This window comes from Anomaloglossus baeobatrachus, chromosome 7 (genome assembly GCF_048569485.1).
Source record: "Anomaloglossus baeobatrachus isolate aAnoBae1 chromosome 7, aAnoBae1.hap1, whole genome shotgun sequence".
Lineage (NCBI taxonomy): Eukaryota > Metazoa > Chordata > Amphibia > Anura > Aromobatidae > Anomaloglossus > Anomaloglossus baeobatrachus.
The window spans coordinates 203,073,352-203,145,440 of record NC_134359.1 but is presented as its reverse complement, the minus strand read 5'-3'; the positions used below and the strand labels follow the sequence as shown (position 1 = coordinate 203,145,440).

The following is a 72,089-nucleotide window of genomic DNA, read 5'->3' as shown; positions in this document are numbered from 1 at the left end:
GAAGCTGAGACCCAGACTATATATGTATAATGTGGACTGGCAATAGGTGTGGGTGGGGCACAGTTCACAAACGAAAGACTACAAACCAATTAAGAAATAACGTCTGGAACACCATTCTAAGTCTGAACTGGGTGCAAAAACCCTGAAAAAACTTCACTATATAGAGAGAAAGGCTGCACACCAGTGACAGTGCAAGGGGAATAAATATAAAGCATAAACTACTGTATGAATACTGGCATGACATAATACCGTATTTTTCGGACTATAAGACGCACCGGACTATAAGACGCACCCTGGTTTTAGAGGAGGAAAATGGGAAAATAAAACTTTAAGCAAAAAATGTGGTCATGACACACTGTTATGGGGCGAGGATCTGCTGCTGACACTGTTATGGGGGTAATGTCCCCAAATTCTCTACTAAGGTACCCCATCCTGGTAATGATCCTCCTGCCTTGTATATGATCCTGCTATAAACCCCCATCCAGCCTGTTCACATACCCCCCCCATCCAGCCTGTTCACGTACCCCCCCCCATCCAGCCTGTTCACGTACCCCCCCATCCAGCCTGTTCACATACCCCCCCCCCATCCAGCCTGTTCACATACCCCCCCCCATCCAGCCTGTTCACATACCCCCCCCCATCCAGCCTGTTCACATACCCCCCCCATCCAGCCTGTTCACATACCCCCCCCATCCAGCCTGTTCACATACCCCCCCCATCCAGCCTGTTCACATACCCCCCCCATCCAGCCTGTTCACATACCCCCCCCATCCAGCCTGTTCACATACCCCCCCCATCCAGCCTGTTCACATACCCCCCCCATCCAGCCTGTTCACATACCCCCCCATCCAGCCTGTTCACATACCCCCCCCATCCAGCCTGTTCACATACCCCCCCCATCCAGCCTGTTCACATACCCCCCCCATCCAGCCTGTTCACATACCCCCCCCATCCAGCCTGTTCACATACCCCCCCCATCCAGCCTGTTCACATACCCCCCCCATCCAGCCTGTTCACATACCCCCCCCATCCAGCCTGTTCACATACCCCCCCCATCCAGCCTGTTCACATACCCCCCCCATCCAGCCTGTTCACATACCCCCCCCATCCAGCCTGTTCACATACCCCCCCCATCCAGCCTGTTCACATACCCCCCCCATCCAGCCTGTTCACATACCCCCCCCATCCAGCCTGTTCACATACCCCCCCCATCCAGCCTGTTCACATACCCCCCCCATCCAGCCTGTTCACATACCCCCCCCATCCAGCCTGTTCACATACCCCCCCCATCCAGCCTGTTCACATACCCCCCCCATCCAGCCTGTTCACATACCCCCCCCATCCAGCCTGTTCACATACCCCCCCCATCCAGCCTGTTCACATACCCCCCCCATCCAGCCTGTTCACATACCCCCCCCATCCAGCCTGTTCACATACCCCCCCCATCCAGCCTGTTCACATACCCCCCCCATCCAGCCTGTTCACATACCCCCCCCATCCAGCCTGTTCACATACCCCCCCCATCCAGCCTGTTCACATACCCCCCCCATCCAGCCTGTTCACATACCCCCCCCATCCAGCCTGTTCACATACCCCCCCCATCCAGCCTGTTCACATACCCCCCCCATCCAGCCTGTTCACATACCCCCCCATCCAGCCTGTTCACATACCCCCCCCATCCAGCCTGTTCACATACCCCCCCCATCCAGCCTGTTCACATACCCCCCCCATCCAGCCTGTTCACATACCCCCCCCATCCAGCCTGTTCACATACCCCCCCCATCCAGCCTGTTCACATACCCCCCCCATCCAGCCTGTTCACATACCCCCCCCATCCAGCCTGTTCACATACCCCCCCCATCCAGCCTGTTCACATACCCCCCCCATCCAGCCTGTTCACATACCCCCCCCATCCAGCCTGTTCACATACCCCCCCCATCCAGCCTGTTCACATACCCCCCCCATCCAGCCTGTTCACATACCCCCCCATCCAGCCTGTTCACATACCCCCCCATCCAGCCTGTTCACATACCCCCCCCATCCAGCCTGTTCACATACCCCCCCCATCCAGCCTGTTCACATACCCCCCCCATCCAGCCTGTTCACATACCCCCCCCATCCAGCCTGTTCACATACCCCCCCCATCCAGCCTGTTCACATACCCCCCCCCATCCAGCCTGTTCACATACCCCCCCCATCCAGCCTGTTCACATACCCCCCCCATCCAGCCTGTTCACATACCCCCCCCATCCAGCCTGTTCACATACCCCCCCATCCAGCCTGTTCACATACCCCCCCCATCCAGCCTGTTCACATACCCCCCCCATCCAGCCTGTTCACATACCCCCCCCATCCAGCCTGTTCACATACCCCCCCCATCCAGCCTGTTCACATACCCCCCCCATCCAGCCTGTTCACATACCCCCCCCATCCAGCCTGTTCACATACCCCCCCCATCCAGCCTGTTCACATACCCCCCCCATCCAGCCTGTTCACATACCCCCCCCATCCAGCCTGTTCACATACCCCCCCCATCCAGCCTGTTCACATACCCCCCCCATCCAGCCTGTTCACATACCCCCCCCATCCAGCCTGTTCACATACCCCCCCCATCCAGCCTGTTCACATACCCCCCCCATCCAGCCTGTTCACATACCCCCCCATCCAGCCTGTTCACATACCCCCCCCATCCAGCCTGTTCACATACCCCCCCATCCAGCCTGTTCACATACCCCCCCCATCCAGCCTGTTCACATACCCCCCCCATCCAGCCTGTTCACATACCCCCCCCATCCAGCCTGTTCACATACCCCCCCCATCCAGCCTGTTCACATACCCCCCCCCATCCAGCCTGTTCACATACCCCCCCCCATCCAGCCTGTTCACATACCCCCCCCCCATCCAGCCTGTTCACATACCCCCCCCATCCAGCCTGTTCACATACCCCCCCCCCATCCAGCCTGTTCACATACCCCCCCCCCATCCAGCCTGTTCACATACCCCCCCCCCCATCCAGCCTGTTCACATACCCCCCCCCCATCCAGCCTGTTCACATACCCCCCCCCCATCCAGCCTGTTCACATACCCCCCCCCATCCCTCCTGCTCATATACTACCATCCTGCTATATGCCCCCATCGTGCTCATATACCATCCTGGTATATGGCCTGTATCCTATAGCACAGAGAAAAAAATAAACGTTTATACTCACCTTTTCCTCACTCCCTGCAGCACCGATCATCTTCCTCTCAGCGGCACTGATCTGTGTGTGTGGAGCCGTTCCCCTGCTGCATCGCGATGTCTTCCTGTCTGTGCCGATCAGCTGACCAGCTCAGCACAGATCAGCTGACCGGCTCAGCACAGATCAGCTGACCGGCACAGACAGGAAGACATCGCGTGCAGCAGGAGGGCGGCTCCACACACGGGGACGGGTGAGTGTACTGATTCACTGCACCCCGCGCTGGTAATGACGCGCGGGGGGCAGTGAATACAGCCGCAAATGATCACTCCAGGCTGTAATTGCCAGGGGTGATCATGCGGCCGTCTCTTTGCTATGCGCGTGTCCCCGCTCGTCCTCCCGCCCACCTGTCAGTGCCGGCTTCAGCGCTGAGAGATGGGCGGGAGGATGGGCGTGCATATGTAATGAGCGGGCCCACGTGGTCACGGCAGGCGCTGCTACAGCCTGCTCGTGCCCCCGATGACCTGCAGCACCCTCATTCCCAGCCGCAGCCCTATTGTCAGACCATAAGACGCACCCCCAACTTTCCCCCAACATTTGGGGGGAAAAAAGTGCGTCTTATGGTCCGAAAAATACGGTAAGTAAGAGACTACCGTGACGAGGTGTTGGGGCTCTGTTCTATTGATCAATTCAATAGCTAATTTCTCTTTATGCTTTTATTCTTAAGTTCATGGCAGTAATGCAGATTCCATTGTCATATTTTCATTCTTACATATAGCTATTGTATTTTTCATGTCAGTATTCACACAGCAGTCTCTGCTTTACATTTATTCCCCTTGCACTGTCACTGGTGTGCAGCCCTTCTCTCTATATAGTGAAGTTTTTTTTAGGGTTTTTGCACCTAGTTCAGACTTAGAACGGTGTTCCAGACGTTATTTCTTAATTGGCTTATTTTTTTGCGTCTTGAGCTGACGTTTTTAATGGTACTATTTTTGCGCAGATACGTTTTTATTGCCTGTTATTGCATTTTGCGCAAAATTTGCAGCGACCAAAACACGTAATTTTTGCGGGTGTAATTTTTTTGTCTGCTACACCATTTAACGATCAGAATAATTGATTTTATATTTTGATAGATCAGGCATTTCTGAAAGCGGCGATACCAAATGTGTTTATTTTTATGTTTTTAACCTCTTTAATTTTCAATGGGGCGTGATTTGAACTTGTATTTTTTATTATTTATTTAATTTATTTTTTTTAAACTTTAACTTTTTTTTTATTTTACCAGTCCCCCTAGGGGGCTAGAAGAATCAGCAGTCTGATCGCCTGTTCATTTCTCCTGATCATAGCTGCCCAACTCAGACCAGTAGAAATGCTGCTCTTCTCTTACAGCCAGCGCTCTGCCAGCTGTAAGAAGAAGTGAGTCATGATAGTGACAGGATTTATCACACGACCCTGCATGGCAACCATCGGCTCCCTGTCATCACATCATGAGGCCTCCGGTGGCAGCAGGAAAGGCGATTTCCCAGTCACAGCCATTTACATCGTGCGGTCACATGTTGACAGCGCGATCTAACGGGTTGACTGGCGCGGCTGGATCGCGAATCCACCCGCACATAAAGATGCGCATGTCAGCTGTTAAATCAGCTGACATGTGCAGGAATCACCGCCAGCTCACCGCCGCAGCCGGCGGTCATTATAACGACATGAGCCATGACGTATCCAGTACGTCCAATGAATTAAAGAGGTTAAGGCTATGTGCGCACGTTGCATTCTAGTTTGACAACAAAAATGCTGCCTTTTGACAAATGTAAACACAGTGTTTGAAAAAAACAAAGAAATGCTGTCAAAACGCTTGCATTTTGAACGCGTTTTCACTGCGTTTTCATTGGGTTTTGGACATTGTGTTTAGAGATTGATAAGTCAATGGGTGGAAAATGCAAACAAAACGCAATGAATAAGTAACATGCTGCTTTTTTTTTTTTTTAGGCAGCGATTTTGACAAATATTTTTGAAACAAAATGCTGTCTAAAAAAGCAACGTGCGGATGGAAATTCTGACTTCTCATAGACTTTGCTGGGGAAGCAAAACATGCATTTTGTCATTGACACAGTGCAGTTTAAAACGCAACCATAACGCAAGGAAAAAAAAAGCACACGTACGCACAGACTATAAGACTGGTCCCAGCTCTCTTCAGGTCATTGACCGGGTCCTTCCGTGTAGTTCTGAGCGGATTCTTGCCCTTTCTCAGAATCACCCTTACCCACTAGGTAAGATCTTGCATGGAACCCCAGACCAAGGATGCTTATTGTCCTGTAGCCCATACCAGACTTGTGCAAGTCTACAATTTTGTCTTTGGTGTACTTTGGCTGCTTTCACACTTACGTTGTTTTGCATCAGTCATGCCTTTAGGAATTACGGTATCCTGCAAAATATTTTGCAGGAATCCGTTTTTTTCACCATAGACTTCTATTAGCGACGGATTGTGACTGATGGCCCTGCGATGCATCCGCCGCATGATGGGTCGTTTACTGACTGACCGTCAGGCAGTAGGAACGCAGAATGTAACGGTTTTTGTGTTCGACGGATCGGTTATTTACTGTGAGCATGCGCACAGTAAAAAAAAACAAAAAAACATGATGACTGTAAATTCAGTTCCAGCAGTCGGAAACGATCAGCAAATCGTCCGGCTTTTGTGAACGATCAGCTGATCACCCGGAGGCTGGCTTTTGTGACTGTTAAAAGCCAGCCAATCAGCGGATCATTCACAAAAGCCGGCCGCAGGTAAAACCGTAAAAAAAAAAAAAAAACACACGGATTGTTTTTTGTAGCATCAGTCACATCAGTTGTGACATTACTGCAACACATCCGTTGCATCAGTCACACAACTGATTTTGACGGATGCAAAACACCACAAGTGTGAAACCAGCCTTATGTGCGCACGTTGCTTTTTACCTGCTTTTTAGCTGCTTTTTCTTCTGCGCTGTTTAATGCCAAAATGGATGTGTTCTTCTATTCAAGCAAAGTCTATGGGAATTTGGGTTTCTTGTTCACACTATGTTGTTCAAAATGCTGCCTTTTTGTGGCAGAACTTTGGTCAAAAACTCAGCTTTGCAGTGCAAAACCCAAATGGCAAAAACAATTGACATGTTGCTTCTTTGAAAAGCTGAGTTTTTGACCAAAGTTCTGCCTCAAAAAGGCAGCATTTTGAACAACATAGTGTGAACAAGAAACCCAAATTCCCATAGACTTTGCTTGAATAGAAGAACACATCCATTTTGGCATTAAACAGCGCAGAAGAAAAAGCAGCAAAACAGCAGGTAAAAAGCAGGTAAAAAGCAACGTGCGCACATACCCTTAGAGAGCTCTTTGGTCTTGGCCATGGGGGAGAGGTGTCTTTTATACAGGTAACGGGATCAAACAGGAGCAATTAATAAGTAATGAGGGCAGAGTAGGAGCTTCTTAAAGAAAAAAATATTAGGTCTGTGAGAGACAGAATTCTTGCTGGTTGGTAGGTGATCAAATACTTGTTTCATGCAATAAAATGCAATTTTATTTATTTATGAATCATACAATGTGATTTTCTGGATTTCTCCATTCTTTAAAAATGAAAAAACTTGCAAAATTGGCCGTGTATGAAATACTTATTTTCCCAACTGTATGTGTTTTTAATAAGACTACTTTTAGCTCTGCTGTACTTGGTGAATTGTAATCATAGTTCTGTCTGCTCTACTCCAGGCCAGACTGTCAGTCACTACATGACTCACACTGGTAATGCCCCCATTCAATTAAAATAAGCTCTGGAGGCAAATTGACAGTGAGATCTATGGTCCATCTATCTAATTTTATTAATATCGCCAATTTTTGTTTTCAATCAGCCTTTAATAGTAAAGTACTGTTTTTTGGCTGGAGCTGGACCTAGTACTGATGCATTTAAAATGGTTTTGCAGCACCTCTTTAACCCCTTCAGCCCCCAGCCTGTTTTCACCTTAAAGACCCGGCCATTTTTTGCAATTTTGACCAGTGTCACTTTGACAGGTTATAACTCTGGAACACTTCAACGGATCCTGGCGATTCTGAGATTGTTTTTTCGTGACATATTGTGCTTCATGTCAGTAGTAAATTTAGGCCGATATGTTTTGCGTTAATTTGTGAAAATTTCGGAAATTTGGCGAAAATTTTGAAAATTTCGCAATTTTCAAAATTTGAAATTTTATGCCCATAAATCTGAGAGATAGGTCACACAAAATAGTTACTAAATAACATTTCCCACTTGTCTGCTTTACACCAGCGCAATTTTTGAAAGAAAAAAAAATTCCGTTAGGAAGTTAGAAGGGTTCAAAGTTCATCAGTAATTTCTCATTTTTCCAACAAAATTTACATAAAAAAAATTTTTAGGTACCACATCACATTTGGAGTGATTTGAGAAACCTAGGCGACAGAAAATACCCAAAAGTGACCCCATTCTAAAATCTGCACCCCTCACTCTGCTCAAAACCACATCCAAGAAGTTTATTAACCCTTTAGGAGCTTCACAGCAACCAAAGCAATGTAGACGAAAAAATGAAAATTTTACTTTAACACAAAAATGTTACTTTAGCCATAAAAATTAGTATTTTCACAAGGGTATCAGGAAAAATGCATCATAAAATGTATTGTGCATTTTCTCCTGAGTACGCAGCTACCCCATATGTGGTGGAAATCAAATGTTTGGGCACACGGCAGGACTCGGAAGGCAAGGAGCACCATTTGAATTTTTGAACGCAAAATTAGCTGCACTCATTAGCGGACGCCATGTCGGGTTTGAAGACTCCCTGAGGTGCCTAAACAATGTAGCTCCCCCACAAGTGACCCCATTTTGGAAACTAGACCCCTCAAATATTTTTTCTAGATGTTTGATGTGCACTTTGAACCCCTGGGGGCTTCACAGAAGTTTATAACGTTGAGCCGTGAAAAGAAAAAAAATTTTTTTTACCACAAAACTGTTGCTTCAACCAGGTAGCTTTTTTTATCACAACGGTATCAGGAAAAAATGCACCATAAAATGTATAGTGCATTTTCTCCTGAGTACGCAGATACGCCATATGTGGTGGAAATCAAATGTTTGGGCACACGGCAGGACTCGGAAGGCAAGGAGCGCCATTTGAATTTTTGAGTGCAAAATTAGCTGCACTCATTAGCGGACGCCATGTCGGGTTTGAAGACTCCTGAGGTGCCTAAACAATGGACCTCCCCCACAAGTGACCCCATTTTGGAAACTAGACCCCTCAAATATTTTTTCTAGATGTTTGATGTGCACTTTGATCCCCTGGGGGCTTCACAGAAGTTTATAACGTTGAGCCGTGAAAAGAAAAAAAATTTTTTTTACCACAAAACTGTTGCTTCAACCAGGTAGCTTTTTTTATCACAACGGTATCAGGAAAAAATGCACCATAAAATGTATTGTGCATTTTCTCCTGAGTACACAGGTACCTCATATGTGGTGGAAATCAATTGTTTGGGCATACGGCGGGGCTCAGAAGAGAAGGAGCGCCATTTCACAGTAAAATTGGTTGGAATTATTAGCAGACGCCATGTTGCATTTGGAGACCCCCTGAGGTGCCTAAACAATGGAGCTCCCCCACATGTGATCCCATTTTGGAAACTAGACCCCCCCCCCCCATACAAAAAAATTAGTTTGGCGAAATAAAAAATACAGACATCAGTAAAAAAAAAAAAAAAATGAATAAAAAAAAAAAAAATATGAGCGCCTGCCACTAAGACCAGTGCCAAACGTGAGAGCAATGCACGAGTCTCGCATCGCATCATCCACTCCAGTCTGGAAGCAAGCAACTGCGCTGGATAATGCGATGCGAGAGGGCGGGGCGGCAGATGAGAAAGGGCGCAGCGGATGGAAGATGGGAAAGTGCGCAGCGGATGGAGGAGCGGCAGAGGATGGGAAAGGGCGCAGCGGATGGAAGATGGAAAATGGCGCAGCGGATGGAGGAGCGGCAGAGGATGGGAAATGGCGCAACGGATGGATGATGGGAAATGGCGCAGCGGGTGGAGGAGCGGCAGAGGATGGGGGGGGGGGGGGAGGTGAGATGGGGATACCTACCTTACAGGATGGATCTAGGCAGCAGGATCACAGCAGACAGAAGAGGCAGCAGATGAAGGAGGCAACAGATTGAGGAGGGTGAGAGGGGGCAGTAGATGAAGAGGATGGGAGAGAGCAGGCAGCAGATCGGGGAGGGGGGCAGAGTCTGATGGGAGAGAGAGATGGCTCATGGAGGAGGGGGGGCCCCAGAACATGGAGGGGGGAGGGGGGAGGGTGGCTTGCAGCACATGTGGGGGGGGGAGGGTGGCTTGCAGCACATGTGGGGGGGGGAGGGTGGCTTGCAGCACATGTGGGGGGAGGGTGGCTTGCAGCACTGCAAGCCACCCTCCCCCCCCACATGTGCTGCAAGCCACCCTCCCCCCCCCACATGTGCTGCAAGCCACCCTCCCCCCCCCACATGTGCTGCAAGCCACCCTCCCCCCACATGTGGAGCACTGCAAGCCACCCTCCCCCCCACATGTGGAGCACTGCAAGCCACCCTCCCCCCACATGTGGAGCACTGCAAGCCACCCTCCCCCCACATGTGGAGCACTGCAAGCCACCCTCCCCCCACATGTGGAGCACTGCAAGCCACCCTCCCCCCACATGTGGAGCACTGCAAGCCACCCTCCCCCCACATGTGGAGCACTGCAAGCCACCCTCCCCCCACATGTGGATCGGAGCGGCGGCCGGGACAGCGGTGGATCGGAGCGGCGGCCGGGACAGCGGTGGATCGGAGCGGCGGCCGGGACAGCGGTGGATCGGAGCGGCGGCCGGGACAGCGGTGGATCGGAGCGGCGGCCGGGACAGCGGTGGATCGGAGCGGCGGCAGGGACAGCGGTGGATCGGAGCGGCGGCCGGGACAGCGGTGGATCGGAGCGGCGGCCGGGACAGCGGTGGATCGGAGCGGCGGCGGGGACAGCGGTGGATCGGAGCGGCGGCCGGGACAGCGGTGGATCGGAGCGGCGGCCGGGACAGCGGTGGATCGGAGCGGCGGCGGGGACAGCGGTGGATCGGAGCGGCGGCGGGGACAGCGGTGGATCGGAGCGGCGGCGGGGACAGCGGTGGATCGGAGCGGCGGCCGGGACAGCGGTGGATCGGAGCGGCGGCCGGGACAGCGGTGGATCGGAGCGGCGGCAGGGACAGCGGTGGATCGGAGCGGCGGCCGGGACAGCGGTGGATCGGAGCGGCGGCGGGGACAGCGGTGGATCGGAGCGGCGGCGGGGACAGCGGTGGATCGGAGCGGCGGCCGGGACAGCGGTGGATCGGAGCGGCGGCCGGGACAGCGGTGGATCGGAGCGGCGGCCGGGACAGCGGTGGATCGGAGCGGCGGCCGGGACAGCGGTGGATCGGAGCGGCGGCCGGGACAGCGGTGGATCGGAGCGGCGGCCGGGACAGCGGTGGATCGGAGCGGCGGCGGGGACAGCGGTAAATCGAGCGTGGCGGCGGGGCGATCGGAGACAGGGGCGAGCAGCTGGGACAGGGGCGGGCGAGCGGCTGGGACAGGGGCGGGCGAGCGGCTGGGACAGGGGCGGGCGGGCGAGCGGCTGGGACAGGGGCGGGCGGGCGAGCGGCTGGGACAGGGGCGGGCGAGCGGCTGGGACAGGGGCGGGCGGGCGGGCGAGCGGCTGGGACAGGGGCGGGCGGGCGGGGCGAGCGGGGGCAGCAACTTACCGATGGGCACCCGCAGAGCTTCGGCTTCCAGGGACGGTCACAGGCCGCAGATCCACATTGATTGGAGAGAGCGGTCACAAGACCGGTCTCTCCAATCAGAGCTGGGGGCGGGTGAAGCATCGATCACCCAGCTCCAGCCAATGGCCAGTGCTACAGCAGCACTGATCAGGGCTGGATTTCAATGTTCCAGCCATTTTCAATGGCTGGAACATTACAGTGGCTGTAATTGGCTGAGCGGCGTTCGTCAGCCAATCACAGCCTCTGTAGGTTCGGGGAGGAGGCACCACCCCTCCTGACGTCAGGCAGAGGTCCCCTCCTTCCCGAATCCACCGTTTAAGTAAATAAATTTCACTCCCCGGGGCTCCGGGACCGCGATTTCGCCAGGACGTACTGAGTACGTCATGGGTCCTTTAGCACCATGTCACCATGACGTACTCAGTACGTCCAAGGTCGTTAAGGGGTTAAGAGATAAACCCCCCTCCAATAAAAAAATAAAAAAAAAAATAACTGACGCAAAAAACACTCAAACAAAACACAATACAATAATAACAAGGAGGTAGGAGCAGAGTATGCGAAAAACCCTGGACAAAAACCACAAATTAGAACAGTAATACAAAGGAAGTCCACTAGATGGCAGCAGTGGAGCATAATTCTGGATTTATCAGGATTCCTGAAAAACTGTAATTTTAGATGGTAAAAAGGAAAATATTGAGTATATAATTACTATAGCACCATCTAAAGTAAAGTGACCATGTACAATATGAATAAGAGTGGTACAGTGCAGTCTAGACATCCAAACAGCGTAGATAACAGCAACATGTACAAATAAAGTGACAGTGCAATATACTGCTCTATGATAAAACAATCCTCTAAATAATGGAACAAATCCCAAGTATAAACTTTATCAAAAAACAATTGCAATTATGATCTATAGATAAATTGGAGCAGTGAAGTTAGGCAGGGGATATAGAAATATATTTACATTACAGCAGAAATTGAAATAAATCCTAATGGACGTCTCACATTAAACTCATACCACCCACAGTATCATTCACAGTCCAGGGCAGACAGGATGACCCCGACACGTGTTTCGTGACAGCTTCTTCCATGTTCGTGTAATGTGTGGACCCCTTTATAAATAGTGCGTCACATACTAAGTGCACCTGTAGGATTAATCACGGCAGGAGGCGGCGCTCACAGGGGCTGGATCACAGCCCAGACATCATATAGGTTTATGTACATTTGTAAATACATTTTATTCTTTCATAATTTTGCTGTTATCTACACTTATGCCTATGTAGACTGCACTGTTCCACTCTTATTTATATGGCACACTGTCACTTTATTTTAGATGGGGTCATTGTAATTATATACTAGATATTCTCCTTTTTGTCATCTAATCTGAGAGCAGCATAATGTAGGGACAGAGATCCTGTGATGTGGCACTTACTGGGCTTTGTGTAGTTTTGATAAAATCACAGTTTAATCAGCAGTACACTATCATTAGAGAACTACTTGATGAGCTGCCAGGTTGTCCAGCATATTCATGAGCTCTGTATAACTGCTAGATCTGTAGCAGAGAAAACATTGAAAATGACAGCAAACCGCTCAATAAGTGACACATCGCTGGAATCAGGGTCTCTGTCTCTGCATTATGCTGCTCTCAGATGAGGGAGAAAAAACCTGGTGACAGATTGTCTTTAAATCTCTCTAAATCCACAATTTTGATCCACCACTGCCACCTAGTGGACTTCCTTGGTATTTTTTGTATTGTTCTAACTGTGATATTTGTCCAGGGTTTTCAGTATATTCTGCTCCTACCTATAACTGAATAGGATAACTGAAGTGAGCACTAATATATATATCTGAGTGCAAGCCAAAAATACATACTATATATAAGAATAAGGCTGCACATCAAACTTAGATAATGGTATAATGCCTCAAGCATATGGAAAAATATTGGAATATACAATGAAAAATGCTACTTGCTAATTTGAACATGTGAATAATGAATTGCATACCTGCTATGAATATTAGGAAAAAGGAGATATTTAGCAATCGCATTGATCAATGTAACTGAGCCCCAAAACCTCGTCAAGGTATATCTCTATATTGGGGTCCCTAGCTCTGTGACCCTAACTGTGTGTCATCTCATTGCAATTAAAAACTGCTATGGGTGCAGAGGGGTAACTAAGGACTTTCTTATATAGGAGATGGAAAAAACATGGCCGAAAGGGGCGGAGCTGTGTTCACATTCAGAAAAAAATCTCCACCCATAGCAGTTTTTAATTGCAATGAGATGACACACAGTTAGGGTCACAGAGCTAAGGACCCCAATATAGAGATATACCTTGACGAGGTTTTGGGGCTCAGTTACATTGATCAATGCGATTGCTAAATATCTCCTTTTTCCTAATATTCATAGCAGGTATGCAATTCATTATTCACATGTTCAAATTAGCAAGTAACATTTTTCATTGTATATTCCAATATTTTTCCATATGCTTGAGGCATTATACCATTATCTAAGTTTGATGTGCAGCCTTATTCTTATATATAGTATGTATTTTTGGCTTGCACTCATATATATATATTAGTGCTCACTTCAGTTATCCTATTCAGTTATATGTAGTTTTTTTTCTGAATGTGAACACAGCTCCGCCCCTTTCGGCCATGTTTTTTCCATCTCCTATATAAGAAAGTCCTTAGTTACCCCTCTCCACCCATAGCAGTTTTTAATTGCAATGAGATGACACACAGTTAGGGTCACAGAGCTAGGGACCCCAATATAGAGATATACCTTGACGAGGTTTTGGGGCTCAGTTACATTGATCAATGCGATTGCTAAATATCTCCTTTTTCCTAATATTCATGGCAGGTATGCAATTCATTATTCACATGTTCAAATTAGCAAGTAGCATTTTTCATTGTATATTCCAATATTTTTCCATATGCTTGAGGCATTATACCATTATCTAAGTTTGATGTGCAGCCTTATTCTTATATATATTCTGCTCCTACCATCCTGATATTTTATTGTAGGTTTTAAACAATAAATGTCAGTTTTGTTTAGTGAGTGTTTTTACTTCTGTTTTTTTGGGGTTTATAGTTAATTCTGGAAATATTTAGTATTAGGTGGCCTATCAGTATTTACTGCTTTATGCTACTAAATGTAATAAATCGCAGCATATTCACACTCACTGTTCTCTCCGGCTGCAGATAAAGACCCTGCACAACCATTAAAGCTGCGGGACCTCCTCAGTACCCAACTCTTACTGGTCTTTTAATGAACAATTGTGATGATAAATTGGATTTTCCAAACAACTGGCTGTAATCAACCAACAAATGATAAAAATATTTCTGCATTTTTATTATATAACATTGTGAGGAGGACATCAGTTATTAATAAAAAATATATATCTATAATAAATAGAATGATCTTCGGACAGACATCAGCGAGGACCACGACTTGTCACCCATCACTCGGGGCTTCTACACATGACGGAGTCTCTAAAAGCAAATACAGAAGACGATCAGCCCCCGGTATAACACGAATACCACCACTAACAATGTGTAATAGTTTTCTACCCACAAAGACGGAATATTCACATGTAATACTAAATTTGGGTAAATGACACTTTTTATTAACATAGTAAACTTTATTTGTTCATTATTTTTTATTGTTAATGTATAAAAAGGACATGGTGGTAAAAAACTGATCAATTTATAAACACTCGTCTGACCCAGGCCTAGTACAGATTGAATAAATGTCTATTTAAGCACAAAGAGGATAATGGGAATCGGCATACCCGACCCATCATGGCTGCCTATCACAAGTGTGGAATATACGGAGACACATTCATGGCGTCAGCGATAGTCATTGTCCAGTGATAGGCGCCGTCCAGTTCATTATCCAGGTCTGCAGATGTCTGGCTTGCATTTGTCTGCAGTCAGTTTCTTAATGTTGCAGGTGAAATCAGCTGAATTATTATTACTATTGGACTTCTAACCATCCAGCCAGAGCTGCGCTCTATTGTGTGCTGCTGGAATCTGTTCCTCTTCTCCTGTGCATTATCTATAGAAAGAAAAATCTTACGTGCGTTTGTAAAGATCCGTTTATCTCAGAAAGATCCTGACTGATTGTCGTCAAATTTTGACACAATGTCCCCCAGAGCCCTGCAAGTGTTTCGGTCCACTCATCACGATCCACGCATGCGCGCAACCGCGGAAAATTTCAACTGTTTACAGTAGGCTAACAACTGCGCTATATGCAGGGTCATCACGATCCACGCATTCGCGCAACTGCGGAAAATTTCAACTGTTCACGGTAAACTAACAACCGCGCTATATGCTGGGTCATCGCGATCCGGGGTACCATCGCACATATTGACATTGAAAATCGGTGTGCCCATTATTATGATACGAATTATTAATCAGCCAAAAATCTGCAACGGCACACGACTTGCAGTCAAAAAATTGATGACCAACATAATAGAAGCAATGATTCTGACGGCACCTTACAAAGGTGAAGATGTTCATTCCTCGAATTCCCATTATTCCATTCGATATACCGTTTCAATGCAAGAGAGTGCAATTCCCTGTTCGATTGGCGTTTGCAAATGCTATCAACAAAGCTCAGGGTCAATCTTTAGACTTGTGTGGTCTATAATCACATACGGATTGCTTCAGCCATGGACAATTGTATGTTGCATGCTCTCGGGTTGGCAAACCAGACAATCTTTTTATCTGCGCAGCCGATGGTAAAACCAAAAATGTTGTATACCCACAAATGTTGACAAATTAAACTCTTGCTGGAAACGTATCTTTTGTTTCATTTCTTATCCGTTAAACGAGAATGTGCCACAGCGAAGCGTGACAGGGCACAGCTAGTTTTTAATACATTTTTCCTATATGTCCTGCTGCATTGGCAGGGAATACCACCAGGAAAATCCTACACAGATACACCTTTAGTGACAAAATAATTGAGAAGGAAACTAGATGTAATGTCACTTACCACATTAGTATTTCCTTTTCAGTTTCTTAACAAAGACCACTTCATCACGGTTTTTAATACCGTACCTAAAAGACATCAAATACTTCAGTTACTAGGTATGAGGAAGCCTTACTACAGTAAAGCCCCAGTCCAAACCGCAGGACCTGAACAGATGCACAGGAAAAGTCAGATGGAGGAAACTAATACATTTACAGAAAAAATGACCAACTTTTTAAAAATTGATAAAGATATCCAGAAACCCCAAACCCTGCCCACAATGATGACATAAAATAGCATGGGGTAGACATGACTTACACACAAAAAAGGGAAAACATATATATATATATATATATAAAAAATCAAAACGCCAAAAGCACGACAAAAAAATAAGTCACGAATGCAGATGTACTAATGAATAGGGTCCCTTGGTGTCGCCCACAGACAACACCTCATTGTCTCGCCCTCTCTGTGTCCCTCAAGACTCTGTCCTGGGGTCTTCATTATCTCCATCTTTGGCCGGAGTCAGCTCTCTGAATCACATGGCATTCATTGCCTTTTTTACTTCAAATTTACCTCTCTGGCCAAGATGTCCCCCCTCTGCTATAGCACCTTCTTCCGTAAACTACATTAACCCTAGAACGCATACCTGGGGCCTCGCAGGCCTGCTAGGTAATTTGTTTTCTAATGTAGATTGAATTGCTTGCGCATTCTAGGGTCAATTCCCCCCATCCACACCTATCATTCACAGCAATGGCTCCACACACACACCGCTCCCATCAAACTCAACCCTGGAGCTCGGGTCAGTCACCTCTCCCATGTTGCACCTCTGCCCCACGTCAATCCCTTCTCTCCCTTTTCCGGCCATCCATCGGCCAAAGTGCTGATAACTTACTGAGCAATGTCTGACCTCATCTCCCACTACCTCCCCAATCTCCTGTCATCACAAGATCTGTTTTTCTTCTCAAACCGTCTTCTTTTCACACAGCCCACCCTAAGATTTTCCCTGTGCCACTAGCCATAATCTGGGATCGCTACCCAAAGCGGGCAGATCCCATCTCTTCACAAAATATCCTAGAAGCTACAATAACCCTGCTGCCAGTGCACTGCCATAGGAGCGCCTCATACTGCCCACTTTCTCCTGCTCTTGTACACTGTACGCCCTCACAATGTCCTCGCTTATGTTATACTTATGTATTGTGCTATGTACTATAAACCCTATTTGTACAGGGCCCTGGACTTAACACAGATATATAATAAATCTCACAGCAGCCGACCTGCACCAATCCCACTATTATATTCATGTTGCTCTCCCAATAAGTTGTACCAATGTTGCATGTAACACTTTAGATAACATCAGGGTAACAGCTATCTCACCCGACTATCCCATACACAGGACACTCGCTCTGCAGAGCACTGCTGTACTCTCCATTAGTGAGCCGCTGTCAGATTAGATCTAGGCAGCCCAAAATCAGACAAAGTGGATCCTTGCCTTCCCTGACAGCATGAGTTGGGGGACCCATATGCATTAGGCCAACGTTAATCAAATATGTATGGCCTCATTCAGACGTCAGATTTTTTTCTATGTACAATAAAAACAGACGTTTTTTGGGATCAGACTTTGGTCAGAGTATAAAGCCTTATACCATTCTCTCTTTTCCATTCTACCAGTCCAATCAGACCGCACTCAAATATTCAAGTGCAGCCCGGTCCTTTAATGGACCCATAGACTTGCAGTGCCAACAAGTCTCTGCAATTTTCTGCGGACCTCATGTTCAGCGAAAAATGCTGTACATGTGAAGGGTCCCTTAGACTATCACAGGTATGAGGGCTATATGTGATAACCACAGACAGCACTTGTATGCAATAATTGGTCATCTAAATAAGGCCTTGGGGGTTTTCCTAGTGATATGGCTGAATAATTCAATGGTCTATTGTCCGTACAGTGAAGATGAAGTTACTGAAACCTAAAAAAAATGGCTGCCACAAACAGAAAGGGGCAGTGACTGACGCACAAAGACAGCAGAATACACAGGACTTACTCTCGGAGACTTTTCTCATCATTATCCAGCTTCTCTCCAGAAAAGGACAGCTGGTAGGTTTTCCAGACATATTTCCTAACAATCAGAAAATGTGCGTTAGTCTTCACCTCCCTGATCCTACTCCACAGAAAAGGCATAGATTTTAGAAGAGCCGCTCACCAGCTGATATGCTGTATCCCTCCCTCCCTCTGGTGCTTTAGCTGCACATATCTCTGGATGCCTCGCTTCAAATCAAGAACTGTGGCATTCTGGATAACAACAACAGCTACAAGGAGAAATACACAATATGTCACGTACATTTCCATCATCCTCTACATTCTGCATCACATTGCCAAACTGAAAACAATGATACACCATTAGCACTACACCGATTCACCAGCAGATGGCGATATAGTACATAAGAGAAAGCCACAGATGAGCTTCTGTGCAGTCACTCCCTTATACAGCACAGCATGGGGTCAATTACTGGCATACCCTGGACATCTAAAGTTATAGAAAAGTCACAATTCTCAAGGGTTACATCATGAAGCTATAATGTTTTACAAGCCTGTACTACAGATCTTATATAGTTACTATTTATTTAGCTGCCTTCAGCTCGATCTCGAGCCATGGCGTCTTGATGGATGAACGCTCTGTAGGAAGATCAATCTTGCTCAACCCTAGACAGGTTCACCAGGGTCTTCATTATTATCTTGACTGTATCAATTCCTTGGTTTGCTGGGTCTTCCTCTTTGCCTTAGGCCTAAGCCACACGGCATGAAATCGGACCGAGTGGAATGTGATAAAACATCGCATTCCACTCGGATTGTGTTATTTTTATCCTCATTACGACCCCTGTCATATGGTTTGCTTATAAAGCTATAAACATGTAATAGTAAAAAATAAAGAAGAACAATTGAAGTATCTGCATGGATCTAGTATGTTTGTGTGAGCTTGCTCCAGCAGTGGTCGGATATATGTGATGAGCCCTGTACATGGTGTAGTGTCATCTGCAGAGTACTGTGTAATCTCCATTCAGGTAAATAGAGGATAAGCTGCAGTACCCAGCAGTGGCCACTACACGGTACAGCGCTGCAGTGTTCTGCGTCTTACATTGCTCTTAGCCTTTATTGCCCTCTAGTGGTGAATCCCTATACTACAAAATATAAGGGTTTTATAACCCCTTCACCCCTGTGAAATTTTCAGTTTCTCATTTGTTGTTTTTTCCTCTCCTTCTTCCAAGAGCCATAACTTTTTATTTTTACATATAGGCATATGAATTCTTGTTTTTTGCGGGACGAGTTGTACTTTTGAATGACACCAGTCGGCCATATAATGTACTGGAAAATAGGGAAAAATTCCAAGTGCGGTGAAATTGAAAAAAAAAAAAAAAAAAGTGAAATTCCACAATGATTTTTTTTTTATTTACCAATGGTTCAATATATGATAAAACAGACCTGGCAGTGATTCCCCAGGGCAATAGGAGTATGCAGATACCAAACATGAATAGGTTGTTTTTTATTGTTTTTTTTTTTCTTTAAGTGGTGAAAATAAAATCCTTTTGTTGCCAAATTCTGAGACTTGTAACATTTCAGTTTTCAAGATCTGGGGCTGTGATGCATTATTATTTGCGCTTTTTTATTGATACCATTTTAAGGTAGATATGATGTTTTGATCCTAGCTAATTGCAATGTTGCAGCAACAAAAAAAAAAAAAAAAAAAACGTAATTGAGGCGTTTGATTTTTTTTTTTCCCTTTTTCCTTCTCTCAGTCCTTTACTGTAGTGCCATAAGGAGCAAAAACAAAACAATACCCAGGAAGTCCAATCCTAGGGACAGTTCATATTCTGAAGCAGAGGTATCAGTCCCTGAGGAATGGATAGCGTCAGAGCAGCTTTCCTGAAATCGCAGGTTAGATCAGGATGATAAACTTGTATTTTTCATCAGACGACAAGGAGGAGCGCTTAGCAGCAGTAAAGGATATAATGGGAGCTGAGCAGGACAAAAACGTGTACAATCCAAGAGGAAATGTTTGGAGGTTTATATCAAAGAAGGAAGATGGTGTTTCTAACTCACGGTAATGTACAAAGTTTAATTCTGGATGAGTGGGAATTCCCAGGGAAACGTCTAAACATTCCTGGAGAACTGAAGGATAGATTCCCATTCTTTAGCGTCGCTCTGATCAGCAGAAATGCTTATCTCCTGTGAATGCTGGCGCTCTGCCAGCAACAGGGGTCATTAGCATGTCATGTCAACTAATTAGTGCCCCGTGATCGCGTCACAGGGCTAATGATGATGGCAGGGAATGGCACGATCCCAGTCACAGCACGTTAGAACACACTGTCAGAGTTTGACACCACGATCTAAGGAGTTAACAGGCGCACGTCTACTGATCAGATCATCAGATGTGCTGGGATGAATGCCGACTCGCCGTGTGACCCCGCAGTAAGGGGAGGGAGGTGACCTAGGAAGTATATATATATATATACACATCCTAGGTTGTGAAAGGGTTATCTTTTGAGGGGGGGGGTGTTTTTTTAGTTTTACTGGATTTAATAGTCTCTTTAGGGGACTGAAAGCTATACTTAGATTAAATCTGCATCAAACACAGGGACACTGCCAATGACTAGAGATGAGTGAACCTTATGTGGCACCCCAGAGTTCAGTTGCCACAAATATACCTGTACCTGGGCAGGGAAGGATCTCCACATCAGGTAATCCCACATACAACATTTCCACTCCAAGCATGGAGGGGGAGCTCTACAAGTCGAGTTCAGGTGAGGTCCCCTTTAAATCCAGGTTTGGAGGCGGAGTCAGAGAGACAGTTGACAGTTGGAAAAAAGGAGATTGTGCGAGCAGAGAGTGAGGGAAGACATCAAAATGGAGAGGGCAGTGCTTAGCCCGCACAAGTAACTGTGTGACCGCCTGAGGGATCAAGAGTGAGGCAAAAGAGGAGTGACCGGGGAGGTGGAGCCAGACCGGTTCATCCCCAAGGAACAGCGCTGATTATCGGACATCGGCGTCCGAGATTGTGAGGGATCTAATCTGCCCAGCAATAAAGACCGGGGGCCAGGGAGACTGCAGATCTCCTGGCCGCAGCAGCACCTGAAGGAAAAGCCGCTACACAGAGCTTAGGGACCGCAGTGAGTACAGCAGTGCCCCTTAGAGAAGCTCCCGCCGCCTGCCATACAGGTGAAGACAGTGAGAGAGTGTCAAGGTATAGAGCTACAGGCAGCCTAGTGCCAAGGAGAAACATAGCGCAGCAGGGAGGCCACACAAGTGACCTGGTGCAGAAAACCTGAACTGTTCCCAGATTACCCAAAAACTGTAACATCAGAAACTGAACCCATTTTTAACACCTGCAAGTAAAACCTGGTCAGAGTTAATGAATTGGTGTAACGCACTTTATTTCTTCATCTGAGGAGCCATAGGCTGCTGCACTAAAGTGACAGTTGAAAAGGCTGTGAAGAAAAACGGCCGCCATATCTGTGTACTACAAAAACTGCCCTGGGGACCCCGCTTCACCTACGGGAAGCGTAAATAACTGGCTGCCTAACCATCACCCCAGAGGTCTGACCTGCAGCCCCAGTAACCATAGTGGAACCGTAGGTGGCGTCACAAAATACTTTTCTTTATTTTTTTTAATTTTTTTTTTTATTATTTATCGACTTTCAGCGACCACGGAACCGGGCACGGGCCCCCGTGACATAATCCCATTAACCAACACCCGGAACCGAGTACCCCACGGCCCTGGGGCGGGTCACTTAGGCTTGTGGTTTGGGCTCAGAAAATGACGTGAAAATCACCTAGATGAGTGTGTCGTGCTGTGCTCGTGTGTGAGTGATGCCCTGCATTGTGCATGCTGCGATTAGTGCTTGATTGGCTCAAATTTGGCTTACATTCAGCGTTCTCAGATGTTTTGTTCACGGAGAAAAAAAAAAAAAAAAAAGAGAAAAAAAAAAACACTACCCACCTCCGGAAATGTTTTGCTTTTGGCCCATAGCAAAACATTTCCGGATGTGGATGGGCGGTGGTTTTTTGTTTTTTTTTCTATTCTCCATAAACAAAACATCTGAGAACGCTGAATGTAAGCCAAACACTAATCACAGCGTGCAGGACATCACGCAGATACCAGTTGATTGCATCTATCACCCTTTCCAGTCTGGTTTCCAGAAAAACCAAACGCACCGAATCAGCACTAAATGATTTGCTCATGGCAAGAGATGGGTTGTGCACCAGCCGAATACTATGAGATTTTTTTTGCAGCATTTCATACAGGTGACCATGATATTTTAACAGACGTAAAAAGGATACTACCAAATTGATGGCCCAGTTCCCGAAGGGTTTAGCTGTTTTTGGGCCACAGAGAGTACCTATTATCTCCTAATCCTCCTTAACCAGGGACATTATTATAGGTGGGAAGAGGGCTATAGGGGTTATTATATTGTGGGGGCAAGCATCATACTATGTGTGTGGGGGGTGGGGGGGGTTACATGTTTGGGAGCATCACACTCTGTTGGAGGCAGGAAAGGGAGATCATAGTGGGTGAGAAAACAAAGGGGGCTTCAGTAGGGGTGCAATACTTGTGTTTGTGCTACAATGCATGCTCCTTTCCTGGTTTTCCATAAATTTATTTTCTTTAAGTGGGAGAATGCTATTGGACCCCATGATTTCAATGTACGCCCCTAGTCCAGCTTTAAACCTTTGAAGCCTGAGCCCTTTGTTATGCCCCCACCACTGTCTGGAAGTGATTACCTGGATAAGGCCGGGAGATATCCCTGGTCACATTTAAATGAAGACTCAAAATGCCCGTGTCCAGTTTGGCGTTTTATGACAAATTATGCCCTTGCGCTATACATTAGACATTATATTAAACTCATTCATTTACTGCCCAAATGAGTCCACGTCAGAAAATCACAATACAAATGTTTTTTCTAACACTTACGCATCACTTCTCCGTCAGCTTTACAAACTCGGACTGTCATTGCCTGACCAAACTCAAGTGCAATTTGGGAATTGATTTCTTCCAAGGTAACCTGCAATTATAAAGGAGGGAGAGGTCAATCATCAGTATATACTGTACAATGGAAAACAAAAAGGTATATTTAATCACATTTGTAGCAATTTTTTCTAATCATGGACAAAACATTAAAGGCAAGTAAGAAAAAAAAAACAAACAAACAAAACACAACAAAAGAGCATAGCTGTTCTCAGCTGGGATGAGCCCAATGGTGGCTCAATAATGGGCTATAGAATGCTCCTTGTAGTGTGCATGAATGGGAAGGCGTATAGTGTAAAAATAAATCACTAGGCCACTTTTTTGGTCTTTAAGTTATACAAAAGGTCAGCTCCAAAACCGCTGGCTACCTGCAGATAGAGTGGTAATATTCTGCATCGAAACAGATTGATTTACTGGAAGCAGCTACAGGGAGAACATGATGTTATTCTCCCTGCTCCTACTAGCATCCAGTCATTGGTTTGATGCACAGATCAGTTGCAGAGAGTGTGGCTATAATCCTTCTCAGGGACATTGATTGACAACCAGATCTGGAGCATGTGTGTGCAGCAAAAGCTGTAAATGTGCTGGGGAGAGATAACCGTGCTCTCACTGTACGGCGAGCGGTGACTAACGACTCCCTGGGCCTCCCCAATGATTACAAGTACCTACAGGGAGAATATGTCTACAGGGGATTAAATGCCATTTACTTGGAGATTTATCTGCTGATAAATAACTTTTTTTTGGAGGTGTCAGGTTCCCTTTAAGCTATGGGCACAGATAGCTGAGGATCAGCGCCTTCACAGACCCCTCTCTTCCCAAGGAGTAAGGCATGTTGGTAAGAAAAGGAAGGTCCTGCACCTATTGTGCTAACAGAATGCAGATGAAAAGGAACTGCAAATTTAAAAACAGTAGGCGTCAAAATAAAGAGGAGGCCAATGATGACATTTCCTGAGACTTTTCTGTGCATTAAATTTTTTTTTTTAACTTGTATGGCATTTAGGGCAGCAAGAGCATGCTTTCCTCCACGCATCGGGCAGCAAGAGCATGCTTTCCTCCACGCATCGGGCAGCAAGAGCATGCTTTCCTCCACGCATCGGGCAGCAAGGGCGTGCTTTCCTCCACGTATCGGGCAGCAAGGGCGTGCTTTCCTCCACGTATCGGGCAGCAAGGGCGTGCTTTCCTCCACGCATCAGGCAGCAAGAGCGTGCTTTCCTCCACGTATCGGGCAGCAAGAGCGTGCTTTCCTCCACGCATCAGGCAGCAAGAGCGTGCTTTCCTCCACGTATCGGGCAGCAAGGGCATGCTTTCCTCCACGTATCAGGCAGCAAGGGCGTGCTTTCCTCCACGTATCTTCAGCAAGGGCGTGCTTTCTTACATGTATTGGGTCATTTAATTGGTATGCTTTAACGCAAAAAGTGCACAACCTGAGGCCTGGGGGCCACATAAAGCTTGCAATGCCATTTTTTGTGGCCACCAACCATCTGGTCATACATGTGATTGCCTGTCTGTTGGCTTCTAACCAAATGTACATTTCCTACCAGAGAGAAGAGGTGTAGTGTAGAGGATAGATCAAGTATGTATAGTTCACTACGTGTCCCTCTCTGGAACACTCAAATACAGAATAGTTCTCCTGAACGCTGTGTGACACTCCAAAAAGGTAGATCGTGGACAGATACATGAAGGAGGCGCTCTTCAATGTCAGTTTTATAGGAGTAAAACATTTTAGGAACTCACAATAATGGAACCTGTCACCTGATTCCCCTGGGGGTGAGCTCCTCAGTAACAACTGCCATCTCCTACCTCAGTAATGGCTACTCAGTTATGTGCAGTATCCCAAACAATGGAAAAATCCATGTAACGGATGTAACAGTTAATGTAACTGTCATAACCACTGATTTATCTGTATAAGTGAAGACCATCAAATGGCTAGATGGGAATAATGAAAAATAATCACTCCTCTATTTTAGCAGGCACTGGTGGGTCCACCTTGTGGATGACATCCATTGCAGGGTACCCCATTTCATCCTTTGTGTGAGGCCAGAGCCATCCATTTCCTCTCTTCTGCACGGCACTGACCATTACTTCCCCATGATCAGAAATGCCAGTTACAATGCCATAGCTCTCCTGTGCATTGTAGCCAACAACCAAGTCCCCATCCTTCACAGAAGCAAGAAAACCTGATGTCTCTGTGGACCCTCCAGATATTTTTTAAGACATTTTGATAAAAAGCCGGTTAAATTCCAAAGCGACAATGTCACTCATCAAAACTATCTCCACTCATCCTAAGGTACTGCTGGTCATGCAGATGTGGTATGGCAGACACCTTTCTGCTTGTCCATGGGTCTTTCCTGCCTTTACTTTCTCCATCCTGATTTTTTTGGATACGGGACTGGAAACATTGTAAAACTCAGTTTGTGACTTTACTACTACTCTTCTTTGCAGAAGGGGCCTCCAAACGGCTCTCTTGATAATTCCACCTAAACCGTCAACTGGACCCTTGCCATGGGCAGAACCAAAAAGTGTCCACATGACAGTCTCAAATTGTGGATCTTGAACCATCAGCAGGGTGTAACTATTTGGCTTGGCCCCATCTGAGCACATGTTAAGATTATGTATTGGTGAATATGTATCTGCATAAAGAAAGCTTCGATTAAAACACAAGTACTGTAAACTTACCGTATTTTTCGGACTATAAGACGCATCCCCCCCCCCCCAAATGTTGGGGGAAAGTGGGGCGTGCGTCTTATAGTCCGAATGTAGGGCTGCGGGGAATGAGGGTGCTGCGGGTCATCAGTGGCATGAGCAGGCTGTAGCAGCACCTGCCGTGACCACGTGGACCTGCCCATTTAATATGCACGCCCATCATCCCGCCCATCATCTCTCAGCGCTGAAGCCAGCGCTGACAGGTGGGTGGTGTGATGGGCGGGGGGGGTTCACGCATATTAAACAGCCTGCCCGCATGATCACCCCTGGCAACTACAGTCTGGAGTGATCATGTGCGGCTGTATTCACTGCCCCCTGCACATCATCATCAGCGCGGGGTGCAGTGAATCAGTATACTCACCATCCTGCTCATATACCCCCATCCCGCTCATATACCCCGATCCTGCTCATATACCCCCATCCCGCTCATATACCCCCATCCCGCTCATATACCCCCATCCCGCTCATATACCCCCATCCCGCTCATATACCCCCATCCCGCTCATATACCCCCATCCCGTTCATATACCCCCATCCCGTTCATATACCCCCATCCCGTTCATATACCCCCATCCCGTTCATATACCCCCATCCCGTTCATATAGCCCCATCCCGCTCATATAGCCCCATCCCGCTCATATAGCCCCATCCCGCTCATATAGCCCCATCCCGCTCATAATATACCTCCATCCTGCTATATACCCCCATCCTGGTATACGGCTTGCATCCTGTGGCACATAAAAAAAAAAAAAAAAATAAACATTCATACTCACCTTACCTCACTCCCTGCAGCATTGTTCCTCCTCCCGTCTGTGTCAGCAGCAGCGCTGGAGTGTGGAGTCGGCCACAATTCCTGCAGCACCGCGATGTCCTCCTGTCTGTGCCGGCGGCGGGTGTGTGGAGACTAGCGGTGTGCACAGCGATGACGTCATCCCTGTGCTCACGTGTCCACACACAGCCGCAGCTGGCACAGACAGGAGGACATCGCGATGCTGCAGGGATCGTGGCCGACTCCACACTCCAGCGCTGCTGCTGACACAGACGGGAGGAGGAACAATGCTGCAGGGAGTGAGGTAAGGTGAGTATGAATGTTTATTTTTTTTTTTTTTTATGTGCCACAGGATGCAAGCCGTATACCAGGATGGGGGTATATAGCAGGATGGAGGTATATTATGAGCGGGATGGGGCTATATGAGCGGGATGGGGCTATATGAGCGGGATGGGGCTATATGAGCGGGATGGGGCTATATGAGCGGGATGGGGCTATATGAACGGGATGGGGGTATATGAACGGGATGGGGGTATATGAACGGGATGGGGGTATATGAACGGGATGGGGGTATATGAACGGGATGGGGGTATATGAGCGGGATGGGGGTATATGAACGGGATGGGGGTATATGAACGGGATGGGGGTATATGAACGGGATGGGGGTATATGAACGGGATGGGGGTATATGAACGGGATGGGGGTATATGAGCGGGATGGGGGTATATGAGCGGGATGGGGGTATATGAGCGGGATGGGGGTATATGAGCGGGATGGGGGTATATGAGCGGGATGGGGGTATATGAGCAGGATGGGGGTATATGAGCGGGATGGGGGTATATGAGCAGGATGGGGGTATATGAGCAGGATGCGTTATATAGCAGGATAGGGCCATATGCTAGGATGGGGTATATAGCAGGATGCGGCCATATGCCAGTATATAGCAAGATGGGGCTATACCAGGATGAGGGACATATATATATAAAGGCAGGAGGATCATTACCAGGATGGGGTACCTTAGTAGAGAATTTGGGGACAGTAACCCCATAACAGTGTCAGCAGCAGATCCTTGCCCCATAACAGTGTGGCATGACCACATTTTTTGCTTAAAATTTTATTTTCCACCTCTAAAACCAGGGTGCGTCTTATGGTCCGCTGCGTCTTATAGTCCGAAAAATACGGTATGCTGTAAATCATCACTAACAGAATTGCTCTTCATAGAGTTCAATAGTTGAACAGATGTATAGGTGACACCTTCTGATTATGATCAGGCACACGGGATTTCATTTTGCTGATGAATTTGAAAGTTCTCATCAAAATCAACTTGCATGATTCATCATCATCATCATTTCTAACTGCTCCACAAGTTTGTCCCTGGCTTCTGTAAAATGACACTGTGTCTATGTTTTATTGTTATTACCCCATTGATAGTATCCAGTTATACAATATGGATCAATGTCTTTCATATATTGACTCAGAAATAGCTGCACATCTTAAAGTTGGCACACACCAAAGCAACACAATGGCACCCATGGACAGAGTGATGCTAGGTCTGGGTGTGCTGGGAGACTAGCCATACATGACAATCCCATCACAAGTCATTGGGAAATTCTGTGATAGCGGCAGCAATAAAGATTTTGGTCCTCGTCAGAACTCGGGTCACAAATTTTCCCCATTGTCATGTCTGGACGCTGGTGCTTGAAGAGGCGTATGCTTCTAGTGCATTCATGTTCATGGCCTTCTTTTGGGCAAGTATGCCTTCTCCATAAATTCTGACATAGTCCCTCATCCCCGGTCACTGCCCTACTATCTAGGCCCCTTACTAGTAGGATGACACGCGTTACTGCACGTCTTCAGAGGGTGGCTTTGGTGTACGTTGTATGAGACTAAACTTCATGGCGAGTGTCTTCACTGCAGCAGGCTTCCTTGTAGGCGATTGTGGAAGAGCTTTTTCCTTCTTTATTGCTTTCCCAAATGACAGTGATGAACAAAATGTTTTTGATGGACTTGTATCAAGAGGACTTTCATTGAGCGGCGAGAACGTTTTATCTCATTCGCGCCTTGGACTTTTGCACCTCAGCTCTTTCCTCAGGTCTACACTTTGTTCATCTGCGTTTACGCTCCTCGGCATTTTTTTCTTTACTTGTGCTTGCTCAAAAAAAATCATCCAGCACTGCAAATAATGATACTATATTCCATGTCCATTAAACATTCCCACTCGGATGGTGTATGCAGGTAAGATCACATTCCGTATAATATACACGTTTCAGAGTCCACAACCCCTTAGCGGTAGAACGCAGTGACGCCTTATTATATGGGGGAGCCGGTAACTTGCCCGTATCTGACATAGTGACATTTAATTACAACGTTATGTAAAGGACTGAAAACATAATTCTGCTTTACTGAGGCCCTTAGAATCCACTCTGAGCATGTGGCCGGGGACCAGGACATATAGTGCCTCCATCTCGAAAGCATCTTTAATGAGAGGAGACCACAGGCCGCGCCTTACCTGTATAGGGAGGTCGCACAGCAGAGGGTCCTGGACCAGCATGGCCAGACCCTCCGAGAATATGTCTATGACTTCTGCATGTGGCAGCTCCTCCTCTTCTTCTTCTTCTTTCATTTCATCTCCTGAATGGTTCGGATCCGTCCCGTCCTCACATTTCACATTTACCTCCATTTCCTAAAAGGGACAAGATGTTTTTATTAATGAGGATCAGACACGGTCCTGCTGGCCCGGTCTAGGAGTTCATGGCCTGCAATAATGTGTCTGGCAGAGCCGTGACATCGATCAGGGCCATCACCAGTATGGCGGACAGGGAGAGGAAGAGCTGGTGATGCCGACCACCGCCAGCACAGCGACAACCTAAATACATGAACACAAGCTCCGAATCCTGCGGGGGCGGATCTGAAGCAGGACGGCGGGGGGGGGTCTGACGCAGGACGGCGGGGGGGGGGGGGGAATTGGGATTCTGACGCAGGACGGCGGGGGGGGGGGGGGGGAATTGGGATTCTGACGCAGGACGGCGGGGGGGGTGTCTGACGCAGGACAGCGGGGGGGGGGGTCTGACGCAGGACGGCGGGGGGGGTCTGACGCAGGACGGCGGGGGGGGGGTCTGACGCAGGACGGCGGGGGGGGGGGTCTGACGCAGGACGGCGGGGGGGGGGTCTGACGCAGGACGGCGGGGGGGGGTCTGACGCAGGACGGCGGGGGGGGGGGTCTGACGCAGGACGGCGGGGGGGGTCTGACGCAGGACGGCGGAGGGGGTCTGACGCAGGACGGCGGGGAGGGTCTGACGCAGGACGGCGGGGGGGGTCTGACGCAGGACGGCGGGGGGGGGTCTGACGCAGGACGGCGGGGGGGGTCTGACGCAGGACGGCGGGGGGGGGTCTGACGCAGGACGGCGGGGGGGGGGGTCTGACGCAGGACGGCGGGGGGGGGGGGTCTGACGCAGGACGGCGGGGGGGGGTCTGACGCAGGACGGCGGGGGGGGGTCTGACGCAGGACGGCGGGGGGGGGGGTCTGACGCAGGACGGCGGGGGGGGTCTGACGCAGGACGGCGGGGGGGGGGGTCTGACGCAGGACGGCGGGGGGGGGTCTGACGCAGGACGGGGGGGGGGTCTGACGCAGGACGACGGGGGGGGGGGGGGTCTGACGCAGGACGGCGGGGGGGGGTCTGACGCAGGACGGCGGGGGGGGGTCTGACGCAGGACGGCGGGGGGGGGGTCTGACGCAGGACGGCGGGGGGGGGGTCTGACGCAGGACGGCGGGGGGGGGGTCTGACGCAGGACGGCGGGGGGGGGTCTGACGCAGGACGGCGGGGGGGGTCTGACGCAGGACGGCGGGGGGGGGGGTCTGACGCAGGACGGCGGGGGGGGGGTCTGACGCAGGACGGCGGGGGGGGGGGGTCTGACGCAGGACGGCGGGGGGGGGGGGTCTGACGCAGGACGGCGGGGGGGGGGGTCTGACGCAGGACGGCGGGGGGGGGGGTCTGACGCAGGACGGCGGGGGGGGTCTGACGCAGGACGGCGGGGGGGGGGGTCTGACGCAGGACGGCGGGGGGGGTCTGACGCAGGACGGGGGGGGGGTCTGACGCAGGACGACGGGGGGGGGGGGGGTCTGACGCAGGACGGCGGGGGGGGGTCTGACGCAGGACGGCGGGGGGGGGGTCTGACGCAGGACGGCGGGGGGGGGTCTGACGCAGGACGGCGGGGGGGGGTCTGACGCAGGACGGCGGGGGGGGGGTCTGACGCAGGACGGCGGGGGGGGGGTCTGACGCAGGACGGCGGGGGGGGGGTCTGACGCAGGACGGCGGGGGGGGGTCTGACGCAGGACGGCGGGGGGGGGTCTGACGCAGGACGGCGGGGGGGGGTCTGACGCAGGACGGCGGGGGGGGGGTCTGACGCAGGACGGCGGGGGGGGGGTCTGACGCAGGACGGCGGGGGGGGGGGGGTCTGACGCAGGACGGCGGGGGGGGGGGGTCTGACGCAGGACGGCGGGGGGGGGGGTCTGACGCAGGACGGCGGGGGGGGGGGTCTGACGCAGGACGGCGGGGGGGGGGGTCTGACGCAGGACGGCGGGGGGGGGGGTCTGACGCAGGACGGCGGGGGGGGGGGTCTGACGCAGGACGGCGGGGGGGGGGGTCTGACGCAGGACGGCGGGGGGGGGGGTCTGACGCAGGACGGCGGGGGGGGGGGTCTGACGCAGGACGGCGGGGGGGGGGGGTCTGACGCAGGACGGCGGGGTGGGGGGGTGGGGGGGGGGGTTTACTGACGCACAGAGGCAATGGCACTGACAGTACAGCTTGTCCTCCCATCCTGCAATGGCTGATAACAGGGAACATTAGCTGACAGGCTTATCCGGCTGAGCTCCCTCTCCAGTACAAGCAGCAGTAATGTACCTGTATAACACGACAATGGCGCCCGGTCACTTACCCGCTACACAGCAAAGAAACCTAACTAAGTAGCATGCTTCAGAAAGACCATGATAGCGACCTGCAGAAGCACATCCTAACTGAACTGTGGGCGGAAATACGTCATCACTGCGGGCAAGCCAGTACCTGGACGGCGGGCGGAAATACGTCACCACGTCAGAAGTATTGGCGGAAGTACTGCAGTGTGGGCAGTGTGTGGTCCTGCCGTGCTGCGGGCGCAGTGGTTTCAGCATGCTGCTGTTCTGCCCAACTTGTGGGAATGTGCTGATAGTAGAAGAGGGGCAGAAGTGCTTAAGGTTCGCCTGCAACACGTGCCCCTATGTGCACAACATCAACCGCAAGGTATGGTGGGTTGCGTTCTGAGACCTAGCTGTAGTGTTGTGGGCTCGCACTCACTCCCCGAATTTCCTGATGTTCCCCAGTGAGTGTTTAGTGGCATATCTTCTGTATCTTGTCTAGCGGCAGTCAGTGAGGTGAGCGGTGACTCCCCGGGGCCCCAGTGCCAGCGTTGTCTTATTCTGATGGCAGGAGATGGCGCTGTCATTCTCTTGTGTTTGTCGCATCATCTGCGTTCCAGCCCACTCAAGTGTTGGTTTCTTGGCACCAAACCCTACACATTAGACCTACAATGGCCGCTCGCCATAGACGTGGTAGTAAAACAGGTCACATGACATCACAGGGCTGCATGGGACGAGGTCAGGAAATGTGACTACAGCACTATATAATACATCACAGCACTGACAATCTGCTGCAGTGCAGGAACCTCCAGCAGGTGGCGCTGTCCCTGTGGTGGTGATTCAGCGCTCAGCAGCTGCAGAACATAGCAGTGTGTATCATTTCCATCCAGAGGAGGATATGGATACACAGAATTAAAGGGAATTGGTCAGCAGTTTTTTCTACCCAAACTAATGGCATCTTTTGTAGAAAAACCATTTCACTTTCTGATTATTTTTCTTTTTTTTTTTAAAGTCCTTTACACATTTTTTCTGCTAATGAGCCACCAGTGCAGTGGGGCTATCTCTGCTCCCCTCCTCCAGCCTCTGGTCATGGGCTGACTGGTCACTTGTCTGAGTGCTGTGCTCCCCTCCTCCAGCCTCTGGTCATGGGCTGACTGGTCACTTGTCTGAGTGCTCTGCTCCCCTCCTCCAGCCTCTGGTCATGGGCTGACTGGTCACTTGTCTGAGTGCTCTGCTCCCCTCCTCCAGCCTCTGGTCATTGGCTGACTGGTCACTTGTCTGAGTGCTCTGCTCCCCTCCTCCAGCCTCTGGTCATGGGCTGACTGGTCACTTGTCTGAGTGCTCTGCTCCCCTCCTCCAGCCTCTGGTCATGGGCTGACTGGTCACTTGTCTGAGTGCTCTGCTCCCCTCCTCCAGCCTCTGGTCATGGGCTGACTGGTCACTTGTCTGAGTGCTCTGCTCCCCTCCTCCAGCCTCTGGTCATTGGCTGACTGGTCACTTGTCTGAGTGCTCTGCTCCCCTCCTCCAGCCTCTGGTCATGGGCTGACTGGTCACTTGTCTGAGTGCTGTGCTCCCCTCCTCCAGCCTCTGGTCATGGGCTGACTGGTCACTTGTCTGAGTGCTCTGCTCCCCTCCTCCAGCCTCTGGTCATGGGCTGACTGGTCACTTGTCTGAGTGCTGTGCTCCCCTCCTCCAGCCTCTGGTCATGGGCTGACTGGTCACTTGTCTGAGTGCTGTGCTCCCCTCCTCCAGCCTCTGGTCATGGCCTGACTGGTCACTTGTCTGAGTGCTGTGCTCCCCTCCTCCAGCCTCTGGTCATGGGCTGACTGGTCACTTGTCTGAGTGCTCTGCTCCCCTCCTCCAGCCTCTGGTCATGGGCTATATAGAGGTTAAAACCTGGCTCAACCTAAATTGTAGGTGCTCTGGAGAAAAACAGTCAATATAATACATATACTCCGGCACACTGTAGAGAAATGCGAAGAAGAATCCAATATGATGCTCAAAAAAATGTCTTTATTATAAACATAGGATTGTCCGACGTTTCAACCCAATTCGGGTTTTCTTCAGGGACTAATGTACAATAACAGAAAAGGAAAAAATACAAGGTCACAATAATACACAAATGTTACACAATCACAATATGTATTACATACGAGGGGGAAGAGGGGGGGGGGGGAAGGGGGTTCATCATGAAAACAGGATACAATTTATGAGCATTCCATAGAGAAGGTACATGAAAATCACCCATGAACTCAAAAAAATACATACAGCTGAAACAATCTTCCCAAACAGGGATCAATACAACATGTTTGTACCAATTCAGAGAACTGAAGGTTAAGACATACCTATGAAAGCTAGAACTAGATTTCTTAAACGAGCACCAAAACACGGTGGGTGAACCGACTAATGGTATCCGTAAAGGTACTAAAAGGTGAAACATGAAATGTTAGTGTTACAAATAATGATGAAAAAAAGAATACATAAGGTTATATCTAGGATATACCCAAATAGGACCAAATGGTAAGATCAAGACATCAGATCAAGTGGGTACTGTAATGAAGGAGAAACCTTCGCCGTTCTGGGGATTTAGATAAAGAAAACAACACATCCATTCACTATAGGTGTTTTTGGGTCGGGACCTGAAAGTCTATAAGTTCCAAGGGAGGGCGTACCTTACAGATGTGATAGGTGTATCAATCCCTCAGGGGTCATGAAGTAAAATAGTTCTAAAAAGTCATAAAGAGTATTGTGAAAAAAGTGTGGGAGAACGTATAAATCTTAATGATACAAAATACGTGAAAGCTTTCACATAATATATTTTCCATCAGAGAGAGCATACCTCATGGATGAAGTGAAAAAGGGGAGGGGGTCCAGGACCACATCAAGATCTGCCTGACTTATATGGGTGGATGGTTAGTACTGTGATCTACAAAATTTATAAAAACAGAACGTGTACCGAGATATCACAGAGATACAGGTAGATCAAAGATAAGATAAAGTTATATTACCTACAGACTAGGGAATGGGCTTCAAAATGGTTCTTCAGGAATTTGAAAAAACAGGGTGAAACACAACCAACCTCCTATAGCCAGTAGACCCGGACGGGTTATGCTGCATCCGTCCAAGATCCAAGGATCTATGTAAGCATGATAAACTGAAAAAAATATGTAGATATGTGGAACTGTGGTATAGATTATGGTATTTTTCCGACCAATATAGGAGACTCCATCCTACCTTGTATAGTAATGATATTTAGATGCAGGTGAGGCTGCCTTAGTGGTGTGGCAAGACTGTAGTATACATATGTGTCCGTTGTAGATGGGACGGAAGCTGTAGTGTATAGAGAAAGGGGTAAGACATGTGTAGTCATATATGTCAATGGACTAGGGGGCATAAAAGGTGGTAGACAATGACATACCTGACCTAATGTCGTCTGCGTATGAGGTGTAAATGGGAGCGGGCCAAAGGCTCTGTGGGGAGGAGAGGAAAGGGTTAAAAGCAAACGGAGGAAAGAAACAATTGTAAGAAAGAGGACCAAGTAATTAAGTAAATAAGTAAGTAAGTAAATAAGGGTGAAGTCCAGAGCTATACGTAACATACCTTAATGGAAGGTGCAGATCTATGTCAGCCACGTGTAAGGCGCCAGACGCCATGTGTGCTGAGTGCTGGGTATTTATGCATAACCAGGAAGTCGAAGCTTCCAATGGAGGGCGGGCCATATGCATCACATGACTAGCTGACGTGCGCCGACGTGTGGACGTCATGAGCCGCGCACGCGCGGTCCAATGCCGCAATTGCAGCGTCGGTCCCGCGCATGCGCGGGAGACAAAGCCCACACGCCGGCGTGTGAAGGAGGTGGGTGTTGATGTGTCGGATATCCCGCGCACGCGCGGAGACATACTATACAGCGGCATCTCCACGCGTGCGCGGAAGACAGACACATTTAGAAGTAACGTAATATCCACATTGAGACAGACCTCTTTGTAAAGGCCACTGACCGAAACAGTTTACTTCATTTCACCAGCTGTCATCCAGCCCATACCAAAAGGGCTCTTCCCATATCGCAACACAAGCGAGTGGAAAGAATCGTTTCAGATCCTGAAAAACGTGAATTGAGGTTACAGGAAATGGGTTCGAAATTCATATCTAGAGGTTATCCCGCTCACATAGCAAATAACCGCACATCGCAATTGGATACTACCCGGTCTAAACAGCCTCGAGTAGCGTGTGTAAATACATACCATCCATTTTCACCGTTAATCAAAGGTATTGTTGCGCATCACTGGCCATTACTTCAAACTGCCTATCCCTCTGTTTCCGAGTTCTCTCAACTCCCGTTGTTTTGCCACAAGCGTCCGAAGAATCTTAGAGACAATCTAGTACGGGCCGATATAGGGTCTACCACCAGCACGTCACGACAAACTTTTCTAGGGACTCCTAAAGTTGGCAACTTTCCCTGTCTGCATTGTTTGCAATGCAATAATTTAACCCGGGGAGACACATTTACTCATCCACACACCGGTAAGGTGTTTCACATTCGGGACTTTTTAACATGTGACTCTTCATTTGTAGTATATCTCATAAAGTGCCCATGCGGTCTCGGATATGTTGGAGAGACAACCCAACATGTCCGAGACCGCATTAATAAACATAAATCCACCATTCGTTGTCAACAAACCCTATTGCCTATTCCACATCATTTTGTTACATTCAAACACACAATAGCACAACTTAAATATCAGATCTTAGAACACATACCCCCTATAAGGAGGGGTGGCAACAGGATAAGGGTCCTGAAACAACGTGAGGCATACTGGATCCACACTTTAAGAACTCTGGAACTACATGGGCTGAATCGGGAATATGATGTGATCAGTTAGAAGTTGATGTGTCGGATATCCCGCGCACGCGCGGAGACATACTATACAGCGGCATCTCCACGCGTGCGCGGAAGACAGACACATTTAGAAGTAACGTAATATCCTACACGCATGCGCGTAGGATCCCGTGGCCGGAGCGCGCATATCGGGGCCAGGCGCCATAATTGACGCCGTGCACCGAGAGCGAGCAGGGGACAGGAGACCCCGCGCATGCGCAGTGAGAAAGGACCATACAAACCGAGTGCAAGTGCTGGACATATTTCACGAGTGGCGCATGTGAGGAAGGTGCATTCAGAGGTTTTGGGTGACCTAAAGAAAAAGAAAATAAGTGTTAGAATTGCAAGAAATTAACCCTAATCATACTCCTGTGAATAAAGATTAAGAGGAAATTGTCATCAATCAATTTATTATGTTATATGTTATCAGGAAATACTTCTAACTACTCGAGGCTGTTTAGACCGGGTAGTATCCAATTGCGATGTGCGGTTATTTGCTATGTGAGCGGGATAACCTCTAGATATGAATTTCGAACCCATTTCCTGTAACCTCAATTCACGTTTTTCAGGATCTGAAACGATTCTTTCCACTCGCTTGTGTTGCGATATGGGAAGAGCCCTTTTGGTATGGGCTGGATGACAGCTGGTGAAATGAAGTAAACTGTTTCGGTCAGTGGCCTTTACAAAGAGGTCTGTCTCAATGTGGATATTACGTTACTTCTAAATGTGTCTGTCTTCCGCGCACGCGTGGAGATGCCGCTGTATAGTATGTCTCCGCGCGTGCGCGGGATATCCGACACATCAACACCCACCTCCTTCACACGCCGGCGTGTGGGCTTTGTCTCCCGCGCATGCGCGGGACCGACGCTGCAATTGGTCACTTGTCTGAGTGCTCTGCTCCCCTCCTCCAGCCTCTGGTCATGGGCTGACTGGTCACTTTGTCTGAGTGCTCTGCTCCCCTCCTCCAGCCTCTGGTCATGGGCTGACTGGTCACTTGTCTGAGTGCTGTGCTCCCCTCCTCCAGCCTCTGGTCATGGGCTGACTGGTCACTTGTCTGAGTGCTCTGCTCCCCTCCTCCAGCCTCTGGTCATGGGCTGACTGGTCACTTGTCTGAGTGCTGTGCTCCCCTCCTCCAGCCTCTGGTCATGGACTGACTGGTCACTTGTCTGAGTGCTGTGCTCCCCTCCTCCAGCCTCTGGTCATGGGCTGACTGGTCACTTGTCTGAGTGCTGTGCTCCCCTCCTCCAGCCTCTGGTCATGGGCTGACTGGTCACTTGTCTGAGTGCTGTGCTCCCCTCCTCCAGCCTCTGGTCATGGGCTGACTGGTCACTTGTCTGAGTGCTGTGCTCCCCTCCTCCAGCCTCTGGTCATGGACTGACTGGTCACTTGTCTGAGTGCTGTGCTCCCTCCTCCAGCCTCTGGTCATGGACTGACTGGTCACTTGTCTGAGTGCTGTGCTCCCCTCCTCCAGCCTCTGGTCATGGGCTGACTGGTCACTTGTCTGAGTGCTGTGCTCCCCTCCTCCAGCCTCTGGTCATGGGCTGACTGGTCACTTGTCTGAGTGCTCTGCCCCCTCCCTGAGATCTCACACAGCGCTGTTCCCTGGGGCAGCACATGCACACATTGATGGTTTGTCTCTTACAGCATCATCAGGACCTTACTGCACATACGTCCACCCAGGGAATGAGTGGGCACAAGTGCTAAGGTGGGGGAGGCATGTCACTCAGATGTGAGCTGCCAGCCAATAACCAACAGGTGAGAAAGGGAGAGCCCAGAGTGCTGAAAGTGCAGAGCCAGCCCCGCTGCACGAGGCTCGATAGCATAACATTTCAGCAAGACATTTCTACAAATATATTAGTCCATTTCTGGCAGGGATTGAGTGTACCGCATACTCACAGCCACGTGACCACCATTCCTGGCTCTGACACCGGCAAATCCTGACTGTGTACAGTGCGTGCAATGTCAGGATTCCCAAGTCTACAGTCACATAAAGTGACACACAGAGTGACTGAAGACTTGTGAATTTAGACTGGACAATCCCTTTACAGGGAACCAGTCAGTCAATCGGTCAGTATTAGAATTGCACACGGATAAGGCTTGTATAGGGCGCTGGTCACACACGTGTAGGGCACAGTGTCTGGCTTACAGGCCTCACTCCCTCTTGCGTTTAATTTGAACAAGTCCAATCTAATAAAAAAGTACTAAGGAGTTTGGGTGCACAGCAATATATATAAACTTATAGTATTAATAGGGTGCTGCCACAAGCAGTATTAACAACATCTGAAGGGGAAGAGAAAAAGTACTGCATAACCAGGAAGCACACCCAACTATCATAAATAAATAGAATTTTATTGAATTGCATAAACAATTAAAACATACTTAAAAACATATACCCACACCAGGGTCTCTCCATAAATTACAGCAGTGTTATAAATGGAATGTTCGCTGTGGTCAATAAACATGCAAAATCACCATAATTTACAACATTCCATACAATCCACTATAAATAGAGTAAGAGCAATCAGCATATCTGTTGGAGCCAGCCACAACCCATAACCTCCTAAGGTAAAAGGATCTCAAGCATAGAAGGAGGCTGAAAATACAAAGTGGCCCCAACCAAACATACAGACCAGTAGTAACCTGTCTACATGTATCAGCTGCAAGCTGTAGAGACCCTGGGATACGCCCCACGCGTATCGCCAGTAGGCTTCATCAGGGACAAAAAGTGGCCTCCCGATCCGCCGCCGATGCCCTCCGCGATCTGCCATCTGTCTCCCCGATCTCCTGCCCGCACACCCACCCCTCGTATCTGCTGCCCGCACCCTCACCCCCACACCTCCCGATCCGCTGCCGCCCTCCATCTGCCACAGTGCCACCGCTCCCCCCGATCTGCTGCCCGGCCCCTCACCCCTCGTGATCGGTGCCCGCCCCCTCACCTCCGTGATGTGCTGCACGATCCCTGTCCTCCTCCATCTGTCATAGTGCCACCGCTCCCTCCGATCTGCTGCCCGGCCCCTCCCCCTCGTGATCGGTGCCCGCCCCCTCCCCTCCGTGATGTGCTGCTCGCCCCCCTCCCCTCCGTGATGTGCTGCTCGCCCCCTCCCCTACGTGATGTGCTGAACGCTCACCCCACCCTCCATTGTCACCCCCGTGATGTGTGCTCCCTCCCCTGTCAAAAACGCACTTGCGGCAAAAAACGCATGCGTTTGTACCGCGATTTGGTGCGTTTTTGGCTGCGTTTTGCTGCGTTTTTGATCTCTGCATTTTTTTGCGTTTTTCCAATGCATTGCATGGGGGGAAAACACAGAAAAACGCAGGAAAGAATTGACATGTCCATTTTTTTTTTTTAAGCTCAAAAACGCAGCTTAAAAAAAAGTTGTGTGCGGACAGCAAAAATGAACACTCATAGACTTTGCTGGGGAAGCAAAGTCATGCAGTTTTGAGGCCAAAAACGCACCCGAAAAAACACGCAAAAACGCCGCGAAAAATGCACTGTGACTTACCCTTAGGCTATGTGCGCACACTGCGTTTTTTTTGACGCTGCGTTTTTGGCCGCTAAAAACGCACAAAAACGCACCTGCGTTGAAAAAAACGCGGCAAAAAACGCACGCGTTTTGCCGCGATTTGGTGCGTTTTTTTGCTGCGTTTTGCTGCGTTTTTTGCTCACTGCGTCCTTATGCGTTTTTTATCAGTGAACAAAAAAAAAAGGTCTGATGTCATTTCCTTCTTCAATGTGTTCTTCATTCTCCACTAGTGTGTGCAGAAGAGCAGACAGCTGCAGAACTACAAGGCTCAGCATACTCCATCCAATAGTGTATGCAGGAGAGCAGACAGCAGCTGCAGAACTACAAGGCTCAGCATGCTCCATCCAGGACTGTATGCTTGAGGGAGAGTCAGGGGGAGCAGACCTACAAGGCTCAGCATCCTCCATCCAATAGTGTATGCAGGAGAGCAGACAGCAGCTGTCGAACTACAAGGCTCAGCATCCTCCTTCCAGGACTGTATGCAGGAGAGCAGACAGCAGCTGTCGAACTACAAGGCTCAGCATTCTCCTTCCAGGACTATATGCAGGATTTCTTTGCCCCCCCAAACAAAAAAAATGACGTGGGCTTCGCCATATTTTTGTATGCTAGCCGGGAACAGCAGGCAGGTACGGGCTGCCCCCAACCCCCAGCTGCCTATTTGTACCCGGCTGGGAACCAAAAATATAGGGAAGCCCTTTTTTTTTAAATTATTTCATGAATTTCATGAAATAATTTAAAAAAAAAAATGACGTGAGCTTCGCCCAGTTTTTGAGTCCAGCCGGGTACAACTAGGCAGCTGGGGATTGGAATCCACAGTACAGGGTGCCCATGCTTTCTGGGCACCCCCGCTGTGAATTGCAGTCCCGCAGCCACCCCAGAAAATGGCGCTTTCATAGAAGCGCCATCTTCTGCCGCTGTATCCAACTCTTCCAGCTGCCCTGATGCCGGGTGGCTCGCCGGGTAATAATGGGGTTAGGGCTAGCTGTATAGCTGGCCCTAAGCCCGAAATTCATGGTGTCACGCCAATATTAGACATGGCCACCATGAATTTCTAGTAAAGATAAAAAAAAAACACAACACACAGAAAAATATTTTTATTAGAAATAAAACACAACACAATTAGTGACTCCATCTTTATTGAAACAAAGAACCCCCCTCCGCAGTAATCCTGGGTCAGGGTCCCACGCCGTCCAATCCGGATCCAATATCAGCTGATCGGTTTGCTGGAAGGCAAAGCGATCAGATGATGTGTCAGGATCAAGTGCCTGAATCACATCACACAGCAGCTGATTGTATAAAAGCCGATTATACAATCAGCTGATGCATCGGTGCAAAAAAAAAAAATAATAATACTCACTTATGTGCTGATTACTGGCAGCTCCTGGAGCGATGGGGCGGGAGTCTGATCCCGTCCGATCGCTGCAGCAGCTGCCGGTAATCAGGGATGAAGTCTCCTGACGCATCCGCTGATACCGGCCGGGCGCCCGCGTCACCGCGATACTTACGATCACCTGATGCGTCAGGTGACTGCATCAGGTGATCCATCGCCAGGTCCTGCATCCATCGGAGGTTTCTCGGCTGTCTGCACACAGCCGCAGCGGCGATACCGTGAGAGGATCTGGGAGCGGGCATGGCACCGGGAGTCTGCAGACAGGTGAGTATAACTTTTTTTTTTTTTTTTTTTTTTTTTCTACTGTTAACTTTTGTTTTCGCAGCCGCTTCCACCTCCCGCCCAGACATGGTGCCGCACGGCAGCATACATGCACAGGACTGGAGGTGGAAGCATTGGTGACGGTACCGGGAGGATTCACGCTTCTGTCTTTACTGACAGAAGGAATCCTCTTCCTGTACATGTCACTTTACTACCCACCTCCTGCGTTTATAGCTGCGTTTTTGGTCTTAGAAACGCACCAAAACGCAGCTATTTGCGTTTCTCATTGCGTCTTTCATCATCCCATTGAACTCAATGGATGAAAAGCGCAGTGAAAAACGCGGGAATAATTGACATGCTGCGTTTTTGTGGCACCACAAAAACGCAGCTGAAAAAAAACAGATGTGTGCGGACAGCAAAAATGAAAACTCATAGACTTTGCTGGGGAAGCAAAGTCCTGCAGTCTTGAGGCCAAAAACGCACCCGAAAAACGCGCAAAAACGCCGCGAAAAACGCACTGTGCGCACATAGCCTTATAGTGACGCCCATACTATAGATTAGGCGGGCAGCCCAGGATTCTCTAAGTGCACCCCACTGGGACAGACAGACTAGTCTACAAGGCCAACATAGATGGCGTCAGTGATAGGCTGTAAGCCGGACACTGTGCCCTACATGTGTGTGACAAGTCCTCTATACAAGCCTTTATGTGTATGAAATTCTAAGGGTTCATGTCCACGATCAGTGTTTGCAGCGTTTTGGATGAAGCGTTGTACATTCTGTAGTGCATTAGTTTCTGTGACCTGGGCAGGTAAATACTGTTGCCCTTTTTAGCTGTGTGAATATCTAAATTTTGGGGGAAATTTCATTCCATGTGTTGTGACTTTCAATTCTGTAATTAGTGTTCACTTTGCTTGGGATGTCAGTTTAGGTGGACGGCCAAATCTTGGTAAGTTCGCAGTTGTCATACTCTATCTATTTTTGGATGATGGATTGATCAATGCTCCATGAGATGTTCAGAGCTTGACTTTTTTTTTTTATTTTTTTTTTGTAACCTAACCCTGCTTCACTTTTCTCCACAACTTTATCCCTGACCTGTCTGGTGTGTTGCTTGGTTTTCATGATACTGCTAGATCCCTAATATTCTCAAACAAACCTCTGAGACCTTCACAGGACAGCTGTCGTTATTCTGAGAATACATTACACATAGGTGGACTTAATTTACTAATTTTGTGACTTCTGGGGGTGACTGGTCACTCAGGATTTTATTTAGGGATATTCAAGGGCAGGGGGCTGAAACCAAATGCACGTCACAATTTTCAGATTTATATTTTCAAATAGGAAACCTTTCATTTGTTTTACTCTTCACAAATACTTGCTACTTAGTGGTGATGTATCACATAAATCCCAATGAAATCCATTTGTTTGTGGGTTTATCCCCTTCACGACCATGGACGGAAAGATCCGTCCTTGTGCCCTGGGCCTTAACGACCAAGGACGGATCTTTCCGTCATGGCGGAATCGCGGCACCGGAGCCTCCGGTGACTGCAATATGTTAACATAAACTGCAGATTCGGGGAGGAGGGGACCTGTTCCTGACCTCAGGAGGGGTGGTGCCTCCTCCCCGGCCCTACGGAGGCTGTGATTGGCTGATGAACGCCGCTCAACCAATCACAGCCACTGTCATGTTCCAGCCATTTAAAATGACTGAAACATTGAAATCCAGCCCTGGCCAGTGCAGCTGTAGCACTGGCCATTGGCTGGAGCTGGGTGACCTCACTGGATCACCCTCCCGCAGCTCCAGTAGCTCTGATTGGAGAGATCGGCCTTGTGACCGATTTCTCCAATCACAGTGGACCTGTTGCCAGTGACCGCCCCCATCAGCTTCACTTGTCGTCCCTGCAGCACGCCAGCACACTGAGCACAGTGAGTGTACACAGTGCAATGGCAGGGCGACAAGCTCCGGTCCCATGCTGTTATGAGACCGGAGCATGGGACCCGGAAGTTGCCGCGCTGCCATTGCACTGTATGAAACCGGCGAAAAGCCTCCCGATCCGCCGCCGCTGCCCTCCGCGATCTGCTACCTGTCTCCCCGATCTCCTGCCCGCACACCCACCCCTCGTATCTGCTGCCCGCACCCTCACCCCCACACCTCCCGATCCGCCGCCGCCCTCCATTTGCCACAGTGCCACCGCTCCCCCCGATCTGCTGCCCGGCCCCTCACCCCTCGTGATCGGTGCCCGCCCCCTCACCTCCGTGATGTGCTGCGCGATCCCTGTCCTCCGTGATGTGCTGCTCGCCCCCTCCCCTACGTGATGTGCTGCTCGCCCCTTCCCCTACGTGATGTGCTGCTCGCCCCCTCCCCTACGTGATGTGCTGCACGCTCCCCCCACCCTCCCCTGTCACCCCCGTGATGTGTGCTCCCTCCCCTGTCACCCCCGTGATGTGTGCTCCCTCCCCTGTCACCCCCGTGATGTGTGCTCCCTCCCCTGTCACCCCCGTGATGTGTGCTCCCTCCCTTGTCACCCCCGTGATGTGTGCTTTCTCCCCTGTCACCCCTGTGATGTGTGCTCCCTCCCCTGTCACCCCCGTGATGTGTGCTCCCTCCCCGTCACCCCCGTGATGTGTGCTCCCTCCCCTGTCACCCCCGTGATGTGTTCTCCCACACCTGTCACCGCCGTGATGTGTGCTCCCACACCTGTCACCCCCGTGATCTGTGCTTCCTCACCTGTCACCGCCGTGATGTGTGCTCCCTCACCTGTCCACCCCCGTGATCTGTGCTCCCTCACATGGCACCCCCGGGATCTGTGCTCCCTCACCTGTCACCCCCGTGATCTGTGCTCCCTCACCTGTCACCCCGTGATCTGTGCTCCCTCACCTGTCACCCCCGTGATCTGTGCTCCCTCACCTGTCACTTCCGTGATCTGTGCTCCCTCACCTGTCACCCCCGTGATCTGTGCTCCCTCACCTGTCACCCCCGTGATCTGTGCTCCCTCACCTGTCACCCCCGTGATCTGTGCTCCCTCACCTGTCACCCCCGTGATCTGTGCTCCCTCACCTGTCACCCCCGTGATCTGTGCTCCCTCACCTGTCACCCCCGTGATCTGTGCTCCCTCACCTGTCACCCCCGTGATCTGTGCTCCCTCACCTGTCACCCCCGTGATCTGTGCTCCCTCACCTGTCACCCCCGTGATCTGTGCTCCCTCACCTGTCACCCCCGTGATCTGTGCTCCCTCACCTGTCACCCCCGTGATCTGTGCTCCCTCACCTGTCACCCCCGTGATCTGTGCTCCCTCACCTGTCACCCCCGTGATCTGTGCTCCCTCACCTGTCACCCCCGTGATCTGTGCTCCCTCACCTGTCACCCCCGTGATCTGTGCTCCCCTCACCTGTCACCCCCGTGATCTGTGCTCCCTCACCTGTCACCCCCGTGATCTGTGCTCCCTCACCTGTCACCCCCGTGATCTGTGCTCCCTCACCTGTCACCCCCGTGATCTGTGCTCCCTCACCTGTCACCCCCGTGATCTGTGCTCCCTCACCTGTCACCCCCGTGATCTGTGCTCCCTCACCTGTCACCCCCGTGATCTGTGCTCCCTCACCTGTCACCCCCGTGATCTGTGCTCCCTCACCTGTCACCCCCGTGATCTGTGCTCCCTCACCTGTCACCCCCGTGATCTGTGCTCCCTCACCTGTCACCCCCGTGATCTGTGCTCCCTCACCTGTCACCCCCGTGATCTGTGCTCCCTCACCTGTCACCCCCGTGATCTGTGCTCCCTCACCTGTCACCCCCGTGATCTGTGCTCCCTCACCTGTCACCCCCGTGATCTGTGCTCCCTCACCTGTCACCCCCGTGATCTGTGCTCCCTCACCTGTCACCCCCCGTGATCTGTGCTCCCTCACCTGTCACCCCCGTGATCTGTGCTCCCTCACCTGTCACCCCCGTGATCTGTGCTCCCTCACCTGTCACCCCCGTGATCTGTGCTCCCTCACCTGTCACCCCCGTGATCTGTGCTCCCTCACCTGTCACCCCCGTGATCTGTGCTCCCTCACCTGTCACCCCCGTGATCTGTGCTCCCTCACCTGTCACCCCCGTGATCTGTGCTCCCTCACCTGTCACCCCCGTGATCTGTGCTCCCTCACCTGTCACCCCCGTGATCTGTGCTCCCTCACCTGTCACCCCCGTGATCTGTGCTCCCTCACCTGTCACCCCCGTGATCTGTGCTCCCTCACCTGTCACCCCCGTGATCTGTGCTCCCTCACCTGTCACCCCCGTGATCTGTGCTCCCTCACCTGTCACCCCCGTGATCTGTGCTCCCTCACCTGTCACCCCCGTGATCTGTGCTCCCTCACCTGTCACCCCCGTGATCTGTGCTCCCTCACCTGTCACCCCCGTGATCTGTGCTCCCTCACCTGTCACCCCCGTGATCTGTGCTCCCTCACCTGTCACCCCCGTGATCTGTGCTCCCTCACCTGTCACCCCCGTGATCTGTGCTCCCTCACCTGTCACCCCCGTGATCTGTGCTCCCTCACCTGTCACCCCCGTGATCTGTGCTCCCTCACCTGTCACCCCCGTGATCTGTGCTCCCTCACCTGTCACCCCCGTGATCTGTGCTCCCTCACCTGTCACCCCCGTGATCTGTGCTCCCTCACCTGTCACCCCCGTGATCTGTGCTCCCTCACCTGTCACCCCCGTGATCTGTGCTCCCTCACCTGTCACCCCCGTGATCTGTGCTCCCTCACCTGTCACCCCCGTGATCTGTGCTCCCTCACCTGTCACCCCCGTGATCTGTGCTCCCTCACCTGTCACCCCCGTGATCTGTGCTCCCTCACCTGTCACCCCCCGTGATCTGTGCTCCCTCACCTGTCACCCCCGTGATCTGTGCTCCCTCACCTGTCACCCCCCGTGATCTGTGCTCCCTCACCTGTCACCCCCGTGATCTGTGCTCCCTCACCTGTCACCCCCGTGATCTGTGCTCCCTCACCTGTCACCCCCGTGATCTGTGCTCCCTCACCTGTCACCCCCGTGATCTGTGCTCCCTCACCTGTCACCCCCGTGATCTGTGCTCCCTCACCTGTCACCCCCGTGATCTGTGCTCCCTCACCTGTCACCCCCGTGATCTGTGCTCCCTCACCTGTCACCCCCGTGATCTGTGCTCCCTCACCTGTCACCCCCGTGATCTGTGCTCCCTCACCTGTCACCCCCGTGATCTGTGCTCCCTCACCTGTCACCCCCGTGATCTGTGCTCCCTCACCTGTCACCCCCGTGATCTGTGCTCCCTCACCTGTCACCCCCGTGATCTGTGCTCCCTCACCTGTCACCCCCGTGATCTGTGCTCCCTCACCTGTCACCCCCGTGATCTGTGCTCCCTCACCTGTCACCCCCGTGATCTGTGCTCCCTCACCTGTCACCCCCGTGATCTGTGCTCCCTCACCTGTCACCCCCGTGATCTGTGCTCCCTCACCTGTCACCCCCGTGATCTGTGCTCCCTCACCTGTCACCCCCGTGATCTGTGCTCCCTCACCTGTCACCCCCGTGATCTGTGCTCCCTCACCTGTCACCCCCGTGATCTGTGCTCCCTCACCTGTCACCCCCGTGATCTGTGCTCCCTCACCTGTCACCCCCGTGATCTGTGCTCCCTCACCTGTCACCCCCGTGATCTGTGCTCCCTCACCTGTCACCCCCGTGATCTGTGCTCCCTCACCTGTCACCCCCGTGATCTGTGCTCCCTCACCTGTCACCCCCGTGATCTGTGCTCCCTCACCTGTCACCCCCGTGATCTGTGCTCCCTCACCTGTCACCCCCGTGATCTGTGCTCCCTCACCTGTCACCCCCGTGATCTGTGCTCCCTCACCTGTCACCCCCGTGATCTGTGCTCCCTCACCTGTCACCCCCCGTGATCTGTGCTCCCTCACCTGTCACCCCCGTGATCTGTGCTCCCTCACCTGTCACCCCCGTGATCTGTGCTCCCTCACCTGTCACCCCCGTGATCTGTGCTCCCTCACCTGTCACCCCCGTGATCTGTGCTCCCTCACCTGTCACCCCCGTGATCTGTGCTCCCTCACCTGTCACCCCCGTGATCTGTGCTCCCTCACCTGTCACCCCCGTGATCTGTGCTCCCTCACCTGTCACCCCCGTGATCTGTGCTCCCTCACCTGTCACCCCCGTGATCTGTGCTCCCTCACCTGTCACCCCCGTGATCTGTGCTCCCTCACCTGTCACCCCCGTGATCTGTGCTCCCTCACCTGTCACCCCCGTGATCTGTGCTCCCTCACCTGTCACCCCCGTGATCTGTGCTCCCTCACCTGTCACCCCCGTGATCTGTGCTCCCTCACCTGTCACCCCCGTGATCTGTGCTCCCTCACCTGTCACCCCCGTGATCTGTGCTCCCTCACCTGTCACCCCCGTGATCTGTGCTCCCTCACCTGTCACCCCCGTGATCTGTGCTCCCTCACCTGTCACCCCCGTGATCTGTGCTCCCTCACCTGTCACCCCCGTGATCTGTGCTCCCTCACCTGTCACCCCCGTGATCTGTGCTCCCTCACCTGTCACCCCCGTGATCTGTGCTCCCTCACCTGTCACCCCCGTGATCTGTGCTCCCTCACCTGTCACCCCCGTGATCTGTGCTCCCTCACCTGTCACCCCCGTGATCTGTGCTCCCTCACCTGTCACCCCCGTGATCTGTGCTCCCTCACCTGTCACCCCCGTGATCTGTGCTCCCTCACCTGTCACCCCCGTGATCTGTGCTCCCTCACCTGTCACCCCCGTGATCTGTGCTCCCTCACCTGTCACCCCCGTGATCTGTGCTCCCTCACCTGTCACCCCCGTGATCTGTGCTCCCTCACCTGTCCACCCCCGTGATCTGTGCTCCCTCACCTGTCACCCCCGTGATCTGTGCTCCCTCACCTGTCACCCCCGTGATCTGTGCTCCCTCACCTGTCACCCCCGTGATCTGTGCTCCCTCACCTGTCACCCCCGTGATCTGTGCTCCCTCACCTGTCACCCCCGTGATCTGTGCTCCCTCACCTGTCACCCCCGTGATCTGTGCTCCCTCACCTGTCACCCCCGTGATCTGTGCTCCCTCACCTGTCACCCCCGTGATCTGTGCTCCCTCACCTGTCACCCCCGTGATCTGTGCTCCCTCACCTGTCACCCCCGTGATCTGTGCTCCCTCACCTGTCACCCCCGTGATCTGTGCTCCCTCACCTGTCACCCCCGTGATCTGTGCTCCCTCACCTGTCACCCCCGTGATCTGTGCTCCCTCACCTGTCACCCCCGTGATCTGTGCTCCCTCACCTGTCACCCCCGTGATCTGTGCTCCCTCACCTGTCACCCCCGTGATCTGTGCTCCCTCACCTGTCACCCCCGTGATCTGTGCTCCCTCACCTGTCACCCCCGTGATCTGTGCTCCCTCACCTGTCACCCCCGTGATCTGTGCTCCCTCACCTGTCACCCCCGTGATCTGTGCTCCCTCACCTGTCACCCCCGTGATCTGTGCTCCCTCACCTGTCACCCCCGTGATCTGTGCTCCCTCACCTGTCACCCCCGTGATCTGTGCTCCCTCACCTGTCACCCCCGTGATCTGTGCTCCCTCACCTGTCACCCCCGTGATCTGTGCTCCCTCACCTGTCACCCCCGTGATCTGTGCTCCCTCACCTGTCACCCCCGTGATCTGTGCTCCCTCACCTGTCACCCCCGTGATCTGTGCTCCCTCACCTGTCACCCCCGTGATCTGTGCTCCCTCACCTGTCACCCCCGTGATCTGTGCTCCCTCACCTGTCACCCCGTGATCTGTGCTCCCTCACCTGTCACCCCCGTGATCTGTGCTCCCTCACCTGTCACCCCCGTGATCTGTGCTCCCTCACCTGTCACCCCCGTGATCTGTGCTCCCTCACCTGTCACCCCCGTGATCTGTGCTCCCTCACCTGTCACCCCCGTGATCTGTGCTCCCTCACCTGTCACCCCCGTGATCTGTGCTCCCTCACCCGTCACCCCCGTGATCTGTGCTCCCTCACCCGTCACCCCCGTGATCTGTGCTCCCTCACCCGTCACCCCCGTGATCTGTGCTCCCTCACCCGTCACCCCCGTGATCTGTGCTCCCTCACCCGTCACCCCCGTGATCTGTGCTCCCTCACCCGTCACCCCCGTGATCTGTGCTCCCTCACCCGTCACCCCCCGTGATCTGTGCTCCCTCACCCGTCACCCCCGTGATCTGTGCTCCCTCACCCGTCACCCCCGTGATCTGTGCTCCCTCACCTCTCACCCCCCGTGATCTGTGCTCTGCTCACCTGTCTCCCCCGTGATCTGCGCTGCGCTCCCTCTCCCACCTCTCACCCTCCCCGATCTGCTGCCTCCTTCATCTCCTGTGATCCTGCTGCCTAGATCCATCCTGTAGGGTAACTCTCCCCAATCTCACCTCCCACTCCCCTTCCCTGCCATCCTCCCTTCCCACTCATCCTCTGCCGCTCCTGCATCCACTGCGCCCTGTCCCATCCGCCCCCACCCTATCCCAGCCGCCGCCGTCTCACATTCACAGACGCTCCCTTTATATGCCGCTGCCCCCCCATCTGCCGCCGCCCAATCTGCCGCCCCCCAATCTGCCGCTGTTCTGATCCATCCTGTCAGTATTGTTCGTGGCTTTTTTCTAACTATCCCCAATCGCATCTCCCACTCCCTCTCCCACCCCACCTGCCTGCCGCCAAGTGCTGATCAGGTACGTAATTGTTGCTCTAGTTTTTGCTTTTTTTTGTGCACCCCAAATAAAAAAAACAAAACAAAACATGTACAATTAGGTACCTGATCAGCAATCGTCCTGCAGTCGTACTCGACTTTGGACAGGACTTCTTTTTTCCATCCCACCTAGTCCCTCCCCCCCTTTTTTGCAGAACATTTGTGCGTGCGCCCTATTTTTTTTTCTATGCCATGGGGGTCTAGTTTCCAAAATGGGGTCACATGTGGGGGAGCTCCACTGTTTTGGCATCTCAGGGAGTCTCCAAACACAACATGGAATACGCTAATTATCCCAGACAATTTTGCGTTTGAAAAGTCAAATGACGCTCCTTGCATTCTGAGCTTTGCTGTGCACCCAAACATTTGATTTCCACCACATAGGAGGTGTCTGTGTACTCAGGAGAAATTGCACAATACATTTTATGGTGCAATTTTTCCTGATACCCTTGTGAAAAAAAAAGCTACCTGGTTGAAGTAACAATTTTGTGGTAAAAAAAATTTTTTTTATTTTCACGGCTGAACTCTATTAACTTTTGTGAAGCCCCCAGAGGTTCAAAGTGTTCAATAAACATCTAGATAAATTCCATGAGGAGTCTAGTTTCCAAAATGGGGTCACATGTGGGGGAGCTCCACTGTTTCTGCACCTCAGGGGGTCTCCGAACACAACATGGAATACGCTAATTATCCCAGACAGTTTTACGTTTGAAACGTCAAATGACGCTCCTTGCATTCTGAGCCCTGCTGTGCGCCCAAACATTTCATTTCCACCACTTATGAGATGTCTGTGTACTCAGGAGAAATTGCACAATACATTTTATGGTGCAATTTTTCCTGATACCCTTGTGAAAAAAAAGCTACCTGGTTGAAGTAACAATTTTGTGGTAAATTTTTTTTTTTTTATTTGCACGGCTCAACTCTATTAACTTTTGTGAAGCCCCCAGAGGTTCAAAGTGCTCAATAAACATCTAGATAAATGCCATGAGGTGTCTAGTTTCCAAAATGGGGTCACATATGGGGGAGCTCCACTGTTTCGGCACCTCAGGGGCTCTCCAAACGCAACATGGTGCGGCTAACGATTCTAGCTAATTTTCTGTTCAAAAAGTCAAATGGCGCTCCTTCCCTTCCGAGTCCTGCCGTGTGCCCAAACAGTTTTTTTTCGCCACATATGAGGTATCTGCGCGCTCAGAAGAAATTGTCCAACAAATTTTGGGGGTTCATTTAATCCTGTTACCCTTGTTGAATATGCAATATTTGAGGCTAAATTAACATTTTTGTTGCAAAAAGTAAAATGTTCATTTTTTCCTTCCACATTGCTTTAGTTACTGTGAAGCACCTGAAGGGTTAATAACCTTCTTGAATGTGGTTTTGAGTAGCCTGAGGGGTGCCGTTTTTGGAATGGTGTCACGTTTGGGTGTTCTGTGTCATGTAGACCTTTCAAAATCGCTTCAAATGTGATGTGGTCCCTAAAAAATGTGGCTTTGTAAATTTTGTTGTAAAAATGAGAAATTGCTCATAAACTTTGAACCCCTATAACTTCCTTAATTTTTTTTTTTTCCCCCAAATTGTTCTGATGTAAAGTAGACATGTGGGAAATGTTATTTATTAATTATTTTGTGTCATATGTCTCGTTGGTTTTAGAGCATAAAAATTAAAAGTTTGAAAATTACAAAATTTTCGCGAAATTTCCGTTTTTTTCACAAAGAAACGCAAAAAATATCGGCCTAAATTTACCACTAACATGAAGCCCAATATGTCACGAGAAAACAGTCTCAGAATCACCGGGATCCGTTGAAGAGTTCCAGAGTTATAACCTCATAAAGTGACACTAGTCAAAATTGCAAAAAATGGCCTGGTCTTTAGGGTCAAAATAGGCTTGGGGGTGAAGGGGTTAACGTGGAAAAGTTCATGGGGTTTGAAAACTTATCCAAGGCATTGTATATACCCGCACTGATCTTCATATTCCCGGTATTGAAAGTTGAAAAAAGGGGATTTTGGTAGCACACCATCCCCCCATTATAGCCTTATCAAACAGCAGACCGCACCACATCAGAATTAGTGTGATCAAATGGATGATTCAATCTGGAAAACTGCTGATAGCTCCTCCTTTAATATTATTCAGAATAAGAGTCCTACTTTATCCCCTCACCTTTACCTCTATCGTCCTAACCCCATTTCATGGCGTCATGATTTTCTTTAGTGATCTACACTTGATAAGGGAATTTGGGATAAATCATTTCACTGGTTATTAGATTTTGGTGGATAAAGCAGAGTACAGCACAGTCATATGGATAAGGTAAAACGTTATCCCTTTTGTACACCCAGACACATTAACAGTGAAATGTGAATGTAAATTGAACATCAAGACTGTATTATGTTGTCATATATGAGATTTTTGTTCCACCTAGGTAACTAGCAGAAAATACCCCAAACTCAAGGAGGTGGACGATGTTCTGGGAGGCTCTGCAGCATGGGAGAACGTGGACTCCACTGCAGGTAAGGGGTATTTATAGTACAAACGTAGGCAAAGTTCAGATGAGTATATAAAAAAATAGTCTGATAGTCCTCCACAGCAGGAGGTCCTCCCATTACACTGAGTTTCCACTGCATGCTGGTGTATGATCATGGACGCCTTACAGTCCTGCTGAACTCTGACCTGCGATATCTCAAGCAGTATTCTGGCCAGGCAGGGTGAAATTCACATATAAATGCCATGTCACCGGGTTAGGAGATAAATGAGATAGGCAGAATAGCCGCTACAGTACATTAGGATTGTTGTGCCATCTTTGGTATAATTTCGTTATGTTCTTGTCATTCCAGAACCATGCCCCAAGTGCGAGCATCCAAGAGCTTATTTCATGCAGATTCAGACCAGATCGGCTGATGAGCCAATGACTACATTTTACAAGTGCTGCAATATACAGTGTGGCCACCGATGGAGGGATTGAGCTTTTACCTTTATGTTTCATCTTTGGACATTGGTTTAAGAGTAACCGTCAATCTAAATTTTTATTTCACAAGTCAATAATACTCATAAAGACTTTTGCATTAGTGAGATCGGAGATGAGACCTACTGAGGAGATTCTATGACGTTGGCAGGGGGAAGAGGACCTCTGCCTCTAGCTCTTTCCGCCTACCTCCTCCCTCTGCCGCCGGCGCCTACCTCCTCCCTCTGCCGTCGGCGCCTACCTCCTCCCTCTGCCGCCAGCGCCTACCTCCTCCCTCTGCGGCCAGCACCTTTTTCTTCCCTGTTTCTACATAGTCTACATCTGTCATCTACCTCAGTAATGTGACCTTCTATTTTCACTGAATATAGATGTTAACCGGAAACTGAGAATTTCAGCAAGAAGTATCAGCCCAGGAGGAAAAAAAGCAGGTTTCGCTGATAAGATATATTGTAAAATTTCTTATTCTCATGTGTACTATTGATTTATTAAATAAAAATGTATTGAACAGATACGCTTTAAGTATCATCATATGTTTGTGGTGCAAATTCTTTATAAAATTGTTTACTTAAACATGACAGAGAAAAATAACTTTTGTTCTCATTTTGGAACTTAACCAACCCCTGCCCCCATGTGATCTCTCTTGTATAGGTTTTTGCTAGAGATGGACGAACCCGTAGATGTTTGGGTTCGGCTGAACTTTAAAAAATAAAATCCGGTTCAGGGCCGGACTTGAACCTGAACATCTGCATGGATTCTGATCCCCATATAAGCTGAAGGGGACCAGAACATTGTGTTTTAACATGGTGGTAAAAAGGGGTAGGGGGATTAGAGCAGAACCGTTCTATTTAGTCCCCATGCGGCTGTAACACTGCTTTTGGGTCTGCTCATTAACCCTCAAACATATTCACTGCTTCCTTCTCCCACCATCAGTGACGGCATCTTAGAGTTGTTGCAGTCAGACCGTGTCCCCACCTTGTGTGACAGCATCTGTGGTTGGAATCACACACGCTGTCTGCGTCCCTATAGTGGTGTAAAAATAAATAACTAAATTGACTTGGGGTCCCCCCATATTGCAATACTCAGCGCAGATAAAGCATGTGGTTGCAGCCCTGTGCTCATCTTGGCTGTCTATCTAAATAAGAGAGACTGTATGCAGTTTTTTTTTTATTATTATTATTAATTTTATTTAAATAATTTTTTAAAAAAAAGTGGCATTCAATCCTACCCCAGTTTTGATACCTTGCCTTTATAAAGCCGACAGCTGGAAGCTGGTATTCTCGGGCTGGGGATGCCCATGGTTATTGGGGCCCCCCAGCCAAAAATTGCAGCTGCGCAGAATTGTCACAGCCATTAGATGCAAGAATCCCGGCATGTTACACGGCTCATCCCGATTGCCATCGCTCCATGGCAAATCTGGATAATAAAAGGAGGTTAATGACATCTCACAGCTGCCACTAAGCCCTAGATTAGTAATGGGTTTAGCCGCCGTCCCACACAACACTGACAAAAATCCTTTATTTGAAATAAAATACAAAAAACACCCTCCTTTTCCAATTTGTTAACCCCAAACATCCAGGTCCAACGTAATCTACATGAGGTCCCACGGCAATCTTGGCTCTGCTACATACTGAAGTCACAGCGCTCAAACACATTACAGAACATGACCGCACGCTGCGTCTTCAAACTGAGACTGACTCAGCCTCAGTTGTCATTGGTGATGTCACTGAGTTTAACTGCAGTCACAGGTCTAGGTTCCCACGTTATTCCACCTGTAACTGCAGGTAAACTGACCTCAGGTGAATGGAGTTCAATCAAACCTGCATCTCCTAGCAGAATATTGGAGTTTTTGTCAAGAGATGCAGATTTGGTGCTGAAATTGATACAACAAATTCCTGCACCAAATCTGCATCTTCTGGAAACCAAGACTCAGTAAGTATAATGCTCCAGCTTTATTCCATACTTTTTTTTTTTTAATTATCTGGGTGACTGAACCTGAAGAGTAAAATGTACTTTCCTGAGAAGTCCTTGTTCGGGGTTTGTGCACGGACACTAGGTGTCTTGTCCGGACTCTGAACTTTACAGTTTGGGTTAACCAATCACTAGTTGTTACCCAAATCTTAAAGGATCTTAGTAGGTACCCCTGCAGGAGTCAAAGCAGGTAGCAGAGTCAGGGGCTCTCGCAGTGGCAGACCTGCCCCATTCACATATTACATAAATGGCTGCTCATTTGAGGATTTGTCATAGTGCTACAGATATATGGCTGCCGCGGATTCATTTAAAGAAATATTGATTGGAAACTACCTTGTTTATTCATCTCTAGAAAAGTTGTCATCAGTATAGGCACCATGGCACGCTGACAGAAGAGAATTGAATTGGGATATTTTTCATTTTTGAAGAAACAGGGTTTTTTTTTTTAGCCAAATGAGACTAATGTTAATTCTCTACCTGTTATGAAGATAGGTAATCAAAATTGTATCAGTGGGGTTTTGACAACTTTCACCCCTCCTAACACTGTTTTCCGCTTTGGTGGTGACTTGATGTAAACAGTGTAGGAGGCCATTACAGTACATTTCCGCATTTTTGTATTGGCCGTTCCTGATAGCTGAAGCTCAACTATTACTAAGGTCAGTAGGAGCTCTGCTACAGCACCTGGGAGCGGCCACTACACGGAGCTTTGCTGTTCTGGCTTCATGCATTGTTTACATCTGACCATAGCTGAAAACTGCTGATCAGTAGGGGTTCGAGGAGCTTAGACCTTCACAATCTGATATCGATAACATATGTCTGGACACCTACTTATAGCAAGAAAATCCACATGGTATGAATGAAGAATAATCTAACATCACATTGTCTGTGTCCCAGCGTTCCCAATGACCAGCTGTTTGCAGCTCCTGAAACCAGAGGCCACCACAGCTCTTTACACTGTGTAATGGCCACACTCATGTCCAGCAGCTCAACTTTTATTGATGTGAGCTGAACTGCAGGACCAGGGAACGGCTACTACACTGTCCGCAGCCCTGGTTCCCTAACACAATACTCTGACAGTTTTCAGTGTCTGCATGGCTTGCAAACATCTGATCAGTTAGGGCAAGGCATCAATATCTGAGATCTGGACAACCCCTTTAAATCATTTTTATTTGAATTTATTGGTATTTATTAAGTGAGAAGTATAATTAATTTTAAACGTGGGAAATGTTTTCCTTTAGCTCTTTTTTTATGCTTTCATTAAAAAAATAAAAAATGTTTTCATTTTGTAAGGCTTTAAATGTGATAATTGTGTATTACAAAATGTTACACAACTACTTTGAAACTAAGGATGGAGAATGTGGTCACAGTGACGCCCATTAGTACCTGAGTTTATGACCACATAGTTGGAAGAAATTCAACCCTGCTGGATTTCTGCGAGATCATATTCACAAGTTATGTTCAGTGTGAGATTTTCAACCTTTCTCTATGCCTCAAGACACCCTGAGGCCCTAGCCTAGAGAATAGCCTGCATGCACAAAACCATCGACAGGTTTCTGCCAACTGGTGGCACATTGCCACAACTTGTGTCAAAGCACAATTACATTTATTATTACCATGTTTTTCCAAAAATAAGCCGTAGCAGGAATTTTCAGCATTTTCAGTGTAAGGCTTAAATATAAGTCCTACACTGAAAATACGCCCTAGTCATGGTCTAATAATGAAGTGTCCATTCAGCTAAAAAAAGAAGTTCAAGAATCCTGCGGGACACTTCCATATAGAAAGCAGACACCCTCAAAAGAAAGACCACACAATCATACTCACTAGACGCCAGATGGAAGGACTGCAGTGGAACGCACCGTATCGAGTGATACTGATTGCTTCTGACCGGCAGAGAATCCTAGGACGCATTGCAGTGGAACGCATTGAGGAACTGCGGTAGCTGCATTGATGCGTTCCACGGCTGCGTCCTCCATGTGTTCCACCGCAATCTTCGCGCTCCAATGCACTGCATCCCTTCCCCTGCTGGCCGGAAACAATCCATATCACCGGTTGTGAGTGTATGGGTGCGCAATCTGATGTATGATTGTGTGTGACCTGATGTATGTGAGTGGGTCGACCAGAAGCAGGGGATGACTGTGTAGAGCACACCTGCTGAGAGCACCCACTGAAGATCGCAGGAGGACCTGGGAGCCATTCAGACATCCAGGGTCTGGTAAGTATGATTCTCCTGGGAAGTGGGATCTGTTTTTTTTGGGGTGGGGGGAACTTATCCCCAACTGTGTTTTCCGAAGAATAAGCCATACCCGGAAATAAGTCCTAATACTTTTTTTTTGCCTCGAAAAAAGTGCGACAATATCTTATTTTTGGAAAAACATGGTTGCCCAGTGGTTAACACTGTTACTTTGCAGCACTGGGGTTCTGGGTTCAAATCCAACTAAGGACAACATCTGGAGGAGTCTGTATGTTCTTTCCATGTTTGTCTGGGTTTCCTCCCACACTCCAAAGACATACTGATAGGGAATTTAGAGTGTGAGCCCCAATGGGAACACTGTTTCTGATGTATGTAAAGCGCTGCGGAATTAATGGCGCTATATAAGTGAATAAATTAAATAAAATATAGAAGCTCAACATTGCAGTCTTATGTTGCACAACTTCAAGCCGCTGTGTACCTCTAGCCTAAAGCAGTACATGGAGCACATTTACTACGTTTCAAAGAAAAGTTCTCACTAAATTACAAAAAAACAATACTGATTCTTTCTCTATGTTGTGATTGATGTATCCATGTTACATGTCATCCCATACCTCATCTTAGACTATAAAAGCAATTGAGATAAAGAGAAAAGTGAAAAACTGGGAGCTCGCCATGTTTACCAGAAAATGTAGAGCTGAGAAACCAAATAACTAAGGGCAATTGTGTCAGAAACACATCATTGTGTTAATACGTTTTTTGTTTTTTTTTTTAAATGGATCCACTTGTTTTAAAGACTTTCTAATAAAGGATTTCTTTTTTAATTCACCGAAAGGTTGTGATGTATTACCTCTTCATCTATGTGAGTACAATAGGTTTGAGAAAACGAGACTGGTGTTTGTCCAGGAGTTAGTACAAGCGTGAGTGAAAAATAATTAGGATTCTGACAGGCCAGTATTGTAACATTACCGGGGAAAAAAAGGTTCATAAAGATTGCTCGATACTGTAAGATGCTCACTGAAGGCTAAAATACAGACAAAGCACGAAGGAGTGCAGTCCAAGAGCGTTGAGGGTGTTGGTGCAAAATAATGCACGTCCGCACACCTCTGCCCGTACTATCAATGCTCTCCAAAATGTTTTTGTTTTAAGATCAGGGCTGTAGAGCAGCTGTGTTGACGTATCAAACGATCATCTAGTCTCCTAAAAGAAGTCCTACAAGGATGAAAATTCATGTCTGAAGAAGAGGAGAAGACAATAGTACAATGGTGGCTTGCAACTTGGCCTAAAATATTTTTTTGTCAGGGAATACTAAAGCTTAACAGTTGGCAATTTTAGTGAAAAGCAGATACATTGTTGAAAAATGTCTTTTCTAATAGTTGATTTAAGTAAATTCTATAGTCCGAGTGCGGTTATTTTTTTTCTCACCATGCAGAACCCTCCTCCTGCTCAGGCCGCAAATAACATTATGAAATTAAAAGTAAAAATTGACACCTCCTGTTAGGCTGAAGCCATTTACCAAAGTGGTGTTATAATTGGCATATGCCTGTCCATGACTGTCCGTGTATACTTCCAGTGTGTTCCCGGGTCCTCCAGGCCAGGGGTCTTCATACTGTAAAGATGCAGTTGCTGAATACTTGTAGTCATGATTTCCTTTACAACAGTTAGACCACCAGTCCCCCCTGTAGGAGGCAGCACTAGTAGGGTATAAACCTCCCCCATTAGACAATGATTATTGCTATTAGGCTGGGGCCACACGGGGACTACTGCGATCCCCTTGCATGGCACGTGCTGGCAGTACAGCAGAGCCGAGTGTCATGCGTGTGTCCTTGCAACTGAGGTCCGTTCGTGCGAGCAGACCTCAGCTGCGGGGGGCGGGCCGGCACTGAGGAGGTGAGGGAGGGATTTAGCTCCCTCTCTCCTGCGTAGCCGGCTATTGCCATTCTCGCACTGCACTAGCGGTACACCGGTGTACCGCGAGTGCAGTGCGATTTTTCTCTCGCCCCATTCACTTGAATGGGTGCGAGAGAAAGAGACTCAGCTTACAATCGCAGCATGCTGCGATTGTTTTCTCAGTCCGATTAGGGCTAAGAAAATAATCGCCCATGTGTGCTGACACATAGGCTAGAATTGGTCCGAGGGGAATGCGATGTTTTATCGCACTCCACTTGCACTTTTTTTCTCGCCGTGTGGCTTAGGCCTTAGACATTGGCACAGACAGAATTATACTTGCCCTGGCTGACAAGCTCTTGCTGCTGACACATAGGGTTAATTAACGTTAAGTCTGACGTGAAAAGTTCTGAAATATCCTAAACGATGGTAAAAGCCTAGGTATTATTACTTTCCTATAATTTATCCCTCACTGTGTAGGGATGTCTTAGGTTAGAAGAAATGTCATTCCAAGACAGTGTTGCAGTGGACGTACACAAGGCAGGTGCGGGCTTCTGCTTGTACAGATGACAGGAGAGAAAAACGCCTTGTAGATGAAGAAGGTGCAGCTTGTGGCTTTTTTTTAATCTTTCTCTTGTGTGTAGCCTCATACTACCAGTAATGATATCTACATAGCATCCCCCCACCCCCTCTATAACCAGCCCACATGGAGGCTCTACGGTGCTATACTATTTTGAGCTTTTCATGTTATCTCAAATAACATGACGTTTTCTCCATGACACTATATTATATCCAAGCAGATGTTACATTTGTATGGTTTTATTATATTTAAAGGGTTATTCTCATCTCCAAGATTCTGTCCCAATATGTACAAGGCGTACTAATAGTAGAAAATACCTTCATATAAAAACATAGTTATCCTGATTATAGCCACCTCTCTTGCCTTATGTGCAGGGCTTTGCAGCTTAGGTATCCATGATTACGTGCACTCATAGTGAGTCAGTTAGTTGCTCATGGTTGTAACCATTGATACCTAAACTGCAATGCCCTGCACATGAGGTAAGAGACATGACTATCAGGAGAACTATACTACATTTCTAATTGGAGGAATTTGCTATTATTATTATTATTACTACACCTACTACATATTAACATAGGATCTTGGAGATGAGAATACCCCTTAAATTTCCTTCTAGCTACAAGTAGCCTGGCGTGAGTCCAGATGCTGCAAATCCCACCAATCCCTCAGACCTTCCAACCCCCCCAAGAGGTGCAAAGCTCCTGTATGAGCAAGTATGGATCCAATAGAAAGCATATAGCTCCACAGCCTGTGCTTTCTATTAGATCAATATTCCCGTCTGTATCTACTGAGCTGTTCACCTCTTGGGGGCATTTTGAGAAATTGGTAGAAATCTCACAATCTAGACCCCCACAGTGATCTGCTTGTAATTATTAGGACACCGGACCTTATAAAAGATTAGTTGCTCTTTAAACTGAACAGCGAAATATGTGATACAACCCTATATCATTGTTGCCTATTGTTATCAGGTCTCAAACCCAATGCTCTCCGGCTGAGGTGAAGCTGTCCTACCCCAGCATGCTCTCACAGCCTCAGGACATCCATGGGGTTGGCTTGTAGCTGAAGAGCATCAGGTTAGATCACTCTGATCTGTCTTCTCATATATGATAGATGTATTACCCTTTGTTTGCACTGTATGACAATTTCATATACGGCTTTGTTCACACAGCAGTGTTTTGATCACTATTTCACATCAAAAAATTGTTTAAAAGAACTGAGAGTCCTCAGAGGACTGAGGACTCTCAGTTCTTTTAAACAATTTTTTTTATCTCTACTGGCTAACACGGTACAAAGATATATTTTACTTGTATTTCACATCAGTATTTTTAAGTCAAAACCAGAAGTGGAAAAAACAGGAAAAGTATAATAGAAACACATCATCACTTCTGTATTTATCATCCACTCCTGGTTTTGGCTACAAATACTGATGTTAAACACAGACCAAAATACTGCTGTGTGAAAATGGTCTAAAAAGGATTTATTTGCACCCACCTATGCATTTAGCTTCTATGATTGAACAGAAGATACACAGTCGTCAGGTATGGGAATAATAATGACTTTATTTGGAGCTAGTTTTAATAACTACTTTGTAAAACTCAAAACTACATTTGCAATCTTGATGGTTGATCCAGTGCCTGGTGGTATTTTGTAGCTTGAGACTCCTTGGAAGTAGTAGTGATGTTGGTTCAGTGGTAACCCTTGCCAAGAGCATCTGCCACTCCACAGAATGCCTTCTCAAATGCTGCCTGTGTCTCAGGGCAGAAGTCTCCATGGAAGTGCTTAGCCAAGACAATAACCACAACACCTCCGAAACGCTGCAGAAGAAACCATATGTCAAAATGGGCACAAATGGAAATATCAAGTAGTATAAATTGGCCTTACTACACTGCTATAAATGTGTGGTTATTATGTAAACTAAGGCTACATTAATGCATTTAACATTACACCACATAGAGTTCAGTACTCTGTCTCGTATATGTAGAGTAGGTAATAATTACCGGGAAGTTGGCGGAGTCCACATGCAGCTTCTCAGAGTGGTACTGGCTAAGTTTGGCATAATGCCCCTTCAGATTGTCCAGGTGTTTCAGTGCTTCCCCAATGGAACAAAGTACTTTTTCACCATGAGCTATGACCTTGGCATTGTGGCAGATGGCATCAGGGGAGCCAAGATTGCCAAAGGTACTGAAGTGTCTTTGGGTCCAGGGGTAGACAATGAGAAGCCTGGGGAGAAACACACAAAACACAACAGGTCAATAGGATGATATAGACTGTAATCTTTATCGAAATATTATTTATTATTATAGCGCCATTTACATGGCGCTTTACAAGTGAAAATGGTACACAGTAAATGAAAAACAAGTACAATATTCAGATATTGCCGTTATTTACCTTGCAAGCGCTTCTCCTCCAATTTTCTTGGGGTCTACCTTGCACCAGATGGCATTGATGCACTTGATCTCGTGGTCTGTGAGGTGGACCATGGTGAAAGTTTTTGGATTTCTGAGTTGAGCTTGAGAGGAAAAAGAGCCTGGTGCTTTATCTCACTAAGTCCCTGACTTTAAATAGTATTCACACCGTCCATCCCTCATCTAGACTATTCAGCTATTGGCTGCCATGAAGCTCACTTATCTGCTCGCCCTCCTCCTCTACAGCCCAACCCATACGAATAGTTAACCCAAATTTAGAAATGATTAGAAAATGTTATACGTATATTAAAATATATAGAATAATCATATATGTCCTCCCATACTTGTATATTTTTGTATGTTTCTCTAGTCTCAGTATAATATTAAACATAATAATACATTTTTATTAAAAAATGAGTGGGGTAGGGATCAAGTACGATGAAAAATAATTTAAAGACCAGAGTTCTGCATTACTCTTTTTGTAACTGGACACTTTATTTTTACACTATTCCCTGTTTTAAAATGAGGCTGTTCATTAGTCTTATTTAATTTTTGTAATACTTTATATTATTCCCTGTCCAGGAATAAAATAAAGTCCAGGTTCCTTTGGAGTGCCATTCTTTGAAGAGTTAACTCTTAGAGATCATTATTGCATGTATTAGGGGCTACACATGGCCGTCCAACTACAGCTATTTACAGTATTACTTTGTGGTACTTTCTGGCACGGATATAGTAATTATTAGTTCTGTACTGTTCTAACTTTCAATCTTGGAGTAATGCAGATTTATTATGAAGAATCAAGTATTGGCAGTGATATGATCATGTTTCTTTCATTTATTTATCTATGTGTACCCCTTTATCACCCAGCGATTTTCTGTTTTTCGCTTTTTCCACCCCTTCTTCTAAGAGTCGTAACTTTTTTATTTTTCCATCAATATAGCCATCTAAGGGCTTATTTTATGCAGGATGAGTTGTACTGTTCAATGACATTGTTCATTTTGTCCCATATTGCACTGGAAAATAAGAAAAAATTCCAAGTGTGGTGAAATTGCAAAAAAGTTCAATTCCACAATTTTTTTTTTATTTTTTATTTAGCATGTTCACTATATGTTAAAACTGACCTGGCATTATGATTTCCCAAGTCATTACAAGTTTATAGATACCAAACATGTCTAGTTTTACTTTTATCTAAGTGATGAAGATAAATTCAGAAGTCCCTAAATTTCAAAAAATTCTGAAAAAAAAAATGAATTGCGCTTATGTTGCCATTTTCCGAAACCTGTAGCGGTCACATTTTTCGGGATCTGAGGCTGAGTGAGGTCTCACTTTTTGCGTCTTGAATTGATGTTTTTAATTATACAATTTTTTTGTAGATATGCTGTTATTGTATTTTAATGCAATGTTGCGGCGACTGAAAAACGTAATCCTGGCATTTTTATTTTTGTCTTGTTACGCCCTTTATCAATCAGATTAATTGATTTTATATTTTGATAGCTCCTGCATTTTTGAACTTGGCGATACAAAATATGTGTTTTGTTTGTTTTTTTATTGTTTTATTTTCAATTAAAAAAAGGGGGTGATTTGAATATTTAGGGGGGGGGGTTCATATTTAAAGCCCTTTTTTACATTTTTTTTATTGATTTTGCTAGTCCCCTTAGGGGACTTTATGGCTACACTGTCCGATCGCTTCTGATCAGCCGTAATGCTGATCTCCTATGAGTGCCAGCCCTCTGCCGCCATTCATATGAAGTGAGTCCTGATAGCAAAGGAGTAATTAGCTGTCTCCCATCTGGTATGACAACCCATTGGCACTCCGTGATTGAGTTATAGGGCTGCCGGTAGCGGCAGGGAATTCCGCGATCCCCACCGGAACACATTAGATCACGCTGTCAAGCGTAGTAGGATAGCTGCACATATCTGCTGATCAGATCAGCAGACATGTGCAGGAAAAAATGCAAGCTAGTATTAAAGGGAAGGAGGCGAGCTAGCAGGTATATCTACGTCCTAGGTCGTAAAGGGGTTAAATTGCAAAATAAGCATAAATTGAAAAATAAATGAATAAACATCTTCGTTACTTTTTTGAACAGATTATATACAATGGTACACTGAATATGTACCAATGCATGACACAATTCAGTGTATTGTTTCTAGGGAGGAATGTAGTGCAGTCCTAAAAAGTACATTTCCCATATAACAAAAATGAAGCAGATTTACCACTGTGCCTTCACTTGTGGAAACGCTTCTTCATTTTACAGTGCCAGTATATTGCATGAGATTTTAATATCCTAACATTTGTGATGTATATTTTCATCCATGGTCACTGCGGGGTGTATGGAGTTGGCTCTTGAACTGAATTTGTGTCATACGTTGCAGATGAACGCTGATTTACGTAGCCGGGATCTGTCTCTTTCAGCAGGAGCATTCTCCAAATGCTGCATTGTAACATTTAAATGACCTAATGGCCATATCAGGTCTCCAAAGGGGACTAAGAAAATAAATGCATTAAAAACAAATTGTGTCTAACAGTCGGCACTAGTCCTGCTCTGCTCCTTTTACATTGAGATCGTCTGAAACAAAGTGAGCTTTTAATACTAAATTAGGACCATTCTGATTGGGGTACACCTTGTCACAATGCCTTTTATGTGTTTTTTTTGTAAAAAAAAACAGTGTTTATTAAGTACCCTGTGTTATTTACCGGTATATGTACTATTACCATCTGCGTACTGCAGGGTATCTCCTTGTTTTGTTTCTATCTTAGGCGGGCTTTACACGTTGCGACATCGATAGCAATTGCTAGCGATGTCGAGCACGATAGTACCCGCCCCCGTCTCACATGCGATATCTGGTGCTTGCTGCCGTATCGAACATTATCGCTAGGGCAGCTTCACACGCACATACCTGGACGGCGATGTCGCTATGACCGCCGAACAATCCCTCCTTCAAGGGGGAGGTGCGTTCGGCGTCACCGCGACGTCACAAAGCGGCCGGCCAATAGAACCGGAGGGGCGGAGATGAGCGGGACATAACATGCCGCCCACCTCCTTCCTTCCGCATTTCCGGTGGATGCAGGTAAGATGTTTGTCGTTCCTGAGGCTTCACAACCTGCAGCAGTAACGATATTATGGAAAGGAGCGACGTGTCACCGATCAACGTTTTTTGACGTTTTTGTGATCGGTGATCATCGCTCCTAGGGTTTACATGCTGCGATGTCGGTAACGACGCCGGATGTGTGTCACAACAATCGTGACCCCGACGATCTCTCGTTACCAATGTTGCAACGTGTAAAGCCCGCCTTAGGTTTTGATTAAAAAATGTAAAAGAAGTGCAATATATATAAAATTACCAATTCTCTAAAAAATAATAAAATTGATCAAAATATGATACATGTCACAAAAGTGAGTACACCCCTCAACTTTTTGTAAATATTTTATATCTTTGCATGCGACAACACTGAAGATATGACCCTTTGATACAATGTAAAGTAGTCAGTGTACAGGTTGTGTAACAGTGTAAATTTCATGTGCCCTCTAAATAACTCAACACACAGCCATTATTGTCTAAACCGCTGGGGAAAACAAATGAGTACACCCATAAGTGAAAATGGTCAAATTGTGCCGAATTAGCCATTTTCTCTCCCCGGTATCATGTGACTCATTAGTGTTACAAGGTCTCAGCTGTGAATGGGGATCAGGGGTGATATATTTGGAGTTATTGCTCACACACTATCATACTGGTCACTGGAAGTTCAATATCATGGCAAAAACTTCTCTGAGGATCTGAGAAAGAAAAAAGAATTGCTGCTGTACATAAAGATGGCTTTGGCTATAAGAAGATTGCCACCAGCCTGCAACTTGGTGTCCAAGACCATACAGCGATTTAACTAGACAGGATCCACACAGGACAGACCTCGTCATGGTCAACCAAGGAAGTTGAGTGCATGTGCTCTGCGTCATATCTTTTCAAAATAGACGTGTGAGTGCTGCCAGCATTGCTGCACAGGTTAAAGGGGTAGGGGGGTCTGCCTGTCAGTGCTCAGACCATACACCGCACACTACATCAAATTGGTCTGCATGGCTGTTGTCCAGAATGAAGTCTCTCCTAAAGATGTACGAGAAAGCCTGCAAACAGTTTGCTGAACACAAGCAGACTGAGGACATGGATTAATAGAACAAGATCCTGTGGTTTGATGAGACCAAGATAAACTGATTTGGATAAGCTGGTGTCAAGCGTGTGTGGTGGCAACGAGACGAGGAGTACAAAGACAAGTGTGTCTTGCCTACAGTCAGGCATGGTGGTGGGAGTGTCATGGTTTGGAGCTGCCTGAGTGCTGCTGGCTGTGGGGAGCTACAGCTCATTGAGGGAACCATGAATGCCAACATGTACTGTGACATACTGAAGCAGAGCATGATAATGACCCCAAACACACCTACAAGGTGAGACTGAGGGTAAAGGTGCTAGACTGGCCAAGCATGTCTCCAGACCTAAACCCAAATCACCATCTGTGGGGCCTCCTCGAATGGAAGGTAGTGGAGAGCAAGGTCTCTAATATCCACCAGCTCTGTGATATCATCATGGAGGATGGAAAAGGATTCCAGTGTTTCTTTTCAAGCTCTAATCAACTCCATGCCCAAAAGAGTTAAGTCAGTGCTTGAAAATAATGGTGGCCACACAAAATATTGATACTTTGGGCAAAATATGTTCATTTTCACTTAAGGGTGTACTCATTTTGGTGCCAGCGGATGATACATTAAGAGTATTTGCACTCATTGGGTATTTGGTTGCAGAAATTTCTGCATCTCTGCATCTCTTAGCAGGAAAAACTCAGCCCAAAAACGCGCTTTTTTGCAGAATTTTTAATGTGTTATTTGTATGCGTTTTTTCAGTGCATTCAATGGTGAAAAACGCAGGCAAAAATGCTGAAAGAATTGAAATTCTGCATTATTTTCTACACCAAATCTGCAAGGAAAAAACCTCAACATTTGCACTACACTTTAGGCTTCTTGATTGTGCTGACATAAGGCTTTGCTTCTAGTTTTGTGACAAATCTGCACTAAACACATCAAAAACACGATAAAAATGCACTGTGTGCACACAGCCTAGTGTACTGTATACCGAGAACACAGCAAATTAATTACATTTTATCAAAGTGTTATATCTTCAGTGTTGTAACACAAAAATGGGGTGTACTAGTAATCCCACCGGACTACGCGTTTCGGCGTTTGTATTTGCGCCTTCCTCATGTCGGACCATGAAGAAGGCGTAAATACACTTGCCGAAACGAGTAGTCTGGTGGGATTACTACCTCCTGTACATGATTTTTGCCCCAATCTATGGAATTATGAAAATTTTATGAAGTTATGAAATAAAGAAAAAAATATATATTTGAACATAAGAACTTTTTTTTGGATCTTTCCGCTGGATTTTGCATGTTTTTCGTGTAGTTCCAAAATCGTATAAACAAAAGGTACAGCTCAGCACAAATAATAAAATCCCTTAAACAGCTCTATTTTGGGAAAACGACAAAGGGTATGAGTCTCAGAAAATGGTACCACACTGTTTTCTTAAGAGTATGTGCGCACACTGCAGAAAATTTGTTCACAAGAAAACTGCACTTTGTGCCTGAAAACCCAAGAACATGCATTTTTTATCCGTTTTTGTCCCATGCGTTTTTTTTGTGAAATCAGTGGCTGGAAGTGCTAAAAAACGCACAAAGAATTGACATGCTCTAGTTTTTTTGTACACCAACAATCGCAAGGAAAAAAAAGCAATGTGTGCACAGCAATTGAGAATTCTCATAGACTTTGCTGGGAGAAGGAAAGACATGCAGTTTTGGACAACAAACTGCACCATAAGACGGGGCTAAAAAATGCAGCCTGTGCACACAGCCTAAGGCTATGTGTCCACGGGAGAATGTAGCTGCGGATTTTTCTGCATCAAAATCCGCAGCTTTCCCGCAAAATCCGCACCTTTTCAAAGGTGCGGATTTGCCGCGGATTTACCACTGAATTGCCGCGGATTTTGGTACGGATTTTTTTTTTTTTCTCCCAATTTTAAAGCCAAAATCCGGATGAAAATCCGCAACAATAATTGACATGTTGCAGATTTTTCCAGATCAAAATCCGCTCGAAATCCGCTGCGGAAAAATCCGCAGCATGGACACAGCATTTCCAAAATGCCATAGAAATGGCTGGGAAGTGCCTGAGCTGCAGATTTTCGGGAAATCCGCGGCTTTTCTGCGAGAAATCCGCGGCGAAATCCGCGCATTTTCCGCAGCGTGGGCACATAGCCTAAAGGTTCCAAACTATATATATATATACTTTTAGGCTGTGTGCACATATAGGACAACACTGAGGACCTGATGCTTTGATACAATGTAAAGTAGTCACTGTACAGCTCGGCCATTTTACAACTGGATTTCCCTTTGCTTTACAGCAAACACTGCAGAATTTCACCTGATGCCACAATGTCAAGGAATTACCTTGTACTAATCCCCATCAATTTATATAGTGTAAATCTACAGGGGTCACAAATGTCCCTGCCATGAACTAACACTGAATATGGAGCCATAGTTGGGTAGAGTACTACTATGCTGAGAAAACAATTGTGTCTTGTCCTACTGAAGATGGTGCAGTAGGTACATGAAGCCGAGGCTTAAGGTGTTTGTATAAATGCAATTTTTCCATTGTGTGTGAACTTGGACATATAGTTTTTTTTAGACATACTATTTCAATAAATGACAATTAGAACAGGCCATTTGCTATATAAGGCCTTTAGAGTATTCGTTCTATAACTTCTATTGTCTTACCAAGTTGCTGGATTGTATGAGTGAATTAATGAATTAAAACTGTAATTAAGCCATATACTTTCTATACCTTATTTTTTGGGCTTACAACCATTTAGCTCTAGAAGTGCACTTGAGGTTTCTCACACCCAAAACCCTGGTAATGCGAGATCACGTACGCCTTGTTTGGCATTAATGATAACATTTTAATGTTTCCAGCTGATAATTTATTTGACCGTGCGCCCGTCTCTGCACTCCTCTGATGAATAACTGCATGTCATGCTGAAGATTTGTATATGCCAGGAAAAAACACATGGAGCCACCCAAAAAAATACTATGTACTATACGACATTTTTGTCCGAGACAGACTAGACTTTCTTTTTTAATGTATAGTAATGATATATCATAAGTATATAACATAATGTACAATTGGTACATATGGATAGAGGATCCTGTCTGAGAGAACTTGGTATCTACAAGAGAAGGGAGAATATGGCCACGCGCATACAGTGAGTGAGTGGTGAGTTTTTACCTCAGGTTTTTTACCTCAGTATCTGTAAACCAAAACCAGGACTGGGTGATAAATACAGAAGTGGTGCCCATGTTTCCATTATACTTTTCCTTTTATTGTTCCACACCTGGTTTTGGTTTTCAAATACTAAGGTAAAAACTCACCAAAAACTCAACATTTTCACAAGGCCGTACTCTCACTTCTCTTGTGGATAACAAGTTCTCCCAGGCAGGATCCTCTATCCATATGTACTAATCTGTCACTTATCGGTCTTTAATGTACTTTTTTGTACCTTATGTGAGGCCCCCTTCACACGCACGTGTCTCCGGTACGTGCTAGGTCCGTGCTCGCATGTACCGGAGACACGGGCACACGTAAACCCATTAAAATTAATGGGTTTATGTGTACGCACGTGTGCAGCCATTGGCCCGTGCCTCCGTGTGGAGCAGACGTGAGCCCATGTGCTCCACACGGATGCATGTCCGTTTTTCTCCGGCAGCACGGGTGTCACACGGCCCGCATACGGACCACACGGATGTAGTGTGGATGCGGTCCCGTGTGACACGCGCCGGAGAAAACTCACGTGTCAGAGAAAAAAAAAATCTTTACTCACCTTCTCCAGCCCCCCTGTCTCTGCCGCAGCTGTCATTTGCTTCCGACCGCCGCTCATTATGCTCATTTAATATTCACTTCACTGCGGCCGGAAGCAGCAGCAGCAGCGGGGAGTCTGCAGGGCTGGAGACCGAAGTTCAGCACCACGGACAGCGACGCCAGGGACAGGTGAGTTGAAAGTTCTCGTTCGCCGTGTGTTATCACGGATAACACACGGAGAACACACAGAGTGCCATAAACACGGCACACGGAGGGGAATACGGACCTTTGACACATCCGTGAAACACGTGCGTGATTTTCACGGACGTGTGAAGGGGGCCTAAGGCAGTAAAGTTAGAAGTTGCTCATACAGCAGGGTTATTAGAGTATGTGCACTTGATGTCTTTTTTAGGCAGCTTCTGCTTGAAAAAGTTCCACAAAAATGGACACAATACACAGCAATGTAAAAATGACATTGAAGATGGATGGAGTAGGCCCAGTAGAGATAGCAAGTTCTAGATTATTGGAAGATGGACAGAAGAAATCTTAGAGATGGTTCCTTGATTGATATATGATATAATGTGTGGCCTCATCCATTATAATTGTATCATGTGCTGTCTGGTGAACCATATGTACATCATAGAAAATATCCATTACCTATTAGGGCAAGTCTCGAACGTGGCTGAAAAGATGTGGATTTAGTTATTGAATGCATTTATTGCGATTAAAGGCTGATTTACACGCGTCGATTATTCGTGCGATCGCGTGTGCGATCGCACCCGCCCCCATCGTTTGTGCGTCATGGGCAATTTGTTGCCCGTGGCGCACAAAGTCGTTTAACCGTTATCACACGTACTTACCTCCCGAACGACCTGCTGTGGGCGGCGTACATCCCCTTCCTGAAGGGGGAGGGACGTTCGGCGTCACAGCGACGTAACACAGCGGCCGTCCAATCGAAGCGGAGGGGTGGAGATGAGCAGGACGTAACATCCCTCCCACCTCCTTTCTTCCGCATTGCTGGCAGGATGCAGGTAAGCTGTGTTTGTCGTTCCTGGGGTGTCACACGGAGCGATGTGTGCTGCCTCAGGAACGACGAACAACCTGCATCCAGGAATGTGACCGTCTTTATGAAAATGAACGACGTGTCAACGAGCAACGATAAGGTGAGTATTTTTGCTTGTTCACAGTCGTTCGGAGGTGTCACATGGTACGACATCTCTAACGATGCCGGATGTGTGTCACTAACGACGTGACCCCGACGACATATCGTTAGATATATCGTACCGTGTAACGCCGCCTTAAGACATAAGTCCATAATTATCTTAGACCAATATAGATAAAGGATATTAATATGAAACCCTTTATCACTTAGACCAACAGGAACACTAGGTATTAACTAGGGATGGACAATTAGTAACTATTCATGTTTGGATTATTCGTAACAAATCCCAAAATATTATTCTGGTGTTTTTCACTAATAACGAACCTAAAATAAGTCAATGGGGAATCCGTGCATTTTTCTTGCAGTGACAAATACTGTAATTGTACTCAGTATTCGGTAAGCATTATCCGAACACGAATCGTTACTATTCACCCATCACTAGTATTAACCACTAATGCAGGGTTCACACCATGACAAGTGGAGACAAAGGAATTGATGACACAACCATTGACAATACAAAAGCTTTGTATCTTCATTGGAAATCCATTGGTTACAGACTTACGCGTTTTTGGTGTACACAGCGCCCTTAGGCATAGACTATAGACATAAATGCGTAAGTCTGTAACCAATGGATTTCTATTGAAGAAGCAGACCTTTTGTATTTTCAATGGTTGTGCCGTCAATTCCTTTTTCTCCAATTTATTATTGTTGTTGGTCTGCAATGAAATAGGCACCCACAATTACAGGGAAGTGTTTTTCTATTGACTGTTTTTTTGTTAACATGGCAGCTAGCTTTCCCAATACTTCTGTTTTCACAGCATGCCCTAGTCTCTGCTCAACACTCCATCAGGAGCTTCCGCATGAATGCCCAAAAAAATGGTTACTCAGAAAAAGCAACTGAGTTCAATGACGGAAACAAAATGCAAAAAAACTTTTAAAGAACAAAAAAAGAAAATCACCTCTCCTTTATCCCTCTTAAAAAATTAAGTTAAAGAAATAA

General features: G+C 48.0%; 3 protein-coding genes across 3 annotated transcripts; 1 reads left to right on the top strand and 2 right to left on the bottom strand.

The window, feature by feature from the left end:
- Positions 1-14,276: 14,276 nt before the first annotated feature.
- Positions 14,277-31,444, bottom strand: SNRNP25 (small nuclear ribonucleoprotein U11/U12 subunit 25). The gene is made up of 7 exons (XM_075319089.1): positions 31,340-31,444; positions 28,914-29,087; positions 22,879-22,969; positions 18,115-18,220; positions 17,956-18,030; positions 15,938-16,002; positions 14,277-14,433 (listed from the first exon to the last, which is right to left on the bottom strand). Exons 2-6 carry the CDS (start codon positions 29,082-29,084, stop codon positions 15,942-15,944), a joined length of 504 nt encoding a protein of 167 aa, XP_075175204.1. The 5' UTR covers positions 29,085-29,087; positions 31,340-31,444; the 3' UTR covers positions 14,277-14,433; positions 15,938-15,941.
- Positions 31,445-31,511: 67 nt separating this feature from the next.
- POLR3K (RNA polymerase III subunit K) lies at positions 31,512-53,523 on the top strand. The gene is made up of 3 exons (XM_075319088.1): positions 31,512-31,680; positions 52,477-52,564; positions 52,889-53,523. Exons 1-3 carry the CDS (start codon positions 31,570-31,572, stop codon positions 53,014-53,016), a joined length of 327 nt encoding a protein of 108 aa, XP_075175203.1. The 5' UTR covers positions 31,512-31,569; the 3' UTR covers positions 53,017-53,523.
- A 7,655-nt stretch (positions 53,524-61,178) lies between these two features.
- Positions 61,179-62,185, bottom strand: LOC142246070 (hemoglobin subunit beta-2-like). Its single transcript, XM_075319087.1, has 3 exons — positions 62,028-62,185; positions 61,637-61,859; positions 61,179-61,453 (listed from the first exon to the last, which is right to left on the bottom strand). Exons 1-3 carry the CDS (start codon positions 62,117-62,119, stop codon positions 61,325-61,327), a joined length of 444 nt encoding a protein of 147 aa, XP_075175202.1. The 5' UTR covers positions 62,120-62,185; the 3' UTR covers positions 61,179-61,324.
- Between the last annotated feature and the right edge of the window lie 9,904 nt (positions 62,186-72,089).

Bases quoted from the DNA above. Each gene is read 5' to 3' on its own strand.
- POLR3K (XM_075319088.1), top strand. From the start codon at position 31,570: ATGCTGCTGTTCTGCCCAACTTGTGGGAATGTGCTGATAGTAGAAGAG. The intron at 31,681-52,476 runs GTATGGTGGGTT...TGTTCCACCTAG, and splicing joins TGCACAACATCAACCGCAAG to GTAACTAGCAGAAAATACCC. The intron at 52,565-52,888 runs GTAAGGGGTATT...TTGTCATTCCAG, and splicing joins GAACGTGGACTCCACTGCAG to AACCATGCCCCAAGTGCGAG.
- LOC142246070 (XM_075319087.1), bottom strand. From the start codon at position 62,119: ATGGTCCACCTCACAGACCACGAGATCAAGTGCATCAATGCCATCTGG. The intron at 61,860-62,027 runs GTAAATAACGGC...GTTTCTCCCCAG, and splicing joins GGAGGAGAAGCGCTTGCAAG to GCTTCTCATTGTCTACCCCT. The intron at 61,454-61,636 runs GTAATTATTACC...TTTCTTCTGCAG, and splicing joins TGGACTCCGCCAACTTCCCG to CGTTTCGGAGGTGTTGTGGT.
- SNRNP25 (XM_075319089.1), bottom strand. From the start codon at position 29,084: ATGGAGGTAAATGTGAAATGTGAGGACGGGACGGATCCGAACCATTCA. The intron at 22,970-28,913 runs GTAAGGCGCGGC...TTATAATTGCAG, and splicing joins TGTGCGACCTCCCTATACAG to GTTACCTTGGAAGAAATCAA. The intron at 16,003-17,955 runs GTAAGTCCTGTG...GATGTCTTTTAG, and splicing joins GATGAGAAAAGTCTCCGAGA to GTACGGTATTAAAAACCGTG.